This window comes from Pyrgilauda ruficollis, unplaced genomic scaffold (genome assembly GCF_017590135.1).
Source record: "Pyrgilauda ruficollis isolate IOZ18807 unplaced genomic scaffold, ASM1759013v1 scaffold376, whole genome shotgun sequence".
NCBI classification, from domain to species: domain Eukaryota; kingdom Metazoa; phylum Chordata; class Aves; order Passeriformes; family Passeridae; genus Pyrgilauda; species Pyrgilauda ruficollis.
Genome location: NW_024525223.1, coordinates 2,757 through 73,342, shown reverse-complemented (window position 1 = coordinate 73,342; position 70,586 = coordinate 2,757). Strand labels below are relative to the sequence as shown.

General features: G+C 43.5%; 4 protein-coding genes across 7 annotated transcripts in view; 1 reads left to right on the top strand and 3 right to left on the bottom strand.

Annotated features, from left to right (window-relative positions):
- Nucleotides 1-28,654: 28,654 nt before the first annotated feature.
- Nucleotides 28,655-35,981, top strand: LOC121358149 (ketosamine-3-kinase-like). The gene is given in 4 exon segments (XM_041476075.1): nucleotides 28,655-28,933; nucleotides 29,898-30,027; nucleotides 30,030-30,048; nucleotides 31,435-35,981. Coding segments are annotated over 4 exon segments (411 nt in total). The 5' UTR covers nucleotides 28,655-28,792; the 3' UTR covers nucleotides 31,556-35,981.
- A 3,855-nt stretch (nucleotides 35,982-39,836) lies between these two features.
- RIOK2 (RIO kinase 2) lies at nucleotides 39,837-50,269 on the bottom strand. 2 transcript variants are annotated; one of them, XR_005955841.1, is made up of 11 exons: nucleotides 50,085-50,262; nucleotides 49,386-49,524; nucleotides 48,606-48,722; nucleotides 47,622-47,797; nucleotides 45,974-46,062; nucleotides 44,660-44,851; nucleotides 44,189-44,281; nucleotides 42,707-43,243; nucleotides 41,729-41,825; nucleotides 41,157-41,303; nucleotides 40,016-40,149 (listed from the first exon to the last, which is right to left on the bottom strand). XR_005955841.1 is itself a non-coding variant. In XM_041476074.1 (10 exons), the coding sequence occupies exons 1-10, from the start codon at nucleotides 50,148-50,150 to the stop codon at nucleotides 39,988-39,990; spliced, it is 1,668 nt and encodes a 555-aa protein (XP_041332008.1). In that variant the 5' UTR covers nucleotides 50,151-50,269; the 3' UTR covers nucleotides 39,837-39,987. The 2 variants fall into 2 exon arrangements, 1 of the variants encoding a protein (XP_041332008.1); XM_041476074.1 differs by lacking the exon at nucleotides 41,157-41,303 and having other exon boundaries at nucleotides 39,837-40,149; nucleotides 50,085-50,269.
- A 3,361-nt stretch (nucleotides 50,270-53,630) lies between these two features.
- On the bottom strand, nucleotides 53,631-55,023 carry MRPL50 (mitochondrial ribosomal protein L50). Of its 2 annotated transcripts, none has more exons than XM_041476069.1 (2): nucleotides 54,901-55,023; nucleotides 53,631-54,144 (listed from the first exon to the last, which is right to left on the bottom strand). In XM_041476069.1, the coding sequence occupies exons 1-2, from the start codon at nucleotides 54,987-54,989 to the stop codon at nucleotides 53,745-53,747; spliced, it is 489 nt and encodes a 162-aa protein (XP_041332003.1). In that variant the 5' UTR covers nucleotides 54,990-55,023; the 3' UTR covers nucleotides 53,631-53,744. The 2 variants fall into 2 exon arrangements, with proteins under 2 accessions (XP_041332003.1, XP_041332004.1); XM_041476070.1 differs by having other exon boundaries at nucleotides 53,631-54,141.
- A 4,371-nt stretch (nucleotides 55,024-59,394) lies between these two features.
- PGAP4 (post-GPI attachment to proteins GalNAc transferase 4) overlaps nucleotides 59,395-70,586 on the bottom strand; it is a 12,257-nt gene continuing 1,065 nt past the window's right edge. Inside the window, exons 1-2 of one of the 2 annotated variants that reach the window (XM_041476073.1) lie at nucleotides 63,426-63,559; nucleotides 59,395-62,983 (exon numbers count right to left, since the gene is read on the bottom strand). In XM_041476073.1, the coding sequence (XP_041332007.1) occupies nucleotides 61,666-62,853 (1,188 nt within the window). In that variant the 5' untranslated portion in view covers nucleotides 62,854-62,983; nucleotides 63,426-63,559 and the 3' untranslated portion in view covers nucleotides 59,395-61,665. Of the gene's footprint in view, nucleotides 62,984-63,425; nucleotides 63,560-70,586 lie in introns of those variants that run through there. The other variant, XM_041476072.1, reaches the window with a different exon arrangement.

Here is a 70,586-nt window from a genome sequence, read left to right as displayed (position 1 = left end):
AGCTGTAGCCATGGAGACCTAGAAAGGTCACCAGAGGCCACCAACTAGGCAGGGACAGCTGACAATGCCCTGAAAACAGCTCCAGATAGCTCAGTGTCTTCAGTTTGTCTGTTTGTGGCATTCTTTGGTTGGTTGGCTATCGCCAGCCAGGGTCTGTGTACAAATCACGAACGGGACGGGACTGCTAGGAGCGTGTCTTGCTCTGTTTTATTTTCCAGCATCAGTCTCATTGCGTGGTTACGACAATGGGGAGATGCGATCGGCTCAGATCCCAGGCAGCAGAGCAAGAACTTAATGTTACAACTTACTTTATAAGTTTTTTGACCAATCACACAAAGCCAAAGCATATTGACAGTAGTTCCATCCAACCACTATAAGCACACTTACCTTTGGTTAAAACAAGGCTTGCTTGTTTGGAATGCAATACCTGCTTGCAAGCCTTAAAATGCAATGCACAGAGCTCCATGATTAAGCTCAAAACTTCCTAATATCTCACTAGATATACTTTTCTGCAGATTAGGGAGTTATTCTAGACAAGTGTTAACACACAGACCATTGTTCCGTTTGTCCTTACTTTTCTATTTTTTACATAATTTTTCTGATGACTTGTTTTATGGCTACTGCTTAGCTCTAATCACAGTTCTGCTGTCTCTGAGGCCTGCCTTTTGCAGCTTTCCCAAAACCCTCTGATTTTATAGATTCACACAGTTGGCTGGTTATTTGGTTATTTAGTTATATCTGGACTGGCTTATTCCAGACGATTTTCATTTTCATTAGGATTTGTTACCTACTGACATTCTGCTTTGGATGTGTAAAATAAACATTTTAATGAATATTTTCCTCAAAACAGTAATTTTTATCTTCTTTCTAATTAAATGTCTAAATGTTCATTTTAAAAGATATAATCTCTCAACTACTGTTGAAGAGAACAGGGTTTTTTTCCATTGGAAAACAGTTGATGACACAGTCCCTGGCGAATAATTTCCAAATGTTACACTCACCACAAAGAAATCTATTATTATCTTGCAACCAGTTCTAGCATCTGTGATTTTGCCATTTTTAAATCCTAAGGATTTAATTCCAGTATATTTTAAATTGGCAAGTGAATGTGATTGGAGAGTAATTTTTGCCCTCTGTCCTGTCACTGTAAGATTAGTAACCTTTCTCTTTTAAGGTTTTTTCTTTCTCTGTGGTTTTCTTTGTCTTTGCTTGAAGGACTTTCCAAATGAGATTCCACACTGCTTTTCCACTGGGATCTCATTGCAGCTCTACACTCACCATTTCAGCAGCACTAGGTCATACTTTGAACTTCATTAATAGTGACCACTCTCATTACTTCTCACACATTTTTATTTTGCTTCATAAAGACTGTTTTTCATGTTGTATTTTTTTACTCCCCTAACCCAAATCAATTAACATCAAATTAACTTTGTAAAGTGATCACATATTTGAAATCTGTGTTCACATTCACTACACTGAAGGTCCACCATTCTTCCTGCTTTCTTATTAATAGCCTATTTTTTATGTTGATTTCAGAGATAGAAAGGTTGCATTAAAAAAAAAAAAAAAAAAAAAAAAAAAACCAAAAAAAAACACCAAGCAAAACTGTAGGTACCTGCAGAACATTTTTATCCTTACTAGAGGTATTCAGAAACTGAGAGGAGAAACCCAAATTTAGTTCTCACTGCAGTACTTGTGACCAACTGGTAACTATAATCCCCAAGATTCCGTTAGGTAAATAATGTGAGCTACATGTTGATGGACCAGAAGGTAATTCTGTTACTGTAAAATGCTGAAAAGCTGATGTCATTTCCTTAAAAAACAACCAACCAACCAAACATGAAACCCCCCCCCCTCTTTTTAAAAAAATCTTGCCTATGATAATTTTGCATTTTTCTCAGTGCCTTCTGCCAAATCCCCAGTGTCCATCACATCCCCACTGTGCAATATCTAATTAACTGCAGCAATCAAAGATGAGAGGGGACAAGTTTGTCATAAAACTCAGCCTTCTGAAAGAATGATTTCTTTTAAAGACTCCAGCAGCTCTTTCTGATTAAATCTCTCTCCTTCATTAATTCCCAGTTCTCATAAATACTACAAAAATTCATCCTTAATGCAGGGCCTTGTGCTGATTGTGAGCCATCATTTTTACCATCAAAATGCTCCTGCTTTGCACCGGCAATTTAAAATCTCCAACCAGCAGGCCAAAGCAATCGTAGAGACATGCCCGAATTGTCAGGCATGCTCATTACTGTCAATGCTAATGGGCATCAACCCGTGGGGCTTGGGAGCCCTTGAACTTTGGCAATCTGACATCACCCACTACCCCCCATTCGGAAGGCCCAAATATATACACGTGTCCATCAACACCTTTTCAGGGGCGGTGTTTGCATCACTCCATGCAGGGGGGGGGGGGAAAAAAAGATGTTATTAAACATTTCTATATGGCCTTTGCAATGCCAGGTGTTCCCAAGAATATCAAAACCGATAGTGGTCCTGCCTTTGTTTCAAAGAATTTTAGAGAATTTACACAGCAATGGGGAATTCCCCACACCACTGACATTCCCCACAATCCTACAGGGCAATCCACCATAGGGAGAGCACACAAAGAAATAAAGAAACTACTAGAACAACAATATGATACTGCTATTACCACATCTCTCCAAGAGAGGTTGTACAAGGCACTTTATGTGCCTAAACTTCATTAACTGCTCCCAGAAGGAGCCCAATCCCCCAGTTCTTAGACACTTTCACAACACTTCACATGCATATCTTAAAGAGAAGCCCCTGGTGCTCATTCGTAACCCTGAATCAAAAGTTATTGAAGGCCCTTACCCCCTCATCACTTGGGGAAGAGGCTTTGCTTGTGTTTCCACAGGAACTGGACCTAGATGGATTCTGGGAAAATCCATTAAACCTTACCTGGACCACTCGCAAGAAGATAACTCTCCTGATGAACTCCACGTTAACCCTGTTGCAAACCATGCCCCTGAAACTGCCTTCCCATGGAGAGAGAGGAAAAAGAAAGGGACTTAACCCAACATTGTAGCCTGGACACTGATAACTCACAGATATGTCCCACTGACAGCACTCACAGCAATTTCTAACACAGATGTATCCTTACCCTTCCCATCTTTCTGCTACCAATAACCGCCCATCCTTACCCCTCCTTCCCCTCCCTCCTCCTTTCCCACTTCCTTCCCTACTTCGACTCTTTCCCCCAAAACCTAACTGAAAAAAGAGTGGGGGGGATAGGAGGAGGAGGTTTGGAAATTTATAGGGGATATGGGGAAAAGTAAAGATAAGTGATATATGCCCTTGTCACCCACAAGGAAACACCCTCCAGTGAAAGAATGGGAAGCACGGCCTTCGCAGTAATCCCAGGGACACCCCACAACAGTGTGAGGGACACCCCTCGCCACCACCGCCGTCTTCATCAGTGCCCTCATGACCCTCCAAGTGACCACTGGTTGGATTGTCCCCCAACCAAAAGAAAATGTCTGGGTCACCTTAGCAAGGTCTTTGCAACAAGACAACCTCTGCATGGCCATGGGAAGCGTGAGCAACCCGCTCTTGACATGTCTGGTAGGGATCACCAAATGATTATCCATACATAGGTAAGGAGCCCAACCCAGTGGACACCTGGAATGAATGGATGAGGATTCTCCCGCAGGTGCCATGGGAGCCCCAGCAGTTAGATGTACTGGGCTCCACCAGAGCAAGTTACTGTATCAATGTCAATTACAAGGTGAGACAAAATTGGCAAGATACAATAAGCTCACAAAGTGTTACTCAGAAAGATGTTTCGCGAATGATAAATGCTACAATATAGCTGAATGGTGCAATTATACAAGCACAACACCATCTGAGTCCACTCCTCATCCCCGGGTGCTTCCGAGAAGCACGTTCCTTATCTGTGGTGACAGGGTGTGGGCAGGAATCCCCTCCAAAATAAAAGGGGGAGCCTGCAGCCTTGACCAGTTGACTACCCTCACCACAAACATCTCTCTATTACGTGATCGCAGACGGAACACCAAATTGACCTGCCAAAAGAGAACCTACACTGAATTTGATCCAAACTGTGATAGCCAAATTTACAATTAGGAAAAAATTAAGAGGGTCGTGGTATCCATTTTCCTACCCTGGGTTGCTGCTGCAAAGGCCCTCGGTGAACTTTCTCACCTGGGGTGCTGGCTTAGTACGCAGGCCAACGCTACGTCCGCCACGCTAGCAGATTCGCTGGCAGACAAGGAGACCACCAGGCATGCCACACTGCAGAATCAAGAAGCAGTTGATTTTCTGCTGCTTGCCCATGTCCATGAATGCGAAGACTTCACAGGGCTCTGCTGTTTCCACTTATCCACACACAGTACCTCAATTCAAGCAAACACTGAGGCACTCCAAGACCAAGTGAAGAACATCCAGACAGAAAAGAAGACAACGGACTGGGTGGACGAACTTTTTGGACGCTGAGAGATTTCTGGGTGGGCTGCTTCCATTCTGAAAGGCCTTGTCTGGATTTTTGTCATCATTGCCATCATTATGACAGTTATGGCATGTTTTAAAAAGGCCATCCAGAAGACTGTGGGAGAAGCATTTTTAATTAATAAGAAAGGGGGAGATGTGGCAGGTGGCCATGGGGAGGACAGAGATGGGATGCCATGGGAAGACACCACTGTGTACATCAGGGTGAGAGACTCCCCATGATTCTTTGTGTGCCAATGCAAATGTGTTACTGTCAATCAGCTGTTGTTCCTCCCCTGGTTCCAGAAAGTTTTACACCTCCAGCTCCCCCATTGGCTCCCCCCGAGAAACCACTCCTCTCCCCTTCTCCATTGGTTGTTGTTGAGTCACCCCACCCTAGCTCCTCCCTTCTTCCCCAAACCCATTGGTTTATTTGTACCCTAACCCCTCCTACCTTCCTCAATTATATGCCCTGGCCCCTCCCCTGCTCATGGCTCCTTGCCCTGGTTCCCTTTGGCAGAAGTTGTGGTCCTGCCTGCTCTCCTCACTCTCACCCTGTCTCGACCCTCAGACCTTCCTTCAGTAAACCCTGCTGGATCTACCAAGGGTGAAGTCCTCCTGTCTCTCTGGTCAGGCTTTTATTACTACATCCGGGCTTGAGTGCAAGGTGGGCTGAGGGAGCTGGTCATCCGGACCGGGAGGGGATCACTCTTCAGAAGGCGGTCACCCCAGCAGCAGCTGCCCAGGGGTGCACACAATCCCAGAATCTTGTACTTGATTAAGTCGATTCTGAATGCTGCCTATTCATTCATTCTACTTTTTCTCCATTTTCTGCCATTTTCAGATTTCTGTCTTAACTACAGTGTCACAACACAATGCTCCTGACAACTGACGCCTTTTTGCCAAATTTCATATGTTTTCAAAGATCAGTTCTGCAACTTTCATCTTTACTGCCTCACATTCAAATGACAGATGAACTTCTATCAGGCTTGCAAAATGTAAATTCAGCTCTTTAAGAAGCAACCAGTTACAAACCAATCTGTATTTCCAGCCTTCTTTTTGTAGCCTCTCCATCACATATTCACATTTCAGGTTTGGAGAACAGTCAGTGTATTTTGAGAGTACAGCTTCAGAGCTAAGCTCCTCCCTTTTAATATGTAATAAATGCAGGTAATAAATACAGCAAACCTTCAATTGGCTTTCTATGGTGATCTGAAAAGACACAGATGCAAATGGTATTTGAAATTTCGTCCAATGGTCTGTCTACTCTTCTGGTTTCAACCCAGACATAGCGCTCTACCTGGTGCTGTTTAGCCTATTCAGGGCATTAGTACTTTTGTATTTTACCTTTCTACCATAAAGTGCTCAGGAATCACCACTGGGCACCCACTGATGCACATCCATTTTATTTGTGTCTAACCCAGCTGCCTTTTTCCATCTCTTTCTTTCCTGAGATCCTCGTAATAAAATCCTCAAAAAAAGTGATTACAGGCCTTTGTTCAATCAAAAGCTTAGCAGCTAAAACTTGAGAGGCTTGGACTGAAGATAAGGAAAATCTTTTTCCCTCAAGGACAAGGAGGGAGAGTGAAGGCCTGAAGAAATTGTGCCACCATGGAGGAGTTCGAGTCTTGACTGCCTGAAGTCCCAGGCAACCTGGTCTGACCCCATGAAGGACTGCTTTGAGCAGGAGGCAGGAGGAGAGATCTCCAGAGATGCCTTCCAACCAATTGCTCAATTCTGCAACAGATCCAAGTCTGGGTACTAGCAAAGCAAGGGCTGGGCTGCAGCTGCTGCTGCTGCGTGAGCCCTGCTGTGCGTGTGGGCGCTCCCAGAGCCGTGTGTGGGGCTGGGCTGGAGCTGCAGCTCTCTTGTCCTCTCAGTAACCTGGTGCCTGCAGCCCAGTCTCCATCTGGGAAATGCTCAGCTGGGCAAACTGGCCACTCTTGCTGTCCATGTTGCAGAGCTCAGTCACCTTGCTCTTGGGCAGCTCGGTGGGAAGAGATGTGTGCTCCCATGCAGTCCCTGCCAATCTGCAGCCTGGGTGAGACTGCTGTGCTCAGGGCTGTGGAGGGAGGAGCACATCCCTGTGCCAGGCACTGGCAGGACTCCTTCCTTAGCAGCCATTCCATGTGTTCAGTGTCACCCCCACGTTCAACACTGTCAGCTTTGACAGCTTTTGGACTGTGTTTGAGAAGTCAATCTTCTCCATTGCTGAAAGCCTTTGGGGCCCAGACTATGATGTTAGGAATGAGGGATTGAGCTATTAACTGTGTGAGCCACAGATATTGTTGGAGTACATTCAGAGTGCTAAGTTTGGGATTTTACTTTCTCAGTGGAACAGAAACACTACTTGGTTGTCTTTCTTTTTGGGATTTTTTTTTTACCTTATAGGTTTTTGCCCCATAAGCCTGGAAATACCCTAGGTGCATAAATGCTTGCCTGGATCACACACATGGGGCAGCAGCAGAGGGCTCCGAAACCCCACCTTGTGATGGGTTGTCTGAGCAGTTGGGTAGGGGTGGTGAGACTCCCAGCCAGAAATGTGTGCCTTGCCTGTGGGTTTGCAGCACAGGGCAGGGCTGGGAGCGAGCTCTGCCCTTGCTGACAGCTGTGCTGGCAGCAAGGAGAGCCCCTGGCTTCCTGCTGGCTGATTTCCCACAGCTCATGGGATAAGCCAGGGTCAGAGCGTGAGGGCACCTCCCCTCACTTGATGTCTTCTGGTTTTCTACATTCATTTTTTGCCTCAAACTTGAATTTCACTTTGGCCACTTGAATTCTGAGTTTAAAACCTGCTGGCTGGGCACTTTGTTCTCTGTCAGAGACAGATGCACATTTCACAGTCTGCTCCTTATTTCACCTTCCTTTGCAAAAATGGAGAGTCCTCGAGCCTCAAATTTTTCCTCCTCTTTATACAGGGATGTTTAAGTAAAGTCAATTTCCATTCACTTTTTTCCAAAATAGTCTTTGCAAGGTTTTTATGATATTTTCTTTCCCATATTTCATACAAGGAAAAAAAAATTCCTCCCTCTTCCCCTGCCCCAAAGGCTTTTGTGCAGTTTGTTTGTGCCATTTCTGGTTCTTTCTCATTGTTGAATATATGTTTAAATCTCATTGTGAAAATGAACACAACTGTGGATATGGATATGGATAAATATGAATTTGAACATGAAGCTCATTTTAATATTTGCTCTAGTGATAGGGCAGACAAAGCATGTTTTAGTTGTATAAAATCCTTTTAGTTTCTTGGTGTTTTGTTTCAAAAGTGGGATTTTTTTCTTCTGCTCTTTACTTTATAGAGAATTGAGCCATATATAGGTCCCCTATATATACAGGTCCTCTATAGAGAACTAATAGCTTTTCACATGTATTTACATGTGCATGAAGAGGAACTCTTCATTTGAAACCAGTCATTTACTCTCCTAGATCAGCTCAGGCAAAAAAGCTCAGGAAGCAATTAATTCTGTTCTAGTTGGAATTTATAGTATGCTCTCCAGTCCAAGGATAAAAGAGCTAAGCTAAGACAACACATATGTCCTTAACTTTGGAACATCAGTGATGGCAGGGAAGAGTCCACAGGTGCATCTCCTTGGGGAATAACTTAGACTGTTCTTCTTGCCAGCTTGAATTAATCCCAGTAGCAGAACATACTAAAATGAGCTGTACATCTTGTCCTGATCCTATTCTTACCCATCATTTCTGCTTTATTATCTGAATCTTTTGTATCTCCGTGGGAACTTGGAGGTTCATGACTACTTTCGGCAGGACAGGTGGGAAGTCTAAATTTACATGGCTGCTTTGGTGGCTAATAAAATAACAGACTACATGCTAAAATGCACCTGCCAGCCAAACAATGCCTACAATGAATTTGAAATCGGGGTATTTAAATGTAAATGGAAATTTGACACATCTGCCATTGGCCCATGTGATTGGACTGATGATCCCGATGATCCTAGGAGTTTTTATTCTTGGGTGTACACTGAAGAAGAAATATAATAATCAAGCATCCAAAAATATACATCATTAGAGTGTTTTGGAATAGCCATTTCATCTCCTTTGCCTAATAAGAAGCCCATGAAAGCACTCCCTTTGTTTCCTCAGTAGCAAAACAAGTGTGAAGAAAAAGCCTCATTAGCAAGTCGTTGAGCCTTGAAATGAAAAGCAGACCAATTAAGGTGACTTATGTAGGCACACTTCCCCGGTTCACAGAACAAAGGGAATTTAGACACTGGCACCTGTGGTTCACAAACGTCCTATTAGGGAGACTACCTGAGACTTCAGTCCTGAAAGGACTCCTGATATAGATGAGTGCAACTGGGAAATATGGGTAGGGACACGCTGCGGTTCTGACAATACAAACCCTGTTATTTTTTCCACTGTTACTTTTGTGATCTCCATTCACAAGCAACTTCACAAATGGGGAACATATGACCTGCTAATGTTACTTTAGGAATGCTACTGACCCAAGCCCTGGACCTTGCCAAGGAGCATCCTCCTTCAAGCCTGACTCTACATCGAGCTCCTTTACTCTCGTGAATAGTTAAGGACTCTGAAGGGCAGTCTAGGGGAATGGAACTGGCTGCTGTTAGACCAGACTTAGCAGAGTCTGCCACTGTGGTAGGAATACTCAAACTGAAGTCGTGCACTGGAATCACATAATGAGGTGAGAAAGGACCTCGGGAAGTCTTTATCCCAACCTCCTCCACAACACTGCATCAGCCATGGCAGATTGCTCAGAGCTTTGTCCAGTTTCTCTTGAAAACTCAAAGTAAGGAGAGTGCACAGCCTCTCTGGGTCTGCACAGGAACTCTCAGAATCTGCTTAGCTGAAGAAAACGTCTGGCATGCTGAACACTAATTTCCCATCTTAAAAAAAACAAAACAAAACAAAACAAAACCAACAAAACCCCAGCCAACCTCCATACCAGATCAATGCTCTGATTGAATTGTGGCATTACAAAAAAATTAGACTAATATTTTCTATCAAGAAAATTATTGCCACATGATCAAACTTTCTGCCAGATGAAGAGCTGTTTGCACAGCTGGTGGGCTGAATACAATGCTTATTCTTCAAAAATCACTGGCCTATGGAATGCTTATTCTAGGACCATGTTGAACATTAACCAAGAAGAAGAGGAGAGTAAACAGCCCCGTTATGCCAACTTTTCTGCTAGTTTGGAAAGAAGTACCTGACCTTTGGGTGGTCACTTATGACTTGGGGGTCACTGACCACCAGGGACCAACAAAGAGACCCTTGAGACAGAAGATCACATAGACAGAGGGGAGGAATTGCATTAATGATTTGGGAAAAATTATTATGAGATGTATGTTTATTCCAGGAAAATCAATGATTATGTACATAAAATATAATATATTAACAGAAGTTTTTCTATAATCAGCATGCATGATATTTCAGAGGAGATATCCCCTTGTGCATCTGGCCAAATAAAGAATGCCTGCTTCTTAATGCTTAATTGGTGTTAAGGACTTTTATTTTACCAGTTTATGGCAATAACTTGGCTCAGAGCAGATGAACTAAACCACCTAATATCTTGTAGCAATTTTGCCAGTACTCTATTTGTGTGAGCTTGTGCCTGTATGAAAGTTTATTTGTATGGAAACTGTACAGAAGTTTTCCTTGTACAGCTCTCAGCCCCACCCCAGCATACACATGTGCACCGACACACACACATAACTCGCACCCTTTCGTGATAAACCTCTTGTTGGAAGCAGTAGCTGTTTCTCACTACCTGAAGAACAACAGCAGAAGAAATTTCCTCATATACCCAGTAGATAATTGTCTTGTTGGGATCAGACTTGGCAGAAATTACTCTGATTCCCCACATTCAGCCTTAGAGGGCTCTGAGCTTTGTTCACTGAGAAAGGGGAAGACGAGTGTGAAAAATGCCAATCACTTGTTTTTGAGACTTTAAAAGTTTAATAGTAATAAAATGGTTATAAAAATAGTAATATAATTGGAGTAATAAAATTTTGGACAATTAGGATTTAGGACAATACAAGACAATAAAAACAAAGAGTTACGGACAGTCCAGGTACATATTTCTGGGCAAAATAAGCCCAAAAAAGGACACACGTTAACAGAGGATTAACCCTTAAAAGCAATATCCTGTTGCATATTCATACACCTCACACATGATGCACAAATTCCACTCAAACAAAGGATTCTGTCTGGTCAGTGTCAGCTTCTTCCTCTTAATCCTGACCGTGTCTTCAGGGCTGAGCAGGGTGAGAAGAAGTTAGTCAAAGGAGCAGTAAATTCTTTTTCTCTGAAAGACTTAGGTGTCCTGTGGCTGTTATCTCGGTGCAACTACCTTACATAGCATAGTTTCTATTTTAACATTATGTTATAACCTAAAACTATATTTAACACACTATTAAGCATAACTTTCTAATATAACCCATACAATATTCATTTTAATATTTGCAAAAAACCAATCATAAAATGCACATTTTTCACATGAGGGCAATGCAAATAGTCAAAAAGAACATTAACAGAGTTGCATTTTGCCCACAACTTTTACATCTTCAGCTCCAAGGGGCCTGACTCAGCTCACAGAGAGGGACAGGAGTGCCTTGCCTGGGTGGCAGAGATTTAGAATCTGAGTGCAGCAAGTCAAGGCAATGGCCGGATATTTAAATGCAGCACAGCACTGCCAGCACTGACTGCTCTTATCATGATGAGGTGACTGGTACTGACAGTTTTCCTTTCCTTTTTTCTGAACCAAGGCTTTCAGTGTTTCTGTGTTTGTATTAATGAGAAGGTGCAGTATTGCATTTTATTTAAATGGTATGCTCTGTCTCACCCCTCCAAAATGCATGGTATATCCTAAGCCTGTGGTCCTGCCCTGAACCATCCTGTACCTGTAATCCCATTGGCCCAAGTCTGACTCCGTGCCCACTTCAATCTCCCTCTTAAACCGTGCTAGGGAGACCCGTCACCCTCTTAGCTTCTTCCCCTCTCTCAGCCTTCCTCCCCGCTTGCCCCTTCCCTCCCCTAGGCTCCCCCTCCTTCCCCCTCCCCCCTTCTCCCTCAGTAGCCATGCTGTTCCCGGGGATGGGGCCCCCAATAAACCCTCATCTAACCAGCACCCTCAGAAGCTGTGTGGAGTCTCCTTGCCTGCCCGCTGCTGCCAGAGAATTCACAGCCTCGGGGGCCCTCCGGGGACACCCCGGGGTACCCCCCGCAAAACAAACCACAACAAGAAGGATAGCATTTACGTTTATGGTTTAATCGAGGGGAAAGCAGTGTCCAAATTAAACTGATTTCACTTTTGTTTTGATTACATTTTTTTTCTGTGCTAAGTGTGAAAATCAAGGACATCTTTTTGGAAGTGCTCAGAATCCAAGATCTCTGCTTTGGTAGTAGCTGAGTGACCCCTCAGAGCCTGCTTGCCTTGAACTGAATACACAAAGATGTGAGCCCTTTCAGCCTCTTTTTTTAGAGAGAAAAAAACCCCCAGGCTCAATCCTAATTCAGCCTGTGTTGAATTCTCTGAAAAATCTGACTTACTGAAGGAAGTAACATTTTCTGATACTTGTGGTATCAGAATGTGCAAAATTTACAATTCATTCAGACGCTTGTTAATCCAGACCAATAATGCTCTTATTAATGTTTTAACACAGTTGATAGAAATAAAATTTCTTGAAATTTTGTCTTCAGTCTTCAATGATATTTTGAATATGAGAATATTAATTTGAGAGAGGAACCGAATGCATTTACACAGTTCTAGTATGTTTTTTTCAGCAGATCCTCTTATTTTTCTTCTCTAACTTAAGCATTAAAGCAAAACACCTGCTTTTAAAATGCAGCTCAAATGTAACTGTTTCTGCTATTTTGCACTTGTTTTTCATTATCTGAAATATTCAGTTGTAATTTGCTTTGTAGCATTCTTTGTAGTTGTGGGACTGAAAAAATGACCAGAAGAATTTTTCCAACCATAGAACATATATAGAACAGTATTAGACTCTTTGTCAATATTTGTATTTTGCTTTATACGTACCATTATTAAATAGATGCTTTGTAATAAATTTTATCAAGCAGTTCAATTACAGCAATTGTTTTTCAGCAAGCTAGACAAAGAAAGCATTCATTTAGGAAAGCAAGTTTTCCACATACTCCTTGTGCATTATTCCCCCTGAGTGAACTCCTTGCAGTTCAATAATTACAGTGTAATATAACAACACTATCAGCTACTGTATAAGAGTATAAACGGTTAATTTATTAAAGTTAACTCCTTCATTCCAGCACTGCTGGAATCATTCCCACTTCATTCCCACTGCTGTATCTGGGACTACATTTTCAAATGTGCTCACATTTCAGTGTGTCATGTTCTGTCACTTACTGAGGGATCTTGGAGCCCCCAGCACCAGAGGACTGCCCTGGCAGGGACTTCACCAGGCACTGCATGGAAGCAAGACCTGGGAAGCTGCAGCTGTTTCCCAAAGTTGTTGTAGGCTTGCTTGGTCCGGGTTTCATCTCTTCCTCTGATGAGAGCCCTTCAGGGCTGCAGGGTTGCACAGGTGCCCGTCTTGGCCTCTTGCTGGGTGGGGGAGAATCCTGGGGGCTGGGGACTCTCCTCTTTCGGGCACGCCAAGGCTCCCTGTGAGACTGGTCCCAGCCCTGTACCTGGCTGCAGATGCCACCCTGGGCAGATGGACCTGCCACCACTGCCCGCTCTGGTTCCTCCTGGGACTTGTCCCTCTCTGTGGGAATGGGCACAGGTGGGTGGTGCCTGGGACTCCCTTGGAGAGCGGCCTCTGCTGCTCCTGCTTCCTCCTCCACATTTAACCGTGCTGGGACGCTGGCAGGAATCCTTTCCTGGGAGCTGCTGGAACTGGAGCTTCTGGACATAGAGCTGGAGCTGGCCCTGGCCACAAGGCTGTCACTCTCCTCCCTGCAAATGTTGAAAAGCAGCAGCTTCTGGGCCTCGTCATTGCACTTGGCCACAATGACAGTGATGAGGCCATGGACCAGCGGTGCTGTGTGTTCCCCAAGGCAGTTCTGCAGTGTCTGGACTAAGTTCTCCACATTCAGACCATGGAGGCAGAGATCATGCAGGATGTTGCTCTGTGCAACTTGTACCAGCCACCACTGATCCTGGAATATTCCCTCCAGCCTCTCACACAGCCAGGGCCGCACAGGATCCAAGAGGTGCTGTTGTTGTTGGAACAGTCTTGCCCACACCTCAGGCAGGAGGCCACCCACAGGCTCTGATCCAGCAGTCCCCTGCTCAGGTGGGGACAGTGTTCCCTGTGGAGAAGGTGCAGGAGACACCAGAGGGCCATGGGGGCTGGTTTCATCCAGGAGGATGGGAGCTGCCCCTGTGTGGCTGCTGGTCTCTGCTGACTCTTCCGGGGAGATGACAGCAAACAGCAGATAGTCGTGTTCAGCCCGTTCAGAAAACCTGACTGTCTCTATCAGTGTCCTGCAGAGTGGGCATGATGGATTTGTTTGTGTCCACCGTATGATGCAGCCCAGGCAGAACTGGTGGTGACAGGGCAGAGCAGAAGCCACATCCTTTGGAGTGTCCTGGCAGACGAGGCAGTTACTGTCATTTTCTCTGGCCATTTTTGTGCTTGGCAGCATTTTGGGGAGAGCTGAGGATCAGGAGCTGCTCTCCTTCATTGGCATCACACACTGCAAGAGAAGCTGTAGTCACTGACTGTCCCAGGGAGGGGAGGAAGGAATGGCCAGGCCTCTGAAGAAGAACACTCTCCCACCTCCATCACCCACCCCACGGCCACTCCAATGGGACATTTTTGTGCACAGCTCACCCTCAGTGCTGCACCTGCAGTACCTGGCTGCCCCAAGCAGGAAGGGCAGGGAAACAGGAGCAATGGCTCTAGGATGGGCACTGTAGGAGAGATGTTGATGGCAGCCCCCAACACACCAGCAGTGCTGGGAAAAGCCTGGTTTGACTCTGCAGACCCCAGAGTCTTCCTCAGCCCGAGTCAAGGCTTGGGCCAGATTGGCCCAGTTACTGCTGGTGCCCAAATAAAATCAGCAGTAGATATGTTGTCACAATCTGCTACTTGGGATGTCACCTTCCAGAGCCTGGTGATGTCACAATGGGATGTTCCCCACTACAGATGCACAGTGCCAGGAAAGAAAAGAAAATAGTTTCTTGTTTTGAACTTCTACATTTTCATGTTTCTCTCCCTTGATCATCTGTGTCGTGCATCCATGGCTGTGTGTCTTGTCCCTGCTCCTGACACATTGCCAAGGTGTCTCAATGAGCAGGAATGTGGTGGGAGCAGTCAGGATGGACTGCTTGTGGCTGGATGATGCCTCCTTCCCTCACTGCCTTTCCCTGTGCAATGCCAGGATTTGGAGTATTTGGGTGGCCAGCCCTGGGTGAGAGGAAGGATCCCCTCCAGCTGTAGACATGTAGGCCACTGTGCCCAGCTGTGAGAGAAAGCCCCTGCCAGGCCCCTCAGGCACACCTGGTGTGGGGGGACATCTCTTTGTGATCCCCATGCTGACACCCTAGGGTGGTGCTCAGGTTTCCAGGGATACTCCTTTTGGGTGAGCAGAGCTTGGAATGGCCTCCAGGCACTGGGACCAAGTCGGGCAATAGGGAGCTGCCAGCAGAAGCCAGGGGTGATGCCCAGTTGGATCCTCAATGTACCTGTGACAAAGATAATTTGCCCCTCCTGCGCACTCCACCTTTGTCATCTGCTGCACTGTGGGTGCGTGGCTGCAGCAGGGTTTTCTGTGGGAAGAGGCACCACTGATATGGCCCTGAGGCTCCAGGGCCCATGGCTGTACCCCTCAGCATGCAGGTGCCACCAACAGTGGAGCACAAGGGGAAGAGTAAAGTCAATAGTAGGAAGAGAATCCCAGAGATTGTGTGAGTGAAACAATTTATTTTCTTTTATTATTTCCTGACTAAAGGGTTGCAGGAGTCTTGCTAGTGTTGCTGACAGGGTGGCCTCCTGCTGGGAGAAGGAGAATCCTGGGAGCTAGGGACTCTCTTCTTTGGGAGGTGCTGGGGCCCCTTGGGCAAGAAGTTCCTGCCCTGGCTGAGAGCAGAGAAGCTGTGGCTGCAGCCCTGGGTAGAGCAACCTGCCAGCACTGGCTGCTACAGTCTCTCCTGGCTCTGGTCCCACTCTGAGGGGTTGGGTGCAGGTGAGGGGCAGCTGGGGCTCCCAGTGGAGGTGGATGCTGATATACCAGGTTTTTTCTCCACCTTGGAAGCTGCAGAGCTACTGGTGGAGGTCCCCTCCCAGGAGCTACTGGGCTGAGAGCTGCTGGATCTGGATCTGGATCTTCTGCAGCTGCTGGAGCTCCTGGAGCTGGAGCTGGAGCTGGAGCTGGCCATAGGGCTGATGTTCTCATCCCTGACAGGACCAGAGTGCAGCAGCCTCTGGGCCTTCTTGCTGCACTGGCCCACAATGACACTGCTGATGCTGTGGATCAGTGGCACTGTGTGCTCGCGGAGGAGGGGCTGCAGCACCTGGACCAGCATCTCCACATCTGGACCATAGATGCAGAGGCTGTACAGGATGCAGCTCTCTATGTCCTCAATCAGCCACCACTGATCCCAGTATATTCCCTCCAGCCTCTGACGCAGACATGGCTGCACGGGGTCCAGGAGATGCTGCTGTTGTCGGAACAGTCCTGCCCACACCTCGGGCAGGAGGCCACCCACAGGCTCTGGCCCTGCAGCCCCCTGCTCAGCTGGAGACAGTGTTCCCTGTGGGGAAGACAGAGGTGTCACAGCTGCATGACTGGGGCTGTTTTCATCCAGGAGGAAGGGAGCTCTCCCTGCCTGGCTGTTGGTCTGTGGTGACGCTTCAGAGGCTCTGATGACCATGTCTACGTAGTCATCTTCTTCATGGCCAGGAAACCTGACAGTCTCTACTGGCCTGCTGCAGAGTGGGCACACTTGACTTCTCCTTGTCCACTGCAGGATGCATTCCAAACAGAACTGGTGCTCACAGGGCAAAGCAGAAGCCACATCATTCTGAATGTCCTGGCAGATGGGGCAGCTCCACTCTGTCCCTGTGGCCATTTCTGTGCTCTGCAGAGGGCTGGGGAGAGGTGAGGACCATGATCTGCTCCCACTTGCAGAAATGCTTGGCAGGAGCCAAGGTTTGAACCAGACTGGCCCAGGCTCTGCTGGTACCCAAATATCAGCAGAGAGATACATGATGTCAGAATCCATCCTCTGGTGAGGTCACAATCTGTCACTTGTGATGTCATCAGGATGTGAGACAGGATCTTCTCCGCTGCAGGTGCACAATGCCAGGAGGAAAAAAGAACTAGGAGTTTCTTCTTTTGAACTTCTGCATTTCCACGTTGCTCTCCCTTGATCACCTGTGTCACACATCCATGGCTGTGTGTCTTAACCCTGCTTCTGACACATGGAGTGTCTGCAACTTCCCCTCGCTACCTTTTCTTGTTCAATGGTGGGATTAGGAGGATTTGAGTGGTCCGTGGCCAGCCCTGGGTGAGAGTCTCCCACTCCTGTGGGTTGTGTCCCTGCTGTCTCTTTTCTTCAGAGAAGCAGAAAGGAATATTTTACTCCAGACCCATCCACTCCCACTGGCACTTGCCCACAGTGCCAGGTCTCTCTCCACTTCCCAAGTCTCCATGCTTCTGGAAGCCAGTGTGTTGCTGCTCCTCAAACCCAGGTAAATAACCTGATCCTACAGCTGCAGGAAGGAGCTGGAGTTGGTGCCTTCCTGAATAGGGAGAAGGGCCCTTTGCCCATGACTCCAGAGAGACCAAGAACCATCACCATTGTTGGCCCCACTGTCCCACCATCCCTTCTTATCTCGAGCTACTGTCAGCATATTTGAGCCATTAGCACTCCTTTTTACATTTAGAAGAGCATACTTTGTTAGCTTGAGGGCTGGATGGTGCAAGCTGGGACTGCTGGGGGGGGGGGGGGCAGAGCAGGCACTGGCTCTGCTCAAGTGACAGCCTCAAATAACATGCTCAAGTGATAGCCCCTGGTCTCTATTCATGGGGCTTCTCATCTGCCTCCCCTAGGAGAGGCCATCACATCCAGGCTTTTCAGGCCTACACCAGATTTTCCCAGGATTTTTTGAAGTCACAGTTTGTCACCTCTAGAACTCTGCTGGATCAATGGTGATGGCACAAGGACACTTTATGGTGCTTTCTGGGACTGTGTGACTGTTCTGCTTTGCTTACCCAGCAAAAAGGTTTTGGTGTTGAGTTTCAGAAAATCACCAGATGCTCTTTTCTCTTTAAGTAACTGTCTTGGTTTGGAATGGGAGAAAAATTCAGGGAGGTGATGTAAAGCTTTTTGTGTTATTGACAGTCTGTTGAACTACTGAGAACTGGACACGCTTCTGTGAAACACACATGTTAAAGACGAAAAACTCCGGGAACTCTCTCTTTCTTTTCTGGTCAGCGAGGAGGTGGCGGGCTCCGGCCTTAGCCCCTGTCTCGGCCGGGCCGGGCCGGGTGCTTCTGCCGCGGCCGGGCCCCTTCCTCTCCCCCCAGGCTGCCCGCCGGCCCTCTCGGCTCCGGCCTGGCTGGGGCCGGGCTTCAGCGGCTGCCGGGCAGGAAGGCAGGGGAGGCTGCCGAGCACTAGTCGGGGCAGGGCAGCTGGTTGTGGCTGTGAAGGTCTTGTTGGAAAATAATTAAATGTAGAAAATTTGTAAAATATAATGTGTAGGTAAGATAGGAATTTATAACCGTTTGAAGTGTGTTGTAACTTTTGGAGTGTGTTGTAAGAATGTAACCATACAATTCAAGCAACCTTAACGAATGTTTAATCAGGGGAGGGAAGCAAGAATGCTGATTTGTATACAATGTTCTGGAAATAATGATAAGTACCTGATTTATAGTCTTGTTTGTAGCTTAAGGAATGTGTCACGAGTATCGCGAGGAGCAAGTTGCCAAGAAAGGGGAATTGTTGAGGGTCGTTGCTTAGAGAATTTGTAACTGACTGCATGGACACATATCATATCTAAGGAGACCGATGTATCAGTGGCATTGGAGCTCTGATTTGGGACTGCGGTCCCCAGACTCCCGGGCCCTCAATAAAGCACCGCACAAAGCTTACGGGTTTTGTGTCTCTGTTCGGGCAACAGTCTCGCCATCAGGCTCCCTCCCTCCAGTGCAGCTGAAACTAGAGACCTCCCCTGTCTGTGCAGAAAACTAAAGACCAGCTGTGAGGCCGATCTTGACTCAGCCTAGCCGCAGCTCTCTGCTACAAATTACTAGCGGTCTGGGAGGCCTCAGGCGTGATGTTAACCCTTTCAGTACCTCAGTCTTCTTTCAGCTGAGAGAGAAGAAAAACATGTAAGCATGTAAAAGAACAGCATGAAGACATTAAGGTCAGTGTAGAAAAAGTTGTCTCAGATGGGAGGGAGGAGGAGATGCTTTGTTTTTTCGAGCTGAAATCTTCTTGTAAGTTATAAAGAAAGGACTCTTTTTCCTTATAATGCATGAAACTATGGGGAGATTGTCATAAGTAAAAATGAAATATGCCCAATTCTAAAAAAAAAAAATAATTTATTCGCGACTGTAATACAGTCCCGACTGTTATGAATAAAAAGTTATTTATTTTTGTTTAATGTTGCAGAGTTAAAACAGGTTGGACCAGTTGCTGTTAAGTTAGCTTCATTGTTAAAGAGTTCTTCTTCAATTGCCTGTTAATGGTTGGTGATTAGCCATTGTCCTCCTGATGCTTGCCCAGGAGCGACACCTGGACCCTGCAGCACCAGGGGAATGGGAGTGGCCTCAGACCTCGTATGCAGATGAGAAATGCATTGCTCCAAATCTTCCAGTTTTCAGGAAAACCCCTAAAAACAACGAGCCAACATAGAATTAGGGGACCCTAGGTGATGTCTAAGGATGGGCTCGTAGTCCAGTGCCTGCTTGGATCCTTTTTGCTTCTCACCCTGACCTCAAAGGATGTTCACTAAGGAGGGGACCCAAAGTGTTGGACTGAAAAGTAGGAATCTGCTAATCTCTTGTGAGGATGCAGTCCCCAGCTCTGCCTGCAGACCAGCGGACAAAGCTGCTTCATCCTCCTCCTCCGTGCCACTCCTGGGAGCTGCGGCGGCGTGGGCGCGACCCGTCGATTTCTCCCCACCTGAGCTGAATCTCTTTAATAAAGGCATTAAAAAGGAGAAAGATCTCCTGCCCACTTATTTCAGTCCCGACAGCCAACAATCAAACTGACAGCGTAACACCCCGGGAGATAGGCTGGGTGAACGTGGATTTAGCCTCTATCGCACCAAATACCCCTTCGTCCACGCTGGCTACTCCGAGGGAGCAGTTCTGATACTCTTTATTTGGCCCGCGGCAGAGTCCCTTTGTCTCCTTTTAGAGTTCTTCATATTCAAGTTGTTTCTTTTCTTCAGCCTGAGCTGCACAAAGCCTTCCTCCGGGAATTGATCAATGTATTTCCCCGATTCCCGGAATCCTGTATTCAGGTGGCAGCTGTTGATGGCCCTGGCTATCTCAGATGCGTATCTTTCCGGGCCATCATCTTTGGGCATTACTGGATACATGCTTCCATGAACAACCATCTCCTGTGCAGCCGAGGTTTCCTTCCTATGTAAATGTCCTGGTATCTCCTTGCCTCGGTCTGCCTCGGTTTTGCCATCCTGAGGACGAAATACCTAGCCCCCCGCCTTCCTATGTACAGCCGGTTTGGTTTAGATTTTATAGAAGTCTATATATATAGATTTTATCTGCACTTATTACTAACTATATCCCTAACAGAGATGAAAGTGTTTAAAAGGCCTCTATGCTAAAATAAGTAGATGTTAAAATGGCTGTGATCTCATGAGAAGTTTGAGCAAAAAAAGAGAGAAGAGTAGTCCTGTGCTTCTAGAAAAAGAAGAAGATCTCTGTTCCCAGGCATGAAGATGATTTTAGAAATAGACAATAAGGAGAACTTTTACCTTTGAACAGCACATCTTTAAAACAATAAATAAGTCAGCATGGCCCATTGACAAGCTGTAAGAAGCCATGTGGTAATGGGAAGGACTTCAGGATAGCAGAGTTCCCTGGGTGGCTGCTGTTCATGACAAATTAAGAGCCACAAGATAACTATTTCCTTTCCTCTTGTGGAGAAGTCTCCATGACCTTAACAAGAGAGGCTTCTCTCCCTCAGTGAACTGAAGAAAGACTATTTTAGAAGTGGTTATCTGACTAGAAATCTTGGGTGTGGTTTCTTTTCATTGTCAGTAAGAAAGAAAAGGTTGTGGGAGAGGAGAAATGTTCTGGAGGGTTTGTTTTGATTCTTACTACTTTTTTTCCTTTTAGTTACTTTTAATAAAATTTTCTTTATACCTTCTTAAAGTTTTGAGCCTGCTTTGCCATTCTCCTAATCCCATCTCACAGCAGAAAGTGAGTGTATTGGTGATTGGCAGTGTTAGAAATATGGGTAGTAATTAATGGGAATAAATGGTGTATCAAGTAATATAAATAAAATAACCCGGGGAAGGGAAGAAGGGAAGGGGGCTTTTCCTCTCATTCCATTCAGGTTAAGAAATCCAGCCTGGAGACACACTGCGAAACCATGGCAGAGAGACATTTACATGAGAAGGGAGTTGTAGCTGCCAAGAGGGGAAGTGGCCAACGACCCTATGCCCAAAGGATGGCACCAGATAAGATGCCTATCAGAGGGACCATTGACACTAGAACCCTGAATACCCCTCCGGAAATTGGGGCGATGCCTATCTTGAGGGCCATTGGCACCTTGGACATGAATGCCGGATTATGGGAACACAGGAAGACGACGATTCTGCTCTCGGCCGAGGTTTTTGTGCAGCTTGGGACAGAGAAAAGAAACCAATTTGAATATGAGAGACTTGGAAAGAGAAAAAGGACTACTGGCCGCGGGCAAATTAAACAGTATAAGAACCGCGTCTTCGAAGCAGTGTGTGTGGACGGGGAGAATCTGGTCTTAGAGAAGTCAGGTTCCACATTCACCTGCATCACTGCCTGGGGGTGATACGCTGTCCGTTTTTGGTGGTGGCTATCGGACTGTTACTACAGTCGTGAAATAAATTTTATTTTTCATATTTTTATTAAAATTGGCTCACTCGCAATTTTCATTTACAACAGCCAGCAACAAACCTACCACATTCTTTAGTGCATTGGCCAGAAAAATTACAAATTGGAGAAATCTTAAATTGACAAACCTAAACCACAACACGAAATTAGTGTTTCTGCCCAGTTTCGAACTAAAACCACCACAGTAACTGTAAACTCCTTCTCAGTTTTTTCCCCAGACACCTAAAAGCTACAATTAGCTCAGGCTTTTTAAAAAGGTAATGAGAATCAATCTATTTCCTTAGACAAGTCTGAGGATTCTTTATTGTGAAAAACTCCAATCACTTGTTTTTAAAACTTTAAAACTTTAATAGTAATAAAATGATAATAAAAATAGTAATATAATTAGAGTAATAAAATTTGAACAGTTGAGATTAGGACAATATGAGACAATAAAAACAAAGAGATACGGATGTCTGGGTACCTTTTTCTAGGCAGCACAAGCCTGAAAAAGGACCCCCATTAACAAAGGATTAACCCTTAAAAACAATCGCCTGTTGCATATTCATACACCTCACACATGATGCATAAATTCCATTCAAACACAGGATTCTCTCTGGTCAGTGTCAACTTCTTCCTCTTAATCCTCATGCCATCTTCCTGTCTGAGTGAGGTGGGAAGAGGTTAGTTTTCTGCTGATAAGGGAGCAATAAATTCCCTTTCTCTGAAAGATATAGGTGTCCTGTGGCTGCTATCTGCTGCGAGTCCTTTCTTAAAAAAATATCTTACATAGCATAGTTTGTATTTTAACATTATGTTATAACCTAAAACTATATTTAACACACTACTTAAGAAAATTAATACAGTATAACTTTCTAACATAACACATACAATATTCATTTCAATAGTTGCAAAAAGCCAATCATAAAATACACATTTTTCACATTTATTGACTTGAGGCAATTTAGAGGTGTCCAATAGCAAATATCACAATCTGTTCTGAAATGTAATAAAAAAATTCTCATTATAAGTTTTGTAAGTATTGCCAGTGGTTCCATCTCAGAAACTCCTGCTTCTGTTCTTCACTATTTTGCAGTGGTTTTCCTTGTGCTTTTTAACATTTCTACTGTTCCTCCAGGGGGAAACATCTGCTAATCCTAAAAAACCAAAAAAAACCCCAAAAAACCCCAAAAAACCAAAAAAGAAAACCCAACCCCCCCAAAAAAACAACAACAACAAAAAAAATAAAAAAAAAAAAACAAAAAAAAACAAAACAAACAAACAAACAAAAAACAACCAAAAAACACCCCAAACAAACATGCACTAAGTATTTCTATTCACCAATTCTTATAGAGCACCCAGTTGCTCGATACCGAGGCCAAAACATCATTTAATGTCCCGGCGAACTGACTTGGAAGCTGGGACAGAGAGCATCTTTAGCAAGCTGACCTTGTCCTTGATTTTTGTGGTTATAGAACTGCATTGTCCAGGGACTCCACTGGCACCAAGGCTGGCTGAGCACTTGCAACTTTAGCCATCAGAACCTTCTTTATTGTCCCTTCTCAAAATGCTCAGTCATGGTCTGGTCTTTCTTCAGCAGAACTAGAAATAAAAGGTACTTCTTGCCTGTCTCTGGTGATGTGACTCCTCTTCATGCCAAAATGCATGGATGGCATTTGGTCACCTCATAAAAGATGATGAACAAATATCAAAATGTGATTATTGGTGTCCTAAACACAAGTGTGAGACACAGTGCAGACTCTGAAAAAAATGAAAAAAAAATGTTTCTAGATATTAATAATCCTCCAAAAGAGAATTTTAAAAAAGTTTAAATAGAACACTTTTTCCTTCTTTTAGACTAGTCTGTAAAAAAACCCAATAATATAATTAGCCATACCCTTTGTTTCGCAGCAAGGACATAACTAACAAATGGCACATAGCAATGTCAGCTCCTTAGTGAGCACCCTGTAGGTAAATGTGCCACACATGTAGCACAAGCAGCAGACAAGAGAAGGGATGCAGAGGCCTGGAGCCTTTGATCACCTGAGGATCCACAGGGATCCTCAGGTGATCTATTTTTAATTATAAACATTAACATTAACAGGGCTCTATTTTTAACACAAACATGAATTTTAAGACCAGTTACTTCAAAGCAGAAAAGAGAAAATTCTGCCAAGAACTCTGCTGGTCTCACGGTCTCTGAACACCCTGAAGTGGTGGGTGTTCCTGAGTACCAGTTCCACCTGGAATATGCCATCACACCATTCTTCCCAACTTTAGAACTGGATCTCCGTACAATACTCTTTTTTTGCCTTATTTTCATTGCCAGCCCTGTGCCACAGCCACACTCTCAGGTCTGCAACTGTGCAAGGCAGAGTCCCAGGCTTGGCTCCAGCAGAACAAAGGGAAACCTTGTGGAATTGGCATATACCCTCAGATGCTGCATGGGCTGCCTCAGATTTTTGCAAAACCAAGCCAAAAAAGTTGTTCAGCCCTCAGATTTCGCCTGATTGAGCTGCCTGTGGATGTGCAGCAGCATGAGATACATCCCAAAGAGAGCCTTAAAGCGTGAGCTGGTTTTAATGTCTATTGAAAGGTTTAACTGCAGATCTTGGGTGACACAGGGGGTTGAGATTTGTTTTTGCAAAGCAGAAGAATAGTGGCTCACAGAGAAGGAAACACCTTGTGTCAAATTTAGTATATCTGTAGTGTTTTACATAAGTTTACATTTTCTGTACTGTGGAAATGCTCTTCATATTGACTTCATAGGGTTTTTTTGTCCTGAAGATGCTTCTTAGAAAAGTCTTAGAGTATCAGAAGACAAAACAGTCTCTGGGAGGGAGTAAACTCTGAGTCTTGCTCAAGGCTGCTTTAAAGCAAAGAACATGAAATTCTCAACTCTGCAGAAATGTTTGCATGCCCTAATTTTATCTCTCCTTCATAGTTTGGCCACAGCTACTCTGAGGTGAAGAATAGATGCCAGTATCTCCACAACAGCTGTCCACATGAAGAGATTCACACAGGAACTGGACAATCATTGGAAGTGGAGTCGTGGCACCAGCTGTCTGCTTCAGCCAGCCAGTCTATCAAGTGTAGCTTATTTACTTAAAATTTAGGATTAATGCCTGTAAGATTATGTATGCTTTTATTGAATTGTAACTTAACTATTTAAGATTATGTAAATTAGTGTCAAACTTTAATATTAAAGAAATTTCAGTATTGTAACTACTTTTGTTGTTATTGCTTGTACCATATTTGAAGCTGCTTTTTTTCATGTCTTTTTCAAGGCTTAGGTTTTGTGCATTTAAATAAATTTATCAGTAGACACTGGAGATACAGTAATTCTCTTGTGAAGTTGTGCACATTTTAAGAAAAATATTGTAGGAAATTGAAATACTTTAGGATAAGTCTAAGTCTGTTTTCTCTTCTTTCTTGTTAATGCAAACTATTTGCCTGGAGTGATAGAAGGACTAGAAATTTGCAGAAAAGAACAAGAAATCACCTTGTTTTGGAGGGTTAAAGAGGCAGAAACTCAGCCCTGCAACTTCAGCCCCCATTGCAGTGATGGCTAAAAGTATTTGCTGGTAGCTGTAGGTTTTTCCTATACAATTGCTACTTCCATTGTGGAAGATAAGAGCATTTAACAATCTCGTAGTTCCGCTTTAATAATATTGGGAAAAATGAATGTTTTACAAAAATGAAATATATCTAGGTTTTGGGCAAGATTATAACTTAAACATGTTAGTATCTATTTATATGCTACTATCAAGTATTTTTTGAAAAGAGAGAGGAAAAAGAGGGTATTTTTTACATTAAATACTTACTGAAAGATTTTTGCCCTGGGTGCTATAAATATGACAAAGATGACATGTCTATAACGATAAACTACTGTGATTACCAAATAGCAGAAACTTTCATTTCATGCAGCTTTTTAGTTTATTTCAATGTAAATTATTGCTTACTTTGTCCTGTGAAAGGACAGATTATTTGGTCAAAACTGAGCCAAATCTTTGAGTGTCTCACTGCATTTGTCATTTCATAATGATGCCAAGTGAAAAGATTATGTTTTCAAATTTTTTTTTTTTTTTGGTGCTTTTGACAAGATTTTGGTCGTATGGCTACCAGACTTCATCTCCAGCATCAAATTACCCTGTTGTGTGTCACTGTGAACCAGAAAATGTTTCTCTTTGAGAAGACAGGCAGTTCTCCATGCTGGGACCCATTCTGGCAGTTCTGTGCCCTGTATGTAAGCCACGTGCCTACGTCTGACGTGAGCTGTCACTTGGGACACAGCGCCTCTGTGTGTGTGCCCGTTCATAGCCCTGTGTCTGTGTCACTGAGACCCTGCATGGCTTATTTTCTTCGCCCCTCTTTCATAGCACTGACCTGTACTTGCCTGCACCTCTGGGTTACAGGCTGTGCCTACCCTGCAGCTGGAAGTCAGTGCTGCTGCAGAGGTCCAGCTCTGCAGTTCATTGTTGGACCAGACAGGGCTTTAATGGGAGGTTTTGCTCCACTTGCACTGAGTGTTTCTGAAGCCTAGTGAGTGTCCACAACAGCCTGTGTGCTGCAAAACGGTACTGTGAATCTGCATCTCTCTTGTGTACCTGGACTGGACATTGCTGTTCAGCAAATGCTGGGAGCCCACTGAAGCAGGGCTTGTGATGGTGTTACTGCCTGCCGTGTAGACCTGACCCGCTCGCGCAGATACACAAACATTGCCCGTGGTGACATGACGGCTGGGGTGGCTGATAAAGTGTGCAGGAGTGCTGCTGTCACGTGCAGGCAGAGAAACAGGAAAGACGTGCTGGTGAACAGGAGAGGATTTGTTCTGGCCCATTTGAGTAAGTGTGCTGCTTCAGAGGGTGCTGGAAATCCAGTGCTATTCCGTCAGGATTCCACCCCATCACCACTTCAATGCTGCAGGCACTGTAGACAGGTGAGCTCCTCACGGGATCTCACTAATCCTTGATCCTCGCTGCTGTAAATCCTCAGTGATCAAACTGCATGTTTCTGCTCTTTTTTCTCCACCATCAAGCCAGTGCAGAGAACTGACTCCAGCTCAAGACATTCCACATGATCAACAGGAAACCTGGCTTTGGTCTTTCTGGCATGCAGTTCTGCTCAGTGATGGGATACAGCTTAACTGCATCACTTGTCTGAAAAATCAAAATAGGCTTTGAACATCTTGTGTTTTGAGAGCATAAACTTTGACAATCTAAAACTTCTGCCAGTTTCAGCAATACTGTGGAAAATATAATGGGAAGTAAATGAGTATAAACAGAAGGTTATCCTTCATTTGCAGAAGATATATATCTCATTTGCACAGAGCATGAATCTTTTAAAAAAACTTTTATTGATGGTTTCTTTTCTCAAGTACACATCATTATTCCCAGTTACTGCTCCCATCACTTTTTCCCACTCTTGCTCCTCCATCCTCACCAACACCACGGAAGGATGGAGTGGGACATGTCCTCAAAATGAAAAGACTTGCAATGCCTGAAAGCTGTCAAAGGAGACACAAGGAATGGCAGTGCTAGGCAGAGCTCTCTGTGGATCTTTGCTTTCATTGAATCCATGAACAGTTTGGGTTGAAAGGGGGTTAAACACCATATCATTCCATCCCCCTGCCATGGGCAGGGACAGCTTCCAAAAGCAGATTGCTTCAAGCCCTGTCCAGCTTGGCCTTGGGCACTTCCAGGGATGAGGCAGCCACAGCTTCTCTGAGCACCCTATTCCAGGGCCTCACCTCTCTCACAGGGAAGAATTTCTTCCCAATATGCAATTTAAACCTGCCCTCTTCCAGCCTGAAGACATCACCCCTTGTCCAGTCACTCCAGACTTCGTCTGGTCTCTCTCCAGCTCTCTTGGAGTCCCTCTAGGCTCTGAAAGAGGCTCAAAGGTCTCCCTGAAGCCTTCCCTTCTCCAGACTGAGCCCCACCAGCTCTCGCCACCTATCTCCATAGCAGAGAAGCTCCATCCTTGGGACAGACTAACTAAACTAAATCTCGGGGCAGAAATCAAGGACTTGATTGTGATGAACCATCAGGCTTCCAGATAAGTAAGTTATGTTTAACATGTCTCAGCAGTTGCAGAAGGTACAGAAAAATAATAAAAGCAAGTAAATTGAGGTAAACTAAAATCAGGCATAACAGAATGCTGACTTCTTCAAATCAAGGACACATGGCCAAACAGCCAAGACAAGGCCAGATTACGAGGAACAAAATAAGGGCAACTCATCCAACTCGGTAAAGTGTAATTGTGCCAGGGGAAATTGTGATCACCAGCTCGTGGCCACCTACCCAGGAAACCCACCAAGCCAACAGATGGGTGAAGGCCTGGAGCACAAGCTCAGTGAGGAGCAGCTGAGGGAGCTGGGGGGTTTAGCCTGGAGAAAAGGAGGCTCAGGGGGACTTTCTGGCTCTCTGCAACTCCCTGACAGGAGAGTCAGACTCTGCTCCCAGGGAACAGGGGACAAGATGAGAGGATACAGTCTTAAGCTGCAGCAGCAGAGGTTTAGGCTGGACATTATGAGGCATTTCTTTCCAGAAAGGGTGATTAAACACTGGAAGGGGCTGCCCAGGGAGGTGCTGAAGTCAGTGTCCCTGGAAATCTTTAAGGAACATGGCACACCAGTGGCATGGTCTGGTTGACAAGGTGGTGTGTGATCACAGGCTGGACTTGATCTCATTGCTGTATTCAACTTTGAGTGGGAAGTGAAGGGACAGACCCTGATCTCTGCTCTGTAGTGCCCAGTGACAGGACCCAAGGGGACCTGAAATTGTATCAGGGGAGGTTTAGGTTGGATATTTGGAAAAACTTCTTCCCCCAGAAGGTGTTTGTGCACTGGAACAGGTTCCCCAGGGAAGTGGTCACAGCCTGACAGCCTGACAGAGCTCAAGGTGCACATTGGGACAACGCTCTCAGGCACACAACGTGATTGCTGGAGCGTTCTGTAGGGGCAGGAGTCGGACTCGATGAACCTTGTGGGTCCCTTCCAACTCAGAACGTTCTGCGATTCTGTAATTGATTCTGTCATGAGCACAAAAACAAAACTGAACACGTGAACTGAAACTGGCATATGAGGAGCGAGAGGGCCCTTTGACAGCAGCGACCGGCTCATCAGCCCGGCCCCTTTAGCGGCGTCAGCCGCTCCTGCCACCCTTTCTCTGACTTAAGCCGCCCTTTGACGCCCTTCCGACTCCTTTGCCCCCTCAAACCCCCTTTCTCTGCCGCAGCTGCCCCTTGCCCGCCCCTTCTCGCCCCGCCTTTCCCCGCGCCTTTATTTCTTTTCCGGGCCGTGGCTCCCCTCACAGCGGCCGCCATGGAGGACGCGCAAAAGCGACCTCTGGGCACCGAGGTGCTGCGGCCGACCGGGCACTTGGGCGGCGTCTGCACCAGCCTGGGCCGGAGCTACGACACGGACCGCGGCCGGGTGTTCGTGAAGAGCAACTGCGAGGGGGAGGTGTGGCAGCGTGGGCATCGGGGGCGCCGGGGCTGGCCGGGCGCCGCGGTGAGGAGCGGCATTCCTGGGTTGTGCCGGTCCAAGTGTGGCAGCGGGACCAGGGCGGTGACTGTCCCCTGTGCTGGGCACTGATGTGCCCACACCTCGAATCCTGGGGCATTTTTGGGCGTCTCATGACACGAAAGGCATGGAGGGGCTGGAGGATGTCCCGAGAAGGGAATGGAGCTGGGGAACGGGCTGGAGCGCCAGGAACGGCTGAGGGAGCTGGGAGAGGGGCTTAGACTGGAGAAAAGGAGGCTCAGGGGGAACCTGGTGGTTCCGCACAACCCCCTGATAGAAGGGTGCAGGATCAGGCTCTGCTCCCAGGGAGTAAGTGAGAAGCAACCTCAAGTTGTGTCAGGGGAGGTTTAGATTGGATGTTGGAGAAAATTTCTTCATACACAGGGTTGTCAGGCACTGACAGAGTGCCCAGGGCAGTGCTGGGTTAGTGGTTAGACTCAGGGATCTTAGAGGGCTTTTTCAACCTTAACAATTGCATGGTTCTGTGCTCTGTGGTTGCTTTTAGAGCTGTGTTTGAAGCTTGACTCTGTTTCTTGGTCTGGACAGTCATGGTGTCTGTGAATGTCAGCACCATTCTTCTAGCCTGCCAGCTGATGGTGTATATTGTCCATGGCTTCCTAGACATTTGCTGTATTAATAGAATATTGCACATATTTTGTGTGCATGCGGTTTGCTCTCCTTCAACTGTAAACAGAGTTTCTAAGTTAATAGACAATGCTAGAACCTTTGTTTTACAAATTAAAATTTCTGCAACTGTAAAATTATCAAGCCAGATAGTACAATTCTGTCTGTATCTTGTGCATCAATAAATATTTGCTCTAAACTTTTATTATTTTATATTTTCCTTTATTTTACCTGTGACTGATGCTTATAGAGACTAATGCTTTTCTTTATTATCTGGCAGGCCAGGAGAATGTTTCTGAGAGAAATGGCAAGTTTGGAAGCCATCCTGAAAACGCAGACAGTAAGAGTGCCTAAACCCATCAAGGTTGTAGAACTGCCTGGGGACAGTACTGTGCTGGTGATGGAACGTTTGGAATGAAGAGCTTACACAGGTAAAACAGTTAATTTTGCTTCCCTTGACCAGAAATTTTGGCTATTATGACAATGAAATCACTTGCTTTCATAGGAGGAACTTGTTTAAATTTTTTATAAAGCATGTCAAGGGACATACAAGAAGTTTTACAGCAGAGAACTGTATGAAATACTTATAATGCCTCACCTAGCAAACTGATAACACATCAAGAAGTAACTCTGGGTTTTGGTTACTTTTGGCTTGTTTGTTTAGGTAATTAGTGGTTTTTACAATAAGGTTCCTTTTTACATTAGGGAAAATTACCAACCTGGTCACCTGTTTTGTGTACTTGCCTTTGATATAAGAACCAGTGCTGTAATGTTTGCCATGAGTATGCAGAGGCACTTTCCCAAATGAATTAATCTTGATTTCAATATTTTTGCAACTCTTAGCCTTCATTTTGATAGTTTCAAACTTTTGACCCTTCTCTGTGAGTAGCTCTTAATATGATGAATCCCATCTGATTCCACTGGGGATCATGACCAATTTCTTTTCTCATTTTCAGAACTTCTGTAGCCAGTTTTAAGTCTTGTCCCTCATCCTGCTCATTGCCAGGGTTTGATCCATGAAGAGCTCTCAGTGAGTCCCAAGAGAAAGGGCAGAGATCTCGCTGGTTTGGATTTCAAATGGTACCTTTGGGGTGCAGATTCTGGGGGATAGCTACTATCTGTGTTAACAGGAATAAAATGAAGAACTAAATTTGCTTTAAATGGCAGTGCCTTTAGAATACAGAAAGTTCAGAAAGGTCAAGAAAAGGAAAAGGAACATAATTTTGTTAACATGGGGGGCAACTGGCTGTAAGGGTTGTTTGCAATTACTACAAGACTTTCCCAAACTTTGTAGAGGATCAGCTTTTATTAAAAATAGATATTAAACTAGGCCTACCTGACACCCATCTTCGAGACCTTTTAGAGAAGAGCAGCCAGAGACAGTGATAGAAGGAAGAGGATCAGCCTTGTTTGGTTCTATTTTCCAAAACCAGTTTGCCAGAGGAAATAATAATAATATAAAAAAAGGCATAACATTTTCCACATTATGTGCGCGCTTTCTTACACATACTTTAGTGAAAATGCTTAGGGAAGTGATATCACACAGGAATTAGAACTGATAGTTTATCATTGTTAGTAAATTTATGATTTCACTTTCAATAGTGGTGTCAGAAACAACCAAGTACATTTTATCTATATTAATATGCAGTTTTGATAGGAAGACAAAGTGCTTATAATACTGGAATATTTTGGGAACCTATTTTGTTAGAGATGAAGAACTGTTACTTGCTTGATAGACATTTTCAAGTAACTCCTGGAATATCAAGACCTGGATTCATTCATGGGTCAGAGCTGCTAACATTATTTTTGTTTCTTAGACATTCAGCACTGCTTGGAACTCAGCTAGCTGATCTTCACCTTCATAATCAGCAACTTAGAGAGAAGATGAAGAAAGAAGGGAGCCCAGCTGGCACAGTACACAGCTGTTTGCAAAATTAACCTAATGAATAATAATTGACAAAATAATTAAAATAGCTGTTGCCACTTCAGGACAGGTACGTCTTCTTCCACTAAAGATAGTATGAGAATAGGTTGGGATGAAACACACAGGTGGGGGTGTTCTTCTTTTTGCTTTTGTTTGCCCTGTGTGGATCTCTGTGATCAATTCAATTTGGGAACCTGAACCACAATCTCTATAAGGACATGGTATCAGAAGAGATACAGTACCTCAAAATACAAAAATAAAGAGTATAACATGGCTGCTTTACACCGAGCTTTAAATTTAAAAACCAGCAGCAGCACCCATTGTATCAAAAAGAACATTAAAGTGCAACTTTTTTTATTCTCAATGGAAGCAGCATTGTACCCTTGCATAGTTTTAAGATTTGTTTGCATTGTGGATGCTCAGTATTTTGTCATTGGTGTTGAATTTTTTTTCTTTGGTTTGAAAGGTAAAGGACAGGAGCAAATGGAAGTCCAGTTTGTGGATCAGTTTGGCTTTCATACAGTTACCTGCTGTGGTTATCTTCCACAGGTAGGTTGTATTTCATCAGACTGATAGAATTTTAAGTTTGCCTCATTTTTCCTTTGGTGACAAAAAAGGGTCAAAATTATCATAATGTAAATAAATTAATTTTTGTGGAGCCATGAATAAGAAAAAGCATGGTTTGTCCTGCTAAGAAAAGTAGTGCTTTGGACAGCACTTGTAGCTGCATTGGATACTGACGTTTCTTCAATTTTTTGGGTTTTAATCACTGAGAGAAAATTATTTATTCCTCCAATTTAACATTTTAAGATAACATTCAATTGAATAGTAGCACTTACTGTCCTGGATGGTACCAGCATAAAGGCTGTGTGATCCTCAAAAGGTTTATTTGAAAAAGAAGCAAATTTGCCTTTTGTGTGTGTAGAACTGACATCTGCAGTCCTGGTCCTTCAGGTGAAGAACTGGCACAGTGGCTGGGTGAGTTTCTTTGCCAGAGAAAAGATCCAGCCCCAGATCGACCCAATTGAAAGGAGCTCAGGAGACAGGGAAGCAAGGGAACTTTGGGCACAGCTTCAGGTACAAGCAATTCTCTCAGTTCTCATTACAGTGACAGCTGGGTATCAGTTATCTAGATTTTATTTTCTTAAAACAAAGTTCCTGTTTGTTGTTGTGCACCATGTTCTGTCGGTAGGAGACTCCAGTTTTAAGGGACCAAAAGGCCCTTTTTTCTAAGGTGTAATGGCTTTTGCCACATCATCCTCTGCTGGCATTCCAGAGTGAATTCCAAAGTGCCAGCACTTTGCCTTACTATTTGGGAAATCTTACAGATGGAGATCATATTTCTCACTCCCTGGAACACTTCCATGATGGGAAACATACATAAGCAGTACTGTTCTGCACATTGTTGATTTTCTGTTTGCATCTGGTTAAGTGACTGCAGTTTTGGCTCTTTGGGTACTTTGTCAAGGTTGCTGAGAGATGCCTGAGCCTTCTAATGCCAAAATGGTGGTAGCTGTTGTTATTAAATCTGGTCAATATTACAGCACCAAATGCAGTTTTGAATTCTTTATTGTCTTCCTAAAAGAGATTTGATTGACTGTTCTGCTGCTAGCTTTTATGAAAAACAGGAATCCTCTGGATTTGCTCAGCATCTCTGTTAACTTGGTCCTGTGCTGTCTGAAGTTACAGGTTTATTTAACTGACTTTTAAAAAGTTTGAGGTATGCAGATAAACCTCTACATTTTAAGGTGAATGACTGTAGTAATTTACATGTCTTGCTTCTCCCCCACTGCAGCTGAAGGTACCCAGTTTTTTCTGTGGTGTAGAAATCATTCCTTCTCTCCTGCATGGGGATCTCTGGGGAGGAAATGTAGCTGAGGATGATTCTGGTCCAGTTATCTTTGATCCATCTTCTTTCTACAGCCATTGAGAGTATGATCTTGCAATAGCTGGGATGTTTGGTGGCTTCAGCAGTTCTTTTTATTCTGTTTATCACAGTAAAATCCCCAGAGCCGCAGGGTTTGAGAAAGGCCTGAAGCTTTATCAGCTTTTTCACTACATGAACCACTGGAACCATTTTGGTTCAGGGTACAGAGGATCTTCTATAAACATTTTGAGAAACCTTGTGAAGTTGCTGCTTAAGCCAAGTACTCCTTGCACTGTTTGGAAAACCCCAGACTTGCTAGTGCAGCTGAAGGTGTAGTGATGTTAAAAAAACCCTGTGAGATCCTTGACCTTCTTGCCCAGCTGAAGACCTTAGAATTAGTGAGTCCTACTATGTACCAAGTAGGAACTTTTTGGAATTGTTGGGAATAGCTTTGTCATGAAATACCTGCAGAAGGAGCTTCTTCATTTGCATAGTGAATAAACCAATCTCAGCATCCAGAAAACACTTGAGATTATGCAAAGTAATACACATAAATACTGAGGAGATGCCTAAAAAGGTTGCTCTTTGTGTTTTGTTGTGTTTTCCCCCCTCTTTCTCATGCAGTTGTGAGCATGAGAGCAATGTGAACAACGTGGTTTGAAAGCCAACAGGAAAATAATGTAACAGGAACTGTAAGAAGGGATTTGGACTTGCTGTTTATTATCACGGAATGGGTGAGGTTGGAAGGGATCACTGGATGTCATCAAGTCCAGCCTCCCTGCTTTAAGCAGAGTCCTGTAGAGCACATTACTCAAGGTTGTGTCCAGAGGCTTTTAAAGACTTCCAGTGTGTTGCTAATGTGATTCTTTTGGATGGAGACTATTCTCTTATAAAGTGGAGTGAAATTTTGTTGTCTCCTAGCATGCTTGTAGGCTGTTCTGTGCTTTCTGGTCAGAGGAGAACTAGTTCTTTTCCCTTTTTTTGATTATGTTTATGTTGAATAGTGTGCATTCTTAGAGAACTCTCCAGGTAAGACACTTTGCAAGTACACATCTTGTGGAGGCGTATTCTCTCACCACTGCAATTTTTGACTATTGTCACTGCCCACACAACAATGCCATCTGGTCGTGGTGCAGTCTTCACATACGTTTTCTGTAGCTTTAGAGTACAGGTGCCATAAGCTAACATTTTATTTCAGTCCTTGTGGAGAAATATTAAAAGACAAGTCTGAGCAAAGAGAAGTCCATGGTGGCAATAGTTCAACAGAAACAAGAAGTCTGCAGCCGCAGGAGCAGGGACACTGAGGAAGCCTGGTGTGCTGCCCTGAGGGAAGCAGGAAACAAAGGATGGAGTGGCATGGAGGTGGTGTGGCCATGCTCTGTTTAAAACAATGTAGCCAGTGGGAGCTAAGCCAAAGAAGGGCCCAACCAGTCACCAAAAGCTGAATTTTGTTTTATTGTCTTGAAAATACATAAAACTTTTCATACTGCATATGCTAATGAAGTAAAACCTCTACATGCTTTACATGTGTGAACTAAAATCACTCAATTTCCACGTAATGAAATTACATCAGCTGGAACTTTGTCTTTCCCCCACGCCCAAAGAAAACTACAAGTACAGCATAGGAGGGGAGGGGGTCAGAGGAGACTTGCTCTGTGTATCCTGGGATGGCTGATGGGCTGTAACCTGCTGCTTTTCCACAGGGGTGCCTGTCAGGTAACTTATTCCAAGGGGATTCTACAGCTTGTGGTTTCTCATATCAGTGTATTTATCAAGGATAGTTTATGACCCTTATTCTGTCACAGTGATCAGTAAACCACACTGTTTATGCCTCTGAAATTGGGAATGTGCCCACTCTTGATTGTGCACCTTCTGTGCATCTGTGTTCGTGAGAGTTCTAAAGCAGACATAGAGTGCTGCACTGTTCACTGTACAATATTATCCGTGAAGATCTCCCCGGAACTCAGACAGACTAAGGAGTGGAAGATGTAGACTCCTCTGGGCCCAGTACATCTTTGGATAACCTGGAAAGCAAGGAGGTCTTCCTTTCCTAAATTTTTTCACAGTCCCCGCTGAGTGCATGTGCTGTAGCTCTTGTGGTAAGAGACATGAAACCAAAGATAAATAAGTAATTCAGAGGACAGCACCACACCAGTGTCAGAAGCCCATGATGATGGTTCCACAGACTATGGCTTTTGCTTCTGAGGTGTTAATAGTGAAATTGTTCTCTTCTTGATGGAGGCTAGTAGCAGTGCTTCTGTGCAAGCTTACCAGGTAGGTGAGAGAGATGCACGATATCTAACGTGGACTTTGAGTGTTGGGAAATTACTTTTATTAACAAAAATGGCTCTGCAGTGGACATGGGCATATTACTGAGGGTTTTTTTGGGTGCTGGTTTTGCAGTTACTTACACAAAGTGGAACCAAGTTTGGAGAAGGCTGTCACTTCCTACAGTTTTTGCTCCTTAATTCTGCTATTTGTCTCACTGCTGTTTGACTCTTCCCGCACAAAGTCTGCTTGGTAAAATAATTTTTAATTTTACCTTGTTGCTTAAATAAAAGTTTTCCAGTTGATTATGGTTGTCTCTGTTTCTTAAACTAAAGACTTACATCTTGTGTTTATTCTTGGAGAGCTGCTTGCTCCGGCCTGCTAAAAGTTGCTACTATGTGAGAGAGTTATGATCATCAGAGGCGTTTATGGGAATATGCATGGTCCTGGTTTGGTCTGGAGCAGTGTGCCACTGAAGAAAATGTACATGTTGTTCATTACAGTGCAATTTGAGAACCTACTCTGCCTTCAATTTTTTATGTATTTTACCAGTGTGTGGATGCTGATGATAAAATGTTCTGTCTGTGCCTTTTTCCTCTTTCCATTCACCCAAACTTAGTCCAGTTGGTTGAGAAAATGCTTTGGAGCTTTAGCCAGCAGTCAGCCCAGTTAGATCCCTTAACTGATCCATCTTCCTTCATAATAAACTTAGAAGTTACTTTAACAAGGTCATTTTCTTTACAAATCTTCCACAAGGATGTTGATTTTTCTAAAATACCAAATACTTTTTATTATTAGCAGGGCAAAATAAATATGAAAGTGAATTTTCTGACAGTTTTAGATGTGAAATAAACTCACTGATACAAACCGTAAGTCTTCAGAGGTGACTTTTTCGTAATAGAACTGAATCAAAGTATTCTCGTAATTGAAGAAAAAGAGTGTTATTTCTAAGTGACACTAATGTAAACAATTGTATTTACAGTGTTAATGTAAGGGATATTATGCTCATTTTTTCAAAGCTGTTTTGTGCTGTCATTCAAGTTGGAAGGGGTATAAAGAGGCAGACAAATGGGATGTAACAGCAAGCTCTCCTTTTCCATGGATCACTTGTCTTTGAGCGCTTCTAGACAGCAGCTGAATCTGTGGATGGAGAAGGATCTCTCCTGAAGGCAGAGTGCTGGTGGTTCCTCAAAAAGATATCGCAATTCTACAAGTTAATTGTTTGGGGTTTTTTTAATACATTTTATGTAGTTCTGTAATGTTCTTAAAATTCTTTCTGTGGAGATTGTTTTGTTGTCTTAAGTGCTCTAGGCATGCCTTTGTTAGTATTCATCTTTTTCTCTCACATTTTGAAGATTGTGTCCTGCTTCTCATCTATTCCTCTGTTTTGGCTCCCTCTGTAAGTTCTTAGTCTGATGAGCACATTTCCTTGTATCCGTGCTCTCATTCTGTATGTTCTGGTTATCTGTCATAATTTTACTGACTTTCTATATTTGTTTGGACAAGGAAAAAGGGTAAAAAACCCTAACAAACAAACTACAATATACAGTGTATTTGTAGTTTATGTTGTAAGCAGTTATAATGTCCTCTAAATAGTTCCAAGTCTTTTCTCAAGATGTATCACACCACATGCATAATTTAAACTAAATTTTGAAATTAATTCCTTAGGGAATTATATGGTGGATTAGGATATGATTATGCATAATTTGAGTAACATCAGTTTCTGCCTTGGAAAGGAGTCAGGGAAAGGGAAATGTGAAAATCAGAACTCACTGGGAAGAATCTTAGGAAATTCGGGTTGGGATAGACCTCAGAAGGTCATTTATTTCAATCTTCTCCTTAGAGCAGGATGAGCGACAAGGGTAGGCCAGGTCACTGAGGTCTTTGCCTGGTCTTGTAACCCTTCAAGAACGGAGTCTGCACGACCTCTCTGGGCCTTACTGTCATTTTTGAGCAGACACCTCTCTGCAAGGACCTGCCTTCCTGTTGAATTCCTTACGGTTCCTGCATGCCCTGCGTTTCAGTGTCATTTCTCTTTTCATTGCCAAGGACTGCTGCCACCTGCAAAAACTGCCTGCAGATACAAATATTGCACTCTAGTACTGGTTTGCCATGTGCTTTTCGTCTTCAGTGCTGTTCCAAAATAGATCTGCTGATTTAAACTGCTGTCAGGCTGTTTTAACAGAAGTACAAGCAGGTGGGAAGTGGTATAGAATGAGCTTGTCATTAGGCATTGAATATGACAAAAGAACAACTATTTATTGAATTCCTAATAGTCCTCACTTGTCAGTTTTTTTTTAGCATCCCCACTTGCCCTTGCCTGAGATCCATCACAAACCCTTTGTCTTGCAGTTTCCCTCTGTGCAGTCATGCTTTCTAGCATTGTTGCAGCTTCTATGTACAACTCACAGATCTACCATCCTTTTCCCCTTCTGATGGAATTATTATTATCTCCACCCAGTCTTTCTCAACCAGGATCAGTTTGACACAGAAATACTAAGACTTTATATTTCCTTGCAGCTCAATAGTGAGTACCTCAGTCCCAATTTGTCTGTTCAGCATAACTCCCTCCTCAACTTTTTATTTTAGCTGATTGTTGCAGAGTTTTTTGACCCCATGTAACACTGCTGTATTGCTTTTTTTCTAAAATTTTTATACCAAGCTATACCAAAATCCTGCATTTATTACTAAAAATAAAATATTGAAGCAAAAAGGATGTCCCATTTTCCTTTCCTCCATGGGAGGCCTTAGTTAAACCAGCTGAAAGAAATAGAAATTGTTCCACGAGATAGCAATAAAACTGGATTTGTTACAAGTGTCCATGTTAGGTTTCTTTTACTTCTTTTCTATACATCTTCCTATATTTTTCTTTTTTTTTTAAATTCTGGAAGTGTAAAGTGTGAGAAGAGACAGAATGAAAGGCAACACAGAGTTGCATTATTAAAGTACCAACAAAATCTTAACAGAAAGTACTGAAAAAATATTGCTTGTTATTATTGTGTTGTATTTTAGAAACAGGCTTCTATCACAAGTCACTATGGCTTTGGGTCAGTTATAGGTTTGAGTTAAGACAATGAGCAGAGTAACTTCAGGTGGAGGACTGGCAATGCAGCCAGAAGGGTATTGCAAAAGCATAACACTATCGAGAAATAAAATCATACCTTTGGGGTGAATGCCATTTATATTAAAAAAAAAAAAAAATTACAATTCCAGCAGAGGAAAACTACTCCTTTAGAAGTTACTGTTTCTGAAAACGAAACAGAAGAAAGTTATTTCTGTTCAACTAGTGTGAAAATCTGTAGTTTAAAAAAACATTTGTATTGCTTTATATCACAAGATAATAACACTACAAAAGTTTTCACTAGCTAAGATATGTCAATTTAAATTAAGTGAAATGATGCTCTAGGCAGAAAGAACAAGAAAAGCCACTTGTTCTTAGTATCACACTCACACTGTGTTTTTTAAAGGAGATAAAAAGATAGCTTTACTCTGCTTATGATGCATTATACTCAACTCTAACATGGAGAGGGGACATCTTTTCACACACATGCCTAAGTCTGCATGTCATGTGTGCTCCCAGCAGTCAAATAATAAAAGGAATTCTCCACTTTGTGAATCCAAGATTAAATTCTAAATTGTACCATCTGAGAACTAATTTTATGATCATGATCTCCAGCTTTCAATCAGCCAGGATTAAAAAAAAAAAAAAAGTTTTTCAAGAAAGAAAACATGCTACAGTTTCTGATATGATTATACAATTTCAACACTAAAAAGTATCTGTCTCTTCTATTGTTACCTTTTGTTGTTTTCATGTTTTCAGCAGACAAGGCACACCAAACTAAATGATTATTTCAGCCAAAGAAACCAGGTTTTTTTACATCTGACTAAGTCCCCAAGTTTTGGAGGAAAAGTTAAAAGAAAGTAATGTCACCTCTCACTAACTCAGCAAAAACTGTTTCCACTTCACATTTATGCAAATAATTGTGCATCTACAGCTAAAGAAAAAGGCTTTTTGTGCCTCTGCACAACACACCACAATTCAGTTATGACAATACACTGCTGGAAATTCCTGTGATAATCCTAATCAATACTACTGATATAATGTAAATTACAGTCAACAGTTTTGACTAGAAACACAAAACACAACCTCCCAGCCAAAGTCACAGAAATGAGAATAAGATTTATTAACTCCCAGAAGAACATCTGGTTTGCGTAGCAGAGATTGCTCCTTTACATAAAAAGATTATTGGTAAATTAGCATGATCCTTTTAGCTGTATACATTCCTCAGGTTCCATAGAAGCTTTAATAAATTATCCCCAGAAACTGGCTGCATCCAAGCTTGACTTAATGTTGTGCATATTTTCTCGACGTTGTTTGGTGTAAATATTTGCCTCCCCTTTTTGCAGCCGTTGCTTCAGAGCAGATTTCTGCTGCTTGGTCAGCTGACGCTTTATCTTCTGTTTCACCAGCTCCTACAAACAAACATGCAATTTGTCATCAAAACTTCTTTAAATCATTTAGCAGTATGACATAACATGACGTCAGAATTTTTTCAGGACCAGCATGAACATTCATGATTCATGATGTTCACCTTGTTGTAGAAATGAACAGCGTTCTTTCCTCGTAAGAAAATCATAAAACAGTTCAGCTGACTGAAAAAGCAGATTCTCTGCTATGGACAAGGTCTGCATGGAGTGCTGTGTGTGTGCTCTGACAGTCTTCATTGTAACAAATAGCATTTTAAATATTTTTATAATTTTGAAGTTAATCTTCAAGTGTGCTCCCTACTGAGATGCTAAAGGACCCACACCTCTCAGTGCAGAACACAGGCCTTACACAAAAATGTAAAAGCTGATTATACTGCAGAACATTCCATGCCCAGCAGTAATTGTTTGGTTTGTGCTTGTTTTTTTAGCACCCTGGTTATTCTGAAGTTTAGATTACAAAAATATGACTGATTCTAACAGAAAACAACAACTCTGTAACACAAGTGTGGCTAAAAGAGAAGGGGAATTAGTGACTTATAATTCCTCCACCAGGTTTTCCCATTTCAACAAACTGGAGTAGTTCTATGAAATCTCATGTCATTTGCACCTGTGGCTCATTCTGAGCTCTGCTCTCCATTGTGATGGCAATATCTGCCCACAACAAAAACAAAGCCATGTTTTTGTAGATTGTGCCATGGTCCCAGCTCAAGTTGCCACACTGATGCCAAGTGCACATTTGCATATTTTTTCTTGGACGAAAAAGAGAAATCAAATTATTTTCATCTATTTCATCATGGTGGAGTCATATCTTGCTGGAAACCTGCTAGAATAAATTCTGCAAGACAGATACCATTATTACATGCAATCTAATGTAAGTTCACCAAATTCTATTCAACTGCAGCACCTGGTGTAAAGACTCATCAGTCTTCCCACCATCACAACCTACATGTGTTCCAAAATTCCTGATACCAAGTAGACGTATCATCTACTACCTGCTCTAGGGTTGAAGAAAAGCACATAAAATTCTGCTGAAAATGTCCTGATTTATGTAATTCAGAAGGTCAAATTCCAGTTTCCAAATAGATCTCTGTTGAAGGCAAGTTCACAGAAATCTTTCAGAAAAGAATGTGAAGAAATCTCTAAGAAGAGAGGTGAGAAAGGCAAAATTAAATCTAGACTCAAGTATCCACATTCAAAATAAAAAATATTAATTGTGGCTAGCAACAGAAATGGATGAACTGATACTGTTAGTGCATTAACATATATTAATGTAATTTAGTTACTGGGTAAATGAGAGTTGTTAGTGTTGATATGGAGCTTCAGTGAGAGACCAAAAAACAAAATATGAAGGAGAATGCTGGAAAGCATTCCCTGTAAGCAGTTACAGCAGTATCAGTCCAATTTTTCTGTGGAAATGGAGATACATACTGGAGAGGTAGATGGCAACTGTTTTTAAAGATGATTCATGCCAGAGAAGAATTTCAGAAACAGGATCTAAGAGCTATGTGCAATTTAAGCTGGTGAGAGGGTAAACTAGATGACAACATAACAAAATAATACTTACCGGAGGAATGGTTGAACAGCTCCCAGCACTTCTGACTGATGTGATGCTCTTAGTCCTTGTTCTGTGCCCAGCAATGGGAACAATACACTTTTCATTACTGAAACACATAAATCAATGTAGTACCCCATGAGCAAGATAAACACACCTTTGACTTTACCAGCACCCTGTTTGAGTCTTCATTTCTGGACTACAATTGGAACTTGTAACAGAACATGCAAGTTTTAAACATTAAAACTGGCTGTCCAAGACAGGTACTTTGTGAAAGAATAATTTGTTTCACAACAGCCATGTAAGTATGGAGCAGAAGAAGGGAAACCTCAGGGGAGTAAAACACTTCAGATCCTGCACAATGTTTTGACAGTATTTAACTGAAAAGCAAAAGCAAAGGAGGAGTATTATCTCTGCATCCACGTACATGGTGGATCGGCAAACTCAAGAAATAAAATTTCACACACAAGGGGTTAGTCTGAAGGCCAGCAGGAATTTCTAAGTCTGTCGGGAAAGGAATTAAAAGCCAGAACAACATACAGTACAATATATTTGAAGTAAACACTCCAAGCAGCTTGTTCTTGATAACTTCAGCTGAGTGAGTAGCAGAACATTTGCCTTTGACACAAAGTATTTGAATTATAAACTTCCTCAGGGAAGTTATTTAGAAGTAGTATTTTAACATCAAGAACTCCTTCATTATCAATATTAGCTGAAATGAAGACAAAGGGGAAAAATCCGCCACAGAAAACAGGTTGGTCTTTGAAGTGCAAAACCTGTTTTCTCATTAGATAAATACAACAGAGCTAGACAACCACACCAAAAATAGGAAGGGTATTTACTGGTATATTTTCAAAATAAATTTAATTTTTAGTCTTCAGTTTTAACAAGGGCAGCTGAAGAGCAGTCCTTCTTGAGCTACTTGACACATTTACATTTTTGGGGGCAAGGAAAGGGCCAGACTTCTAGACAGTAAATGTGAATCTTTACCTGTAATGACTGAATTCCTCATTTAAAGCTGATGAGTTGACCAGCTCAGGGCACTTTTCTTCATTCTCCTTACCCTCACAGCCTCCACCTTGACCTGCCTGACCTTCCAGTTCAGCAGCATTTTCAGTTAGTCTTTTGCCCTTAACAGAAGTAATTGCAGAACTCTCTGCATCCTGACCGGACTTCCAAGGCACAACTGGCCCTTCATCTTCTTCCAAGGCTGAACTCAACTCTGCCACATTTAGTCTTTGTGTATTTTCCCTGCTTTCAGCTGCATCAGCCTCTTCCTCACTGCTGCTTGCAGCATTGTCAGAGGCTCTGCTTTCAGAGAAATCACCCCCTTCACATGTGAAGTCTTCACTGTTCTGTTCATTTTTGCTGAAGAAGTTGACCTCTTTCTCAGCATCCTCTGGAAGTTCTAACACCTCTGTACCGTCATCCTCGTCAGAGCCTGTGGGGTAAAGCAGTTCACCATCTTCCTCCATCTCCTTTGCACAGCCGCTGGCAGCAATCTCTTTATCAAGAGAACACTCTCTCCTGTGAAAAAGGAATGTTTTCTTTTAATATGCTAAATTTAATAAGCCAAGTTACCAATATACTACATTTTGGGTTTAAAACGCCAACCAAGCTAGACTAAAATTACCCACTATTAGCAAAAAAGGTACACTGTTGAAGCACACAAAATACATGATGGTGCTGAGCTTTAGGTGAAATACTAATTTAGAATGTAATCCAAGAGAAGAAAACTCCTCCAGAAGATGATTCCATCTCCATAACCTGCATTTATAGTTGGGGGTTTTTTTCAGGAAATTGTTCTACTTTAGCAGGAATAACATTTTGGTTTAAGTTCAAATCATGCTTAAGCAAAAAGAATAAAGGGTCTGACATACAAAGGCTGATTAAAGTGTGGAACTCCTTAGGAAAAGTGTTCATTGTAACAGTTTCAGTCTCTTTACACAGTTTCAGTGTAAGTTTTGGTCTTAAAATGAGTGAAAAGTAAGTTTACTTTTCAAAGGGAGCAAAAGACTCCAGGAAGAAAAGTTTAAATGTAATAATCCCTAAGGAGGCAGCCACTCTATTTACAAGCATTTAAAAAATAATTTTGAAACAGAAACCCAAATTAATCTTCACTATATCAGAATTGTTAAACTGTCTATTAAAATCAAACAGGCTGATTCTGCATCACTGTTAAAATTTCCTGGACATTCAGCATTTGGATCAAGCTTCAGGTTGACTTCTCTTCCTTGACTGCAAGAAGACAAAGAAAGCAGCAAAGGATTTTAAAGCACACTTGAAAACCACTTACTTGAAGAAACTTTGAAGAAAACACAATAGAGATGAGAAAAAATATAACTTAAAATTACATAGTTGGGCCTATTTTTTTTTATTTCTCCCATAGATATCTCTCACAGGAATTCACTTTTCCCAGAATACCAACACTAGTGCCATAAGTAGAACTCAAATTCATCTGGTCATTTCTACCTGATGTCTTTGAAGATTGGGAAGAGCTCACTCTCATAGTTGAAGCGTTTCTTGAAGAACTCCTTAATACAGTTAACATCTCTGTTAAAATACCTGTAAAAAATACAGAATTGTACAAGAAAAAATCAGCGAAGCCTATTGCAATAAGAAGCATTTACCCTACAGAGTTTTATTTGAAAATTATTTCTATTAGTGATCTCAAGCCAAAAGACCAGGAAGGGAAACTGGATACAGTTCATTTCTGAGTGTTACTTAACCAAACAATATTCTCTCTGAGAAGCAATTAATCACATATTTATTCTTCAGAGACATTTCTACTCATTCTTTGTTTGGAACATTACTTGTGCTGCATCACAACATTGGCAGAAAAAGATTCAGGAGAAGACTTATGGAAACAAGTCATGGTTGACTGTTTGCTTTCATCAGCATTTGTCAGATTCACCTGGGAAACACCTTTAGATCTAAACCTACCATTCAGCATTTGCATGCGATGTTGACATCATCTGAGGGAAATCAATCAAAGTGGCATGGTCGTTATTATCCAAGATGAGATTAAACTCATTGAAATCCCCATGGATCAGACCATGATTGGCAAGTTTTACAATCAGATCCATTAATTCACTGTAGACGGCAGCAGGATCTTCCATTTGGCGCACCTGGCACCTGAAAAGTTGAGGAAAATTTAAAAATCCCAACCTTGAAAGACTTAATTTAAAAATACAGATAAAGTATACGAAATACATTTGACAGAATGCCAGAGTAATTCAAATTAAAAGGGCTCTCAGGTCTCTGGTCCAGCATCCTCCTGAAAGCTGGGTCAAATCTGAGACCAGACCACAGTGCTCAGGTCTCTGTCTAGTTGGGATAGAAAACTTCTGGGAATGGAGAAAGACAGAGAAACCTTCCCAAGCAACTTGTGCCACTGCCTCTCTGTCCTCAAGAGGAGAAAAAAATACCTCCTTATATCCAGGCTAAACCTCACCTGAACTCACTCTTTGTCTCCCATTGAGCACTCCTGTCATAATGCATTATGTAAATAATGGACCAGCAAACTTTTATGTTGCTCCTGTTTTAGGTAATCTTATCATGTCAGTAGGAGCTAAATCTTCTTACGCTGAAATTCAAATGGCCCGTGGCATTTTCTTCTACAAAATCAGATTTTCTAGATTATGTTAGGAAAAGAAGAAAAACTAAACTTCCACTGCAGACTGCCATAAGGAACTTAAAGTGTTCTATTTACACAATGGATGTAGAATTATTTAACAAATGAGGATGGGAAATCTTTTCCACATTATTCTTCAATTGCTTTACTTTGGAATTAATTCCCTTTTGATTAAACTTAAAATCCTGAACCCTATACAAGACAATGGACCGGTTAGTTCTATAAGTAGACACCTCAATTCTCTGGACTAGACCTGGGTTATTGTATGAAAGAGACAGGCTTTTTGCATTCAAAACCAAACCAACCCTTCACCTACAAACCTCAATAATATTTAATGTTCCTAGAGGTTGGAAAGCTCAAGCAAAATAATCTAAGGTGCAAAACCAGATTATAAGTGGTAGTCTGTTATAAACAGCACAGAACTGAGTTACAAACTCACCTGTATTAACAGAGCAAGGATCACAAAGTGGAGCTCAGAACATGAGGGATATTAATATGCTATATAAGAAGTAACATATAGAATGTGCAATTTCTGTGTAGAAAACAAGGGAAAATCCTGTGTTACTTTTCCTAAGGTTGTCGGGGTCTATGTAACATACGGAATTCAAGCTTTCACTACTTACATAGGATATCCATCAACAAGTTCCATAACAACTGCATGCCTGTTGTAGTCTATGGGCTTTGGAACAGGAAATTCTCTGTCATGCAAAGCCTGGAAAGAGATAACACATTGAAAAATTAAAATTAAATAGTTAAGGAAACATTACACATATTGACAAACCCGCACCTAAGATAAGCAGTATATATCACTGCAATAGCAGCATATATTGCCCAAATCACACGCCTAGGAAGGAAAAGAGCCTCACAGCCACTGGAACTCTCACTAAAAAGACAATAAAATTCAGAAGTTTAGACACTGAGTGCACTGCCTACAGTTTAATTACCATGCATCTGGAAGAAAATCACAACAAACCGGAGAAATGACGGAACCATACCTGGCACATTAGCCTGTGGAATCAGTAATAGATATAGGAAATGGGGTGTTTAGCATTAGAAAAGAATTCCACACTAAGCTGCTGCCAACATACTCCTGTGCCTGATTAGTCAATCTATACTCAGCTGCTGTAAACACAAGTATGTTTGTGTATGTTACATAAGTTCATTCCTAAACGGTAACAATCAGCTTTATACCACACAGCTGTATACCATCTCATATAAGATTAACCAAAGATAGGTCATAATATTCTGAAGCTCTCCTGTTTGCATTTTCTAGCACAAATTTAGTCATTCGCTGGATCCACTCAGCTTTTTTATGGGTTCATTCTGCTTTTACTCATTCTGGTTGTTAGCAGTGAACTTTTCTAGAGAGTCCTAAGTTAAAGCAACATAAATACAGTTTTTATTACTTAAGTATTACTGCTTTTCAGCACTCAATTAAACTTCCCCAATCCTCTGCTCAGGAAACCTGATCCCTACAATTACATTCCTACAAGTTCTGATCACATAAGGCTTTACCAGCTGGACCACCTGGACAGAGGTTCTAAATGATGGTGTTAGTTCTTTCTCTCTCCATGGAAGCCACTGAGACAATTAACCATGGTTCTTTATTTTACAAGAACAAGAAAATAATTTCATGTACATATTACTCTTGGATAATACAAAAGGAGAAATGAAAACTAAGTTTTTATTAATAATTAGTTTTCAGCAATCATCCTTCATCACTATACAATATTTGTGGTTTTTTGAAGCAGGTAAATAAACCACAGAATTCAAGATTAGCAGTATAATGAAATATTTTCTCACAGTGCAGAACTAAGGGTGCCTTTTTAGATCAAAACACCAGTTTTTATCTGAAAGATTTCCCTCAACAGCACAGCAACAAGTGAAAGCTTGGTAAAATAAAAACCAGGTTAATTTTAAGAAATGACAACTGCTTCCTAATTTATGCAATAAATTTTGAAGGAAAAACTGCAGAACTGGTGATATATAGATTACCTATCCATAAATAACCTCATTAATTTGAAATTCTCTCATGATACCTGAATCTGTTCCATGTGATTTAATGGCAAAGCTTAATTTTGGCACTGGGAAGTGTACAAAGCATGATGCATTGAAACTTTCTGAAATGTATACTTTAAATCCATGAGGGGAGAGAAAAAAATGAAGCATAAATCCTACCAGTACTGCAAACACAAAGTGATCAAAAGACAGCCTGAGAAGCATCTTCCCGCCTGTCCCACCATTGCTGGCTCTGTGTGAGTGGCCACCTACCTTCATGTAGGCAAACTCCTTCATTGCTGCTATCCGGGACAAGTACAGCCAGGACATTTTGTGCCTGTGCTTGTGGTAGTCACGTTTGTTTTTCAGGTTGCGAAAGGAGGTTCTCCCCAGCCGGTGCAACTTCAGCGCAAACTGTTGCTCTTCTTCATTGGCAACAATATAAATATCTAGAAAATATGTAACAGCACAGACCTAAGAAATTAATCATATGTAACAAGCCAGATGAAAAAGTGCAGTGAAGTTTGTTACCTCACTCCTCACCCTTTCTCACCCACAAGTCTTAGCAAAGGCAGCTAATTACACAGCGTGCATCAAAAGTTTGAACATGAAGAAACTACTGTTAAAGAGTCCGTGGTACTCCAAAAGAAGAAATGCTGATGGGATCTGAAGCATCTTTCAATGCTCTGGTGTTCTTAACCACATCCTGGAAGAGCTTCTCCTTCCTGATGAGTGGACAGACAACCCAAGGGACCAAACTCTTAATTTTGTGTTAACAAATACCCTAAACTTAATTTCTAGCATTTGTCCCAATTAATCCCCTTCTCCAATTACAAAAGTCACATTCTGTGTTAAACTACATGAACACAACAGGAACGAAGATAGTGTTCCAATAGTTTTGAACCTATTTTACTTTACTACCTTACTTTTAAGTGGGATGAAAAAAATGAAATTTTCTTTTTGTTACATGGTTTGAAACTCTTCACAAAGCACAACACAAGCAGCACCTGCCTGTAAAGTACCTTTTTAAATAATGGACTAAGAAACTAACAAAATGGGCAAAATGCAATTACACTGTTGTAAAAAAAATACTCAAGTGTAGCCAGAAGCCTCACAGAGCACTTGAACATGCTATGTTCAAATACATCTTGGTGTTTGACAGATTAACTAATCTGCCTATCCCAACGAAAACTCCCCTAGTTTCTAGCAAAATATTTGCAGTATTTCAGAATTATTTTAAATGTTATTTTAGTTTACCTGATTCTTTGCCAACACCCATCTGGTTCCCCACAGAACTGATGACTTGTCGGGAAGAAAGAGTTTTCAGAGCCAGGTAATCATATCCTGCATTAGTTAACCGATAACCCTGGACAGCTGGGCAAAAATAAAATACATTTCACTCTTTGTTATGTATACATCACATTTAAAATAAATCTCAATTTAGTCTTGTTTCTTGCAGTACATAGCGCCCAAGTAATATTTCACCCCTTGGCTCTTACCAACCCCATTTGACTGAATGGTGAAGATGTTTAAATTGGATTGGAGCAACCCTCAATCCTCTGAAGAACTGGGACAAAAGGGAGAACACAGACATCCCCACTGTATTCGCAGGGCCAGATCCAACTAAAAGGCTGAAGGGAATGGTGAAAGGCCTGCACAACCTTGTCATACAGCAGATAACAAATACGGCTTTAGCAGCTGCTCCTGAGGCAGTAAATGTCCAAGGATTGCGCAGTCTGTTCCAGAACTGTGAGGCTATCACTCACTTGGGTTGATTCCTACACGCACTTGAACACTGCTTCAACTGATGATTCTTTTTGCCTTATTCTGAGCAAAAAAGGAAGTTAACTGTTCATCTTTTTCTGTCTCTCACTTCTAAAGATACAAGCAGACACAGCACCTGGTGCTGCACAAACCCACATTTCCAGGCTGAGTCCAAGAAAAGGCAAAGCAACATCCCAACCTGTTGGGCAGGTGCCACTGTGAGGCACTGGGAACAGGATAAGAAAGGGAGTCCAACACAGAATTCAAACTCACTTTTAGTTCGTTCGTAAGCCAGAAGTTTGTGCTTCGCCAACTCTCTCAAAATTTTATTACAGCCACCATGTTTAAGGCTGGCAATGGAAGAAATTAAGCTAGCAGGAACTATTTCATGGTTCTTCATGCCCATTTCCACCTAAAAGAGTAATTAAAAACAGATTTGCCAGCCTTGTGTTGATGTACAGTGAAGTACAGAACCTGCTCAAGAGTAAAATCCCTTTTCAAATATGCAATTTTTAAAGACTACAAATTTTAAGGCTTAACTTTCTACGTTTTAAGCTTTAACAAACCTTTCCACTTGCTTCACTGCTCCTTGGCAGTCTATGTACAACCCACCCAGAGAAGTTCTCCAGTGCCAGCCACGACACGAGTGGCTAATTAGATTTCAATCCCAGTCACGGGAAGCAAAGAGCAGAAACGCTAGGGATGCTGCCTCACCGTGACGGGTCTGCGACCACCCGGGCATCCCCAGGGACTCCCCTGGCATCCCCAGAGAGCCCCCAAGCATCCCCAAGAACTCCCTTTGCCTCCCAATTCACCCCAGCCCGGCGGCCGAAGGAGATACCGGCCCGAACCGGGCCCTCCCCAGTAGGGGCCAGCACGGAGCCCCAGGGCGGCAGCGGCACCAGGGGAGGCGGGTCCCTCCCGCCGCGGGCTGTGACACCGCCCGCCCGGCCCGGCCCGCTGCCCGCTCACCGCCGTCAGCACCCTGAAGTGCTCCCGGGACAGGTACCGCAGCATCACCACGTTCAGCTTCCCCATGGCCGCAGCGCCAGAGGAGTAGGGGCGGGAAAAAAAAAAAAGGAAAGAAGGAAAAATATCCGGAACAGGATGAGCAAAGAGATACGGCGGATGAGGAAAAGGAGGGCAGGCCGCGCATGCGCAGCTGCACCCTGGCTAGGTCCTGGCAGCTGCGTGCGCCGCCGCGCTCCGCCAGGTCCCCCTGCGCTCCGCCCGTCACCGAGCCGGGAACCCGAACCGAAACGCGGAGAAACTCCGCTCCAAGCTCGGCGGGACCCCCTTCGATGCCTCCCTGCCGCGGGGGAGTTTTTTGGGACGCCCGTGCAGCTGCCAGGACCTGTTCCCCTGAGGAGTCCTTCCCGCTCGTCCATGACGCTCGTCACGTGACGCTGTGTGGAATGTCGGGGAATGGCGGGGTCGGCGTGGCTGGCAAAGAGCTCTCTTGTCCCAAGGATAACCCGGTTATACCAACCCTTTCAAACACAAATCCAGACATTCTGGCAAGCCAATGTAGAGAAAAACTCTGGTCTTCATTTACACTTCATAGTGAATATTTTCCTAGGAAAAAGTGAAGAACGTTCACGTTCCATCACGTACACCCCTGTGAAAGCAAAATCTGAATGCCAAAATGTCAACGCTTGTTGCAGTTTCCGTCACGTTAACATACTAGAACCTCATCTGGCGTATTTCTTGCTCTCCCATTTTTTCCCTTTCTTTTTCCCCCACTGTCTGTTGTAGGTATGAAAATAAGAAGGCAAGATAGTTTTCATTTCTCTCAGCCAGCCATCTGTGTACAGCTGTCTGCTCAAATATCTTCAAAAAAGGAAAAAAACCCAAACAAAATCCAAAGAGAAGACAGCAGCATCAGATGCACATACTGTGAACAAAGACCTCTATGTACTGTTTGTGACCTCTGACTCTTACATCCCTTGTAAACTATATGTTTGCTCATTAAATTTCCATACTTCATTGCGGTTTGTAAATTTTAGAGACTCTGTAATTGATTACAATTACAGGCAAAGTTAATTTTATCTATCTTTGTTTTCATCCACCTGCTAATGCCGTGGTCAGTACTCTCAGATGAATCCATTTCATGGACACACAACAGGAAACCGGCTGAACTCCATCCTCCAAAGTAATTTGATATTGGCCCAATTCCTCATCCAGCTGACACAAAACAAACATTCCCCTTTTCCAGGCACATCTAGTAGCAAATGAAGACCATTTTTTTCTACTCTTTACTGGTTTTTTTATTTTTTTTAAGAACGCTTGGCTTTTCTGCCTTGCTCTGATTCTAGACCTGTGAACTGAAAAGATCCTGTCACTGGTTCTGGAATGGATTTTGCCACCTGGTTAGCAGGGGAAGAAAGAAAAGAAACTTCCAGCTTCAGGAGACAGGGAAATGAAGGTGTGAGGCTTGGTGGCCTTGTCCAGCTTTCCATTATGAGGTTATGACCTTTGTCTATATTTTCCTTTATAATCTGACTGCCTGAAGAACCAGTGAGTAAATTCTGTGTTCCTGGTACTTCACTATTCCATTTGCCAACAGAGGTAAAGGAGCGCCAAAGAATCCACAATTGTATAGATATAAATTATTCTGCCAGGATCTGTCTTTTTCTAAGGGTGTCAAATCTCCAGGAAGACGAGATCCAATCATTACAGTCAGACTTATTGACAGCATTCAGAAATTCTGTTTCTATTCAGAAATAGAAAATGCTATGCGAAATACCTACCTTTTTCTTCAGAATTTCATGAAGATTTGTTTTGCTTTCTGTGACTGTACTTTTGGAAAGATTACAATATAAACTGTTCTTTCATGTACAGGAATTTCTGTGTGAACTCACGAAAACAAAAAACAAAAAACAAACAAAAAAAAAAAAAAAAAAAAAAAAAAAAAAAAAAAAAAAAAAAAAAAAAAAAAAAAAAAAAAAAAAAAAAAGAAAAACAAAAAACAAAAAACAAACAAAAAAAAAAAAAAAAAAAAAAAAAAAAAAAAAAAAAAAAAAAAAAAAGAAAAACAAAAAACCAAACACCAAAAAAGCAGACAGCTAAAAGCAGACAGTTGATCTCCAGAGACAAGAATTAAATGGTTACTTTTTCCTTTAAATAGAAACTGTCTGGATGCTTAAGGAGAATGTATCCCATCTGATCCACAAATCAGGGATGTAAAGTTGTAAAGTCTGGTGGCATGTTCCACAAATTCATGGATTACCTAGAAAACACTGCACTGCAATTACGCAGTGTTCTGATGTTTTCAAGTGAAAGTAAAAATAAGGAAAAGAAGTAAAGCTCAACTGAATTATGTGTTATAAAACCCACCAAGTTTCATATTCTGGAAAGAAAACATAAATTTTGGCTATGTTGAGTGTTTCATTCCATGAGAGCTCTTGTTGACATATGGTAAGATACGAAACAGGTCAATTGAACAAATTTTCTTATTTTGTTTTTTCCTTTTGATAAAGGGAAATGGAAAGATCACAGCATCCTGAAGGCTAGCACAGACTAATCCTCACACCACTCCTGTTGGCAACTCCTTCAATTATTTTGACAGCCAGATCTGGGCCAACCAGGAACAGTACGAAGAAATCCAGCCAGGCAGACAGCTACAGTGCCATTCATCAGCCCTGGAAAAAGCATTCCAGAGCCTGGCATCTGTGCTCCAGTGCTTGCCAAGCACATCCCCAGAGTGGCCACATAGACATTGGCTTTCACAGCAGCAAAACAGAAGGAAAGCAAAAGATCTCTGTGAGCCACAGTGGGAGCAGTGGGAAGCACAATGCCATGGTCCTGAGAATCACAAAGGTAAAAGCTTTGAAAGGTGAAACCCACGTGTTGGGATAAGGTGAAACTCATGCGCTGGGATAAGGACAGTTTAATAGGGGAAGCAAAGGCTGCACAAACAAGCAAAGCAAAATAAGGAATTAACAGCCTGCTTCCCGTGGTTAGGCTGGTGCTCAGCACCTCCAACAGAGCAGGGTTCTATTGTACATCAGTGACTTGGAAGGACAAATGCCATCACTCCACATGCCCCCTGTTTCCTTCTTCCCCCATTTTTTTATACACTGAGCCTGATGCCGTATGGTCTGGAATATCCCTTGCGTCAGTTTGGGTCACCTGTCCTGGCTGTGTCCCCTCCCATATATCCCCAGTCCCTTCACCAGTGCGGCAGTAAGAATAACAGGAAAGTCCTTGGCTTTGTGCAAGCCCTGCTCAGCAACAGCAAAAACATCTCAGTATTATCAGCCCTGAGTTCAGCACAGGTCAAAAATACAGCCCCATAACAGCCCCTGGGAACAAAATCAACTCTACCCCAGCCAAAAGCAACACAGAGGTGCAGAGCAGAAACTGTGGAGATGGCCCCCTTGTTGACCCTCACTGGATCCTGTCAGTGCCCAGCAGCAGGAAAAAGGGGCAGGGGGCAGCTGGCAGTGCCCACGCTGCACCAGTGCCTCACAAGAACTGGTCTGCGGGGAAAAAAGAGCAGAACAGGAACAGCCAAACTGAGCACAGCACGGTGAACCTTTATTACTGAAATTCACAGATCTCACCCCAACCAGAGGGCCGTGCTGCTGCCCTGCAGCACCAGCCAGGCACAGGGATGCTCTGTGGGGGGACTCACTGCTGCCAGATGATTTTCAGGTTCGGGGGCAGCTCTGCGGCCGCGAGTTCATCGATCTCCGAGCCGTCCTTCACGGGGCTGCGATAGAAACCCAGCACGTCCCCGGCGCGGCGCATGCGGTGCAGCTGCGAGTTAGGGACGGCGTGTCCCAGCTCTGCCGCCAGCCGGGCCAGCAGGCGATGCTTCAGCCTGTTCTCCTGCAGGGGAGCCTGCTGCCAGTCCTCGGGAACAGCGGGCCCGAAGACCTCCCTGACGTGGGACTCGAGGCAGCTCTGCAGGTCCTCGGGCGGGACGTAGCTCCGGCGGCGTGGCGGCGGGCGGATCAGGCTGGGCTCGCTCCTCTCCTCCTTCTCAGCAACTGCTCCGTCTGCTTCCACTTCTCTTTCCTCCTTCCTGCTGGCACCAGAACACATTTTCAGCCTCTGGGCTACTCAAGAGTCAGAGCATTTTTGTATTCGTGGTGTTTTAAACCACTCACTCCAGACACTCCACACATCCAGGGACTCGTCAGGTCTGTCAGCCAGAAGTGCACCGGCTTTCCCCAGTGCTGCTCCCCACACAGGCTGCCTCTGCAGAGCTATCACCCACCCACCTTCTTTCACTGGTCTGAGTGAAAACAACATTTTAACAAGATCAGTTACTTCTTTTCTTTTGGGAGTCACAGCTCCATTTTCTAATTTGCTGTGAATAAAAAGCATATCAGAAAATAACCACTACTACAGAAGAAAATCAGTGCCCATATGTTTAAAAAAAAAAAAATAAAAAAAAAAAAATCACTACTAGTTTTTAAGCAAAAAATTTTGCCTTCTCATATGCCCCTCGTCAACAACCCATGCGTGGTTTCACGCAAAATGTTACAGAGGGACTGTTTTTCGTTCCGTGAAATCCCTCTCTTCCCACTCCTAACAAAAGCAGTAACAGCTCTAAAGGCTCCAACCCTGCACCACCGCACCCGGCAGCAGTGCATCTCGGTGGGCGCTGGCTGCCCAGAGAACCTGCGGAGTCTCCTTCCCCAAGGACATTCCAAATCCGCCTGACAAACCCTGAGGGACTTGCTCAGGGGGTGTCGGGCTAAATGACCTCCACGGTCCGGTTAAGGCCCGGCACGCAGAGAAGGCCAGAAACCACCCCCACCCTGTGCCCTGCGGGTACCTTCGGCCTCCCCACAGTGCCCTGAGCCCCGCCGGGCCGAGCCCCGGGCTCCGCCGCGCCGCCACCCGCAGCGTCCGCAGCGCCGCCATGCTGGGGGCGCGCCGGGCGCCTTCCCGCGGCCACCGCGGGTGACGCATTTGTGCCGCGCCCCGCAGAGCCTCATGGGAAATGTAGTCCGTCCCCTCAAGCCAGCCCCCTCGCTGGGAAACGGAACTTTCCTTAGGAAAGTGGAAATTTCCTTAAGAAAAGGCGTTCTTTGATGTTTGGTCTTTGTGTGTTTTCAGGCCTAATCGACAAGCAGGGAGATTTAATCAAGCGGGCAACAAGCTGTACGTGATGCTCAGGTGTTGAAAATTTGCAGAACCACAGAATGCTGAATTGTAAGGGACCCATCAGGACCATTGAGTCCCACTCCTGGTCCCGCACAGCACCATTTCCGAAAGTCACCACCTTATGCCTGAGGGTATCGTCCAAAAGCTTCTTGAGCTCTGGTGCCATTTCAGTGACTTCCTGAGTGTTACACTGCTTTTCCTCATTGGAAAATCCAGCATGGAAATGTATTTTCCAGATGGTACATGGAAAGGCAAAATGTGATGCTACAGTGTCAGATTTAATGAAGAACCAAGTTCTGATGTCCTGTAACACAATGTGCATGGGAAAATTATGGCTGTCAAATCAAACGCCCACATGGAGGTAAACAGCTGCAAGCCAAATTTTCTCCCCAAAATTCCACATAACCAGCCGTACTGCAATGACATGCAAACTTCTCTGTTGTGATGCCCGAAAGATAGGCTGGAAATAGAAGCACATAGACTGGTGTCTGTAGAGCAGGTATTTGTTTATGCAGTGCTGGAGGGCAGGGGGATTTCTCCTCCTAACTCACCCTATGTCAAGTGCAGCGGTGTATTTATACAGGTGCAGCGGCGGCTGGCTTCAAAGGAGAAATCGATTGCCCCTTCGGGATGTCCCTGCCAGCTGTGGCCAGCACCACCAGCAGCACTGGGACACTCTCCCGTTCCCTGCCCCAGTCAGGAAGGCACCTACGGCTTTTGCCTTGAGGGACGAGGATCTGCAGAGAAAAGGCTGCTACCCAGCAGGGGCTGGAGAGATGGACTCCAGCTGCAGTGCAACACCAGCTCACAACCTCCACAAGGACTGACAGCTGGAGACACCCAACGGGCATCTGACACTGACTTTTAAAGAGGGGAGGATACAGAGGTGGAGTCTGCTCTTCAACTAATCAGAGAAAAGGTGGGAGTGGGGTGAGGGTGACTGATACAGCAGAATAGCCAACAGGGAAAAGCCTGGGGAGGGGCCCTGGCCCCCGAACCAATCACTCGATGCCCTGGCTGGAAGATTCTAGAGGAAAGGGATGGGCCGCCGAGTGACGGACAGGGCACCAGGGAGGGACTAAGGAACAGATACCTGGGTTCCCAGGGGGGAGAAAAGTGGATTGACAGGATGCGTGAGGAAGGAGAGAACCTTTACAAATAAAGGGGTACATGGAACAAACCAATTTACAACTTAACATTGGAAAAGCATACAAAACACGCTACAACATACAGTAACTATTGCTTAATGTTACTGTGTCACTAAAACATCATCCTGTAAGTGCTGGAACCCATTGACATAGTGTGATCTCACGGTTATAAATAGTTGTTGTGCACTGTGCTTGGGCCTTGCCAATTTGGGGGTCGGCAGGGGTCTTTGATGAAGGCTTCCAAAGTCTTCCTTGCATCTGAACTTTTCGACTTTGTCTTTGGAGCTTGCACAGTTATGCTGTTCCTTGGTCTGTCTGGTCTTAACTGGTCTAAATTCTTTGTTTTGTGGCTAATTGGCTTTGCACTTGCCAGTTTTTTGTTAGTACTATACTTATCTATCTTGAAACTATCCACCTGGTGAGGTTGAGGGTTTTTTGTTTGTTTTTTTGTTTTGGTTGGGTTTGTTTGTTTGTTTGTTTTTGTGGGGTTTTTTTTGGTTTGTTTTTAGTTTTTGGTTTTTTTGGTTTTGTTTTGTTTTGGGGGTTTTTTGGTTTTTTTTGTTTTGGTTTGGTTTGGTTTTTTGGTCTATTCAGCATTAAGCAACCCATTAACCGTATACTAGCCATTACATCATATAAAAAGTGATTTATATCAGGTTATATAGATATAAAAGTTATGACTCAGGCCATATAGGTATCAAAAGCTGTGATTCAGGTTATATGGGTATCAGATTATATAGATATAAAAAGTCATGATTTAGGTTATATTGATAGCAGGTTATATAGATACATCAGGTTATATTGGTCTCTTATAACTCAAGCTAAATAAGCACCTTGTTACTGTGATCTAAGTTATATAGGCATCAGTTGCTTAGCAAAGGGTGGTTCTATAAAGGGAGACATGTAACTGTTTATTACCTGTTTATCTGAGCAGCACATGGTACTCCAAAAAAGCACAATTAGGTACTGCATGGTAATATTTATTTGCATGTAGTTTGCAAAATACAAACCACAGCAGATGTCTGAACTGGACGAGCTTGCTGAAAGGACCATTTGTAGGTGTGGTTTCTGTCCAGGAACACTGGACACCAAAGCTGAAATTCTAAGAGAAAATAGGCACAGCTGCCCAGAGGCTTAGAAACAGAACAATAAAATGTAACTCTTCATCAGCAATTAAAAATCACTGTCATTCCTAGCTTCCTAGACACCAACATGGCATTCCTAGCTTGCCATAAAAAACAAAGTCATGGGAAGGGACACCAATGTTGCTGACCTTAGCCTGTAGGTACCTGGATAAACTGGCTGATGGGGTGGATTCTCCCAAAGCTGTCAGGACAGATAATCAGTGGAAATGAAGTTACTCCAGAATGGAGACATGCAGTGAAGAAGTACAGACCATGGAGTACCTAATTCTCTGTACATTTTTGGCAGGTTTGTGTTTTACTGAAGATTATTCAGAGCCACACGCTGGGCCCTGCCTTCTGCTGAATTTGGATATGATGTCTGTAAAGCTGGTGTGAAAATGAAACTCTGACTTCAGGAGAGAAACCACCAATGCCTTTGTAACTACAGCTGTCTCTCACAGAAAATTACCTTTTTTATTTTGTGAAATATCTACCCTCTCTATACAAAAGTAAGCCAAGGTTAAATTCCAGCCTCAGAGCTTGATTTTGCCTCAGGTCCCTGTTAAAATACATCAATTTTGATTGGAGAAGGGTCTGAGAAACCTGGTCTAATAAGACCTGCTTTGAGTGGGGTTGGATCAAAATTATAAAATCTGTGCCAATGCATGAACATGGGAGTATCTTTCTTTGTCAAATATGGAAAGATGGATCTGCCAACCAGGAAAACAAACAGTGGGACACAGAAAGAAGAAACTATTAACAGAGTTTTTATAGAAAGGTTGTTTATTTTGTAGAAAGCTTGCTTGTAAATACCTTCACTGAAAAAAAAAAAAAAAAATTCAGCCTGTGTCCGGAGAAATTGCTGCTGAAATACCAAATCCGGTGATTCACAGCTCCTCACCATGGGAAGGAAGGCTTTTCTCTCTTCAAATACAGTGCCTTCTCAGTAAGACATTGATGCCTACTGGAGTTAGAAAATCCTCTTGGGCTTCTAATCTAGTAGAGACCTGTCAGTTTATGCCCTGTGTTCTGCCAGCATCATGCTTATGTTGGATGTGCTTTGGAAACAAATGTAGTTTTTGTTTAAGTTAATAACTCCCCCCAGACTGTCTTGGACAATAAAGCCTTGGGTCCTGCTGATGGCCCAAGAAAGACTCCTCCTGTGCAAGCAGCAGCTGCTGCATTGAAGAAGTCTCCAAACTATTGGGAATGAACCAACATCCAAGCAATTCCATACTGTTTGTTTCAAAAATAGTCTCTAAGCTTGTTTTAAAGTGAAAGAAACCAAGCTCTTAAGGCAATATTTCAGGGAGCTAATACCTTGCTTTGAACTTCTGTAGTCTGAGATGGGGCAACTCACTCCCGTCAGAGAAAAGAGAGGGGAAAGGCTTTTGGGTGTTTGAATACTGCATTTTTAGCCTGAACTGCAGAACAAAATCCAACAGTAATTAAGAATTCACAGTAGCCGCCCATTCTCTGTTCTGAGGGTGATGTGCACTTCTCTGACTTCTAATTTCTAGCAAAACATGCAGCACAAAAAAGGGAAAGAAGACTCAATCTGCTTCTGGAAGATTGGAAGGCAGCCGCAGGAGCCCTTTCCTGGGATGCCCCATTGGCAGGGTGGGCACTGTGCAAGTACCTGAGTAACTCAGAACAGCTCCCTGCAGGCTCAGCTAAGCAGCACCTCTGCTGTGAAGGTGAGTTGTGTACTTTAGGAAATTGTCCCAGAAGGACATAAAGAACTTATTAACCTGCTTCTTGCACAAAGAGGTTTGTTCTCAGCTGGTTTATCTGAAACTCTCACATTGGCAAGTTCAAGTCCTGGGCCCTCTGCACATTGTTTGGTCTCGCAGTCAAATTCTGTCACCTCTTATGCCATGGAAATTGTCTTCTGGTTTAGAAGGGATGCCTCAAATTCATGTTCTTAATTTCTAGCTGTGAGGCTCAGTGAAATTATTGACCTCTCCCGGACTTTTGAAATGTCAAACTAAGTACTACTGGACAAACAGGAAAACAACTTTGAGACAAATGGATAAATCATTTCCTCACAACAAAACATTTATTAACTGGATACAGCTTCTTGCTTGCTTGCTTGCTTTCTCCTCTTCCTTTTTCTGTTGCCTGTCCCATTTCTTGCTGTGAGATTTTTCTTTGCAAGAATGAGTATGAATGGAAAGAACAGAGCACTGTCCTGGAATTGTACAGTACAAGGATATAAAAGAGAGAGGAGCAAGCACTGAAACATTCACAGCTGAAGATACAGAAACCAGTTGTATGTGCAGGCACTTGGTGGAATAAATACACAGTGACACTCAAATCCTGATACCCAAAGCCCAGTGCAGGGAAGCCAGAGGAGAGATTTTCCCACCTGCCACTTAGTGACTACCCTGGCATTTCCAGGGCTTTCAGTGGCTGGGAACAAAATGTGGTTTTGCCTGTGCTATTTTCCTGGTGTCCTCTACCAGGAGGCCTAAAGGCCTTGCCTTTGGAATAGCATGGAACCCACAAGCAGTTTTTACTCACTCTAATTTCCAAAGATGTTCTGAAGGTATCCAGCTGATGACTGGAGAGCAAAGCACTGCTGTGATGCTGTTTCTCAGCTAACCTGCACTGTGCCTTTGTGCTGTGTAACTGATACCACTGTGCTGACAGATGGAGGGTTGCCATTTTCTTTGGTGTCATCTCTCAAGAGATTTAGGTATTTTTCACCTATAATCAGACTTGTTAAGAGCTTAAGGCATAAATCACTTGGGAGAGAGCTGGGAGAAGAAAATTCAAACCAGAGCCTGTCAATTACCAAAAAGAAAAAACCAAACAACCCCCACTGAATAAACCCAACAGAAAATATTTTCTTGGTTCATTCCAAAGCAAGGAATATGGTTTTAAAATAGTTAAACCAAATGCTACCTCGAAATGAATTTATTCAAAGCTAACTAAAGCCAAAGTGGGCTTTTCATCAGATATACCAAATTTTTGCCTGTTTTCATTCAGTATGAGGTCTTTTGTCATCTGCAAGATTTTCTGTTTAACTGTGCCCACAGCCCTGGTGCAAAGCACCTATCCCAGATGCCTAACAGCTAGGACACATGGTCACTGTCAGAGGGGCCCCTTGATGTGCTGTGCTATTGTTGCTTGCTCTTGTGAACAGCTGTCTTTGTTTCCCACAGGTATTTTGCTTTCTGCCAGGAGCAGTGAATGAACCACTCCAGCTGAGCTGTGAATTACAGCTCCAGAATGAGCAAGGATCCTGCACAACAACAGCACCTGATCTAATCTTTCCTTTGCCTCTGTGCTGAGGGAAAGTCAAGGTAAATTCATGTTGAATGTCTTAAGTTCACTCAATGGCTGACAAGACCTCTTTTGATGGATCCAGTACAATGAGTGATGATCCCAACCAACACAGCAGTCGTTGTGTACAATGTGTGTCATGTATCAATGAAAATGTGCATTTGTGACCCATCTGTGTGACACCAGTGGCTGTGATTCTGTTTTCCTATCCCTGCTCTCAGAGGTGACCTTTAATGAAGCAGCAGAGGCTTTGTTTTTAAGAGCCTCTGGCCAAAGCAAAAGAAGTGGGAATGGTGGAGGTGCAGATAGGGAGACAGTAACAAAAGAGACATCAAAACTTTGAAGCATCTAGGCAGAATTTGTGGGGTAGTTCCTGCAAACCACTTCTGCTTTTGAAGGGTCTACGCAAAACCACAGCTTTGGAACAGAGACAGGTCAGAGATGAAACCTTAGTACGGATGGGGAAATAAGGCCTCCCCCTCCTCATTAGCTTAAATTTGAAACATTCACTTTGTCCAACGTTTCTGCTGCCCTAATGTGAGGATTTTTGTAACGATTGTCCAGGGCAGTAGGCAGGAAAGCTGTGCGTGTTGGTGTGAGAGCTTTTCTTTGGGAATGACTAAGGAGAGTGATCTGGAATCTTCCAGTTCCCTCCCAGGTGGTGCATGGTGATTAGTTCCAAGTTTGTATTAAATAGGGTCTCCGTGAACAAAAGCTGATTTTTTAAGAAAATTTGTACTTTCAGAGTTCTTCTTTGCCCACGTGGAGACATGGGATGCCCAGTGCAAGCAGCACAGAATCCAAGTTTGTACACTGTCCCTCTGCCCTATGGTGAGTGCCCTGGGTGTTTTGGTGCAGCAAGGCAGGAGCAGCTCACAGCAGTTTCGGGTCACTGTTCAGTCGGAGGCTGGAGTACATCCCCACGTGCCGCACCAGGTTGGGCTCCACCACAAAGGCGTTCTCGCCCTTGCCCTGCAGCAGCGAGTAGAGGGCAGTGTCCTTGGCGAAGCCCCGGCGGCAGCCCAACCCCCGCAGGTATCCCGAGGCCCGGCGGGCAGAGGCAGCAGGGAAGAGCATGGCGGGCGTGCAGCACTCACTGGCTGGCACCACGTTGTAGAGCGAGGGGTGCAGGCGGCGCAGCTCCAGCCCGTAGTGCCGCCCCACCAGCTCTGACAGAGCCATGCTGTACAGGGCGAAGAAAGCCACGAGGCACCAGCTGGGGCCTGCCCGCCCCGCGGCCCAGCAGTACACACAGCTCAGTACCGGCCCCAGGAACATGCCCAGGCCCAGCCACTCCAGGATCCTCATGGGCTCAGGGTTGAAGTAGCGCTGGAGCCTCTCGGGATGGTACAGCTTGAAGTAGAGAGCATCTCTGAGGTAGGGCTTGGAGAACCGGGCTGAGAAGAGGTGCTGCAAGACAGAAAATATCTCCTCCTCTGGCACGGCATCATCTTCCACGAGGAGGATGTACTCTGGGTTGTACACCAACAGTGACTGTTCCAGGCAGAAGATGTAGTCCTGCTTCTCCTTCTCAAACTGGTTCAGGCTGGGGTCAGGATTCTCTCCAGTTCTGTCACGACTGACTATAGGAAAGAAACTGCTCAGCAGCCTGACATCCTCATGGCTGCTGGGGTCTGACTCCACATTACAGAGGAGCATGCGGTGGTTCTGGCAACGTGCCCCACATTTCTGGAGAAGACGGTGGAAGTGGGAGGCCACTTGCAAGACATAGTGGAAATCATTCTGCCTCTGCACAGTGATAATGGTGATCAGCAGCAAGGGCTGGAAGGTGTCACTGCCAGAGGCCTCAGAGGCATTTGGCATCTGCATCTTCTCAAAGTAATGAAGGGCATCCTGGCCCTCCTGCTGGTTCCGCTCCAGGAACTCCCGGCTCATGGGGTTCAGGTGCCAGCGCCGCAGGTAGAAGTAAGAGTGCAGGAGCCGGTGGCAGATCAAAGGTGCCAGAACACCAAAAGTCACCACAGTCAGGGTGAGGAGATGGATGAAAGGGCTGGACCAACGGCACCACTTCCCACAGAGCTGCCAGGTTCGGTGTAACATAACTGCTGCAGAAAGAGGGCACTCCTGCACTGCTCATGCCCTCAATCCTTCACTTCCAATGCATCCTTCTCCCTGGACTGCAGGATACCACTGGGGCCATTGCTTCCAAACCTGCACAGGTTGTCCAAGTCTAGAAAGGAAGAAAAAAGGATGGTTACTGAAATAGGAACTGACAGAGAAAATAGAAAGCAGAGGACTAGTCTCTGAGTAAGCTAAAATACAGGGCCCCTGTCAAATCCCTTATGGTAGACATCACAGAATAGTCCTGGGATATTGAGGACAGATGAGCCAAACTTAATTTCCAGCAAAGGACCCCTAAGGCCTTTTTAGCACATAGGAACTCTGACCTAACCAAGCTTGAAAAGACTTAGTGTGTTTGTTACCATGCTTCAAACATGTAACAACAGGCAAGGTGAATGCAGGATGTGTGGAAATCCTTTTCTGTTAAAGGCACAGAACTTAGGTACCCCTCTCTGGTGACAGTGACATAATAATGTTTAGATCACAGTCACAAAGCAAAGCCAGATCTCTTGTATCTTAGTCTAGCACATATTGAAGAGACAAACTTTTACCTCTTTGGAGGCACACATGCTTCCCTCCTGCTGCTCACACACTTCCAAACGTGGTTTTTTTCACCCTCCTCCCCGGAGTGTGAAGCCTTGTAACAAAGACACCAATTTACTTCACTAGCCTGTGTATGCTAAGGGTGTGTGTCTATTTCTCTCAGATGTCTCCTCCTTATAGGACTCTGTGAAATACATGAGCACAGCAACATAAACATGTTGTAATTGAGCCATTGACTCCTTATTTAAAAGTACACAATTTAGAAATATATGCCTTTAATTTTAAACTGAAGTATTCACATAAATATGTAATGTTTTTTGTATACACATTCGCTTTAAGCAAATATCCATCTTCACCAAAGTTAGAGTTTTCCATATCTTCTTCTCTGGCTGCCCTGAACACCTCACAGCCTGGCTGACAAAAGCTTACTCAAAATCAGGGCAGTTAGGTTGTTTGGATGAATTCTCTTTTGTCACTTTTAATCTGCTGTTTCATTCTCCCTTTAATTTCCTATTCCCGCTCCCTAAGAACTGAGGTACTTATGTTCCCCTCACTGAGATGACTGAATGTGCACTGGGTGTTCAGTGCAGAGTTTCTCCAGTTTTTACCCTTCTGCCTTCAGCAAGTTCTGATCATCAAATGGTGGTTCCAAAATGTTGTTCTTTGTCCTTTTCTGCACTGTCATCTGAAGCAGCCTAAGCAAAGTTGGGTGGATGGAAAAAATAATGGCTTTTATCCTTTGTCTCAGAAAAATTGCTCTTGTATGAGAAAAGACTTGGAGGACATGGAGCAAGGTCTGGCTTTGGGGATACTTCAGAAATGCCTTCTTTACAGAGGTCACAGATTTGCTGGTTTTTACCATTAGGAGAACCTTTTGCCATATGGGAATGTGCAACTATCTATGAAAGGACTTTTAACAAGATTAATGCAAAATATACAGGAGTTATTCTAAATATTTGTTAGAGAAAAAGCAGTTCATGCTGTGAGATCTCAAACCATCCTTAGGTAGATTGTGGCATCAGTGTTTGTGCACTCTTAGGGCTCAAGAAAAGATTTAGAGTAATTAAAATGAGAACAAATTTACATGCTGATGAATGAGAATCTGCAGCTTCTTCCCATATTGCTTTCTTTTCCTGTCTTGTTACACAACCCTGTTGCATAAATGCTGTATTGAATTGCATCACTGAACCTTGTAAAGGCCTTAAAGGTGATGGCTGCACTTCAGCTGCTAGATCCAAGTCCTGAGGATTCAGGATATGAAGACCTGAAATCCACCAGATGCAAAGATCTGGCATTTAAATGCATTTATTCATCCAGAATCCTGGACCTTCCAGCTAACCTGTAACAAGCATTAAGAGAACACAAACATGCAGAATCATATTCTACAGGTCACGCTGTTGAGCCTTCTCTTGATACAAGCATCATTGTAGGCACTGGCTCTGAACAAGCCTCCAAACTTGAAAGCGAGGTCCACAGTGGGGAAAGGAGATTAAGGAAAACTAGAAGGTAGTTTAGTTCTCAGGGAATAAAGTTTACTTTCCATCTTCCAACTATGTTGAAGCTCTGAGCTACAAAACCTATGAGCTGGTCATGAGATCTTGGGATATATATTGAAGCACTAGTAATAATTATTTCAGTGTTTCTTCATTAATAATTCTTGGAGCAACCTGATTTAGTGAGTGGAATCTGGCGGGGAAGTTGGAAATAGCTGTTCTGTAAGGTCCCTTCAACCCAAACCATCCTATGATTCTATGATGATAACGTTCACCCAAGGAAGAGACCTCCTTCCCTCACATTATCTTCTACTGAAGAGGGAAAAATGGTTGTGCTGTCCTCCCTAGTGGCCAGCAGAGCTGGAGGGGCTGCAGCCTCATGAGATTAATCAAACAAGTTCTCACTTGACATGTTGCTCTTCTGCAACCCTTGAACTTGTTGTTCAAGGATCATGTCCCAGGTCCCTGCAGCTGGACTCACACTGAGCCCAACAGTGCTGGCAAAGTGGTGTGAGGACTCCACCTGCTGGTGTCCCAGCTCCCGGTTCAAGGCAGGGTCAGTGAGGTGGTGCAAGTGACTAACACCCTCTCTGGAGGTACCTCCTTTTCCAGCTTCCCCTGGAAAAGTACATAGCCACCAAAGCATGGAAGCCACCCATGCAGGTCACTGTGTTGTAATTCCATGCGTTATGACTTAACCTTGGCTTCACTTCACCAGTAACAGAATTCGAGATCTTAGAGCTCTTATTCTGGCTCTGCAACTCAGGGAGCCTCAAGAAAACAGTAATCACACACAGACACTACTGCTACTCTTCACATCCTCCTCTGCTGCCTGAGCTGTTCACACTTACATGGACAGCCACACTGTGTGTTTGTCACTCTGTCTGCTGAGGAAAAGGCTGTTTTCATGGGGCAGTGAAATAACCAGAGGCTAAAAACAGAAGTATATTAAAGCAGGTCAAATACTGCAATTAAAGTTAAAATCAAGCTGAAGAATCTAGAAGAGAGGGAAAGGACTGACCTCCTTCACACCTTTTGTAACACTGGGAACCTGAGGGTTCAAAATATGGATTAATAAATTCTTACTTCTGCAGACGTTAAGCTTGCTCTTATCTGCAGGATTTGAATCCAGAGTTTCTGCTCAGGCTGTTTTCCCGCCATTAGGATGGTTCTGACTTCAGAGGAGATACTCCTTTCAGGAGCTCTTTGTACTGTCAGTTTTTTTTTTTTTTTCTCTTTCTAGGGCGAAAAATGTCTTGTTTGTTTTTCATGCAAGTGGCATTTCAGACAGAAAAAAAAAAAAAAAAAAAAGAAGTTTGAGGAGAAAAAGAAGAATCAGATTTGGATTTTATAGTGCCTTTAAAACCCCCACTTTATTAAACCTGAATAATAACTGCTTTGCAACCATATAAATACCTGCAATGGAGGCCACATTTACACATGTTCTGTGTAGAACTGAGCCATTGCTTAAGCACAACTAGAAGCTGTGGTGATATATATACAGATATAAATCTGTACTTCAGCTTGTTTCTTTTCTTGGATTCTCATGATGGAGATTCCTTCCAGAAACACCTAATTCCAAATCTATATCATATCTTCATTAGTCCCCTAATTACCTGGCTGAATTGAACTCTTCAGGAAAACTCATCTCTTTGCACACCGAGGAGAGTAGAAAAATAAGTAATGTACTCTTTGGGGTGCAGAGCACTGTCTACTGTGCTTGTGCTTTAAAAGAGAAAGCTGATTTTCTGTCTGCTCCAAACTCCTCTCCACAGAGAGGTCCTCCTGGAACAAAGTTTCCTTCATGTTTCAAAGCTGCAAATTTTTAGGCTCCTGGATAGCTGATGAGAGACCATCTCCTTCCTGCACCATGACAAAAAGACACAACTATTCCTGTACAATTACAATATTGAATGACTCTTTTTGGCCTATCTACACTTCTTCTCAATGTCAGTGGGAAAAGCCATTTCTTTCCTAACATAAAAACAGCTGAATGAAGTAATTTGGTCAGAGCCATAGAGTCATCTCTCTACAAAGGGATGAAAAAGGGAAGCAAAGGCAGACTCTTGGAAAATGTCATGGAAATGTCGTGGGCTGTCACAGTCCCAACTAGGCCATAGCAGTGGTGGGAGTAATGGTGCTCACACAAGTGGTACTTTACACTTGTGTGTTGATCCTATAGCAGCACCAAAGCTGAAACATTTGTGTGAGAAGCTTTTCTACGTCCCAGCCTATCACCATGCAGAAGAGCTGCCAGCTGAGGACCAGCTCCTGTGCTGATGAACCCTCTCTGGCAGACACAAGGCGTTTGTGGTGCTGTAACAAACATCCTACTCTAATCTGAGGAAGCCAATGGAAGCTTTCCAAGGAGCCACAGAGATCTCCTGTAACATACGGGAATGCTGACAGGGACTGTACAGATATCCTCCAATTCCAAAACCTGAGGTCCCTGCCATGAGCTGATCCCTATTAATGGACCAGATGGCCAGCTTTTCTCATCATGGAAAATGTCATGGAAATGTCGTGGGCTGTCACAGTCCCAACTGGGCCATAGCAGTGGTGGGAGTAATGGTGCTCACAAGTCAGAAGTGGTACTTTACAATGGTGCTCACAAGTCACAAGTGGTACTTTACACTTGTGTGTTGATCCTATAGCAGCACCAAAGCTGAAACATTTGTGTGAGAAGCTTTTCTACGTCCCAGCCTATCACCATGCAGAAGAGCTGCCAGCTGAGGACCAGCTCCTGTGCTGATGAACCCTCTCTGGCAGACACAAGGCATTTGTGGTGCTGTAACAAACGTCTTACTCTAATCTGAGGAAGCCAATGGAAGCTTTCCAAGGAGCCACAGAGATCTCCTGTAACATATGGGCATGCTGACAGGGACTGTACAGATATCCTCAAATTATAAAACCTGATGGCCAACTTTTCTCCTCTGCAATTCCTCTTGTTTTCTGACAGCTTTTAGTAGGTCAGGTGACAGATAATATTCCTGCAATATGTCAGCCCCCCCTTGACAACACCAGTGTCCAGCAGAAGCCAAGCATCCACAGATCTGACTCCATGCCAAACTGGGAGTTGGGCTCCCTAAAAAACACAAACCGTCCCAGCAAGAGCTGTGCTGCTAAAAACATTCAGAAGAACCTTAATGGTAAGAGACCAGTAGTTGTTATTTGGTTGCATTTTACTGGCAGGTACCAAATATATCTCTCACCTCCTCAAGCACTGCTGAAAGCAATTGTTCTTTTGTTGTTCGTAGATGATGAGTGGCATCTATCATCTTAGCATCAGATAAGCCAGGCAAAGATCAGGGCTGCTGCACTTAAACTCTCAGCTCCCTTAGAACTTTTGTTTCTTATGATCTGTGTACTAAAGATGTAACACTGTCACAGTTAACAGATTAATGACAGCTTGACGTGCAAGAGAAGTGGCAAGAGAGGGGCAGAGGACTTGACCCTTAGGAAAAGTTTTGTGGTGCATGAGGTAGAAATTGAAGGCACTGCTGTCTGTTCTGATCTGCCATTCCTCAGGGCCTGTGAATGTACAGACCTCTTCTGCCCAAGGAGATGAAATTTAAGCACTATTGGAACAGTAAAAATGCACAAATATGCAGGGTGTAACCATGACCAATTAGGTGACCAATTAGAAACTGCAGAGTTAAAACTTGAACGTAAATTTCATCATAGGCTGCCTTGCTATTCTCAGCAGTCCATAGTTAACTTTTACAGGTTGTTCATAAATCTCTAGAAATCCATGATGCACAGTTTGAAAGCTACTGAACTAAGAAACGAGGGACATAGCTGTGGCAGGTGAATGACACTTTGCCCATTTTGTTTGAACTAAAAGGATAAGACTATGGCACCAGTGAAAGAGGCTGTGAACTCAATATATATTAATTACAGATATTTCCCCAACTTCTGTCTTGTTTCTCATGTATATTAATTTTCCTCTGTCACATAAACATGAACAGAGCCCATATCACCTGGCTGCCTCCCTGCAGGGCAAGCCCATGGAAAAGCAATGCTCCCTTCTGCTGCTACCCAGCAGTCAGATCAGATGAAGTGGGAGTGGAGAGCAGCCTGAGGAGAGTTCTGCAAGGTAATAGCTAAAGACAGAGACTTAAGGCAATGACTTTGGAGAGCTGTCTGTGATTTTGGTAGTGTGACAGGAGGTTGAGGTGCCCCAAGAGAACCAGGGCTTGTGATCACAAGAGTCTATCTGTCTACAGAGGCACTCATCCACTCGGTCGTCCTGGTGTGGTGGCCTGTAGCAAACCCCCACAATGCAGTCACCTGTCCCTCTCCTCCCTTAATCCTGATTCATCATCTGTTGGACAGCTCCTCATCCATCCCTGGGCAGAGTTCCATTCACTCCAGCTGGTCACTGACATAGAAGGTGACCCCTCCTCATCTCCCCCCAGCCCTTGCTAAAGATTCTGTATCCTTCCATTCCACCACTACAGTCCCAGGAGCCACCCCAGCACATTGCCATGATGCCAAGGAGCTGGCAGCCCTGCAGGTGTGCCCATGCCTTTGCACAGAGGCAGGTAAGTTTGACTCTGATGAAGGCAAAGTAGTGGCTGGAGTGGCTGGAATTCCTTTGTGCTGCCATTCAGGTGCCCTCCTGCTGATCTGTGATCCCTTCCCATGTTCTGCGCCTTTCTTGCTAGCCCTGGCTTTAAACTGAAAGGCTTGAAGTCCCCCTCCCATAGCAGCTTCAAATTAAGGCCCTCACCAACTTGGTGAGCCTGTCACTAAAATTCCCTCTCTGTGTCAGAAGGACCCCAGCAGTCCCAACAGGTTTCTCCAAGTACATCCTATATATGTTCATGACATTTATATATCCAGCTATAGCTTTAGCTGTAAGTAAGAAGAAGTAAGTAGCAGAGTCTGAAAATGGCTTAAATAATTGTTGAAATCAAAACTGAAACATGGTTCAATTAATTACCATTTCATTACAGCTTAATTATTAATTATTGTTAAATCGTTGTTGAATCACCGTTAAATTATAATTGAATTATTCCTTAATCACAATTTGCAATTTTTTATCATTAAATATCATTTGATCATTATCTAATCATTAATAACACCTTTTTGTTATTCCCAAAATGATGAATTCTCCTAAAGGTTCACCTGTGCCAGTAGAGTTGTGGGTGTAAGAATGGAGGGAGAGAAAAGGAAACAGATGTGGTGACAGCTGCTAACGCTGCAGATGTTGTAGCTTTACTGTTGTTTATGACCGTGAAGAATAAAGCACAGGAATAAGGAAATAGAATATTTGCGAACAAAGGTTTTTGATGACAAAGCTGTAAATTTCCAGTTGGGACAGGTCTATGTAACAATCAAAATGCAAAACTGTACAAGACAACAACCAGAGTATTGTGATTCAAACCTCTGTTTGAAAGAAAAATGTTTTGTCATACTGGTAAGAAGCATTCCTCTTTGAAGAGACTTTCTACTATTGTTAAACTACTGATTTCTCTGTATTCACCACTTGTGCCTGAGCAATATACACCCTCTTCCTCCCCTCCCCCCACAATGCATGAACCAGGGTGTTTATCCTGCACAGGAAGGCGTGGTGAATGGAATGCCCTGGTTCTGGGGGATCCTGGTGATCTGCTTTGAGCCCCAAGGGGAGAAAATGAGGTAAATGCAGGAGCTGAAAAATAATCACTGGTA

Excerpts from the sequence above, each read along its gene's own strand:
- RIOK2 (XM_041476074.1), bottom strand. The coding sequence starts at position 50,150 with ATGGGGAAGCTGAACGTGGTGATGCTGCGGTACCTGTCCCGGGAGCAC. Across the intron at positions 43,244-44,188 it reads CCAATCTTCAAAGACATCAG|GAGAGAGTGTTCTCTTGATA; the intron begins GTAGAAATGACC and ends CCTTTTTCACAG. Across the intron at positions 40,150-41,728 it reads GCTGTTCAACCATTCCTCCG|GAGCTGGTGAAACAGAAGAT; the intron begins GTAAGTATTATT and ends GTTTGTTTGTAG.
- MRPL50 (XM_041476069.1), bottom strand. The coding sequence starts at position 54,989 with ATGGCGGCGCTGCGGACGCTGCGGGTGGCGGCGCGGCGGAGCCCGGGG. Across the intron at positions 54,145-54,900 it reads GCACTGTGGGGAGGCCGAAG|CAGGAAGGAGGAAAGAGAAG; the intron begins GTACCCGCAGGG and ends TTCTGGTGCCAG.